Consider the following 51,966-nt stretch of genomic DNA (forward strand, 5'->3'; position numbering starts at 1 on the left):
TATAAGGCTATAGCAAGTTGGACGTACAATGGGTCAAAATCGGGAAACATATTTTTTTGTAATACATTTTTTTTCACCAATAAATTAAAAAAAAATAATTGGGAAACAAATAAAAAAAATTCGGGAAAAAAAGCAATTTTGAAAAATTTCAGGAAAAAAAATAAAATAAATTTTTTTTTTTCAAATTTGAAATAAAAAAAAAAATAAAATTTTGTTTACATTAAAAATATTTAAAATTTGTATTTTAAAGTATAATTTGGTTAAGGATATATAAGATTCTGCTAGTTTAAGTGATTTTCGGAAGTGGGCCATACATGGGAGCTATGACTAATTTATTTCGTGACATGACATTACCATACATATATAAAACTTATAACAAAATAATTACACCAGTGATCGGTGATGCAAAAACCCTTTAAAAAGGTATGATATCAAAAATTTTAAATACCATATATTCATTTGTTAGAAAGAAAAAAACGTTTCCGGTAAAATTTGTGTTTTGTCACGTACGATATACGCGCTAAGGGCTCGATATTTATCATACATATATATATGTATAAATGGTGTTGCATTTATATTCAGGCCTGTCACAGAATTCCATTCCGATCGAAAGTGGAATTAATTCAGTATTTTGCTTCTTCAGAAAAAGTAAAACGAAAATTTCTTTCGGTATGAAACCAATTTCAGTTTGCAAAGTGGAATTGATTTTTGATTGAAATTATTTGGTTTTCTAAAATTGTTTGTCAATTTCTGTAACAAAACCTTCACATTTGTTTTAATGTGAAAACGCTTTCAAATTAAAATCAGAAATACAGAATTATTTAATATTTTTGGAATTAATAAATTACACGAAATCTGAAGAACCTAAAACGAAATCTATCGGAATAAAAACTACGGAATTGAAACCATTCTGAACAAAATATGTGACAACATGCCCGATTAAATCTCAACAGATATTAAAAACAAAGTTTTTTTTTCTTTTTTATTAGAAAATATGGATTTCTTTATTTAAGCTGTCCTTGTATTTAAATTATTTTTTTATAATTATTATTGTGTTTAAAAGAAAAAAAAAAAAAAAGTTGAAAACATGTTTTACAATTTGATTGATTGAATCGGATAATTTTTTGCTTGCAAAAAATAAACATAATTAAATCTATGATAAATGGAAATACTTTTACTTTTTAGCTTTTTTAATAAACATAAAAAAATGTTGAAATAATAGTTATATGCGCGCTTTGCTTATTTTAATTATATATATCTTCGATGATATAATAAAAAATAAATTAATTTAATTTATACCATTCCAAATTATCTGGCTTATTCGAAGGCGAATTGAGCACATCGTTTAACATGCAAATGTTATCATTTAGCTGTAAAGTTGTGTCCAAATTATCTATAATGCTGCCGTTTTCTGAAATTGTAAACGAGAATATAGGTAAATACAAATTTTACAAATACATATATTTTTGTTATTTGAATTACCACTTATACAGTCCATGCTGGTATCCATGTGGGTTATAAAATCTGGATTGACTGCAAATGAATTTGATGATAAACTTAAGCCACTATCACTCGATTCTTGTCGAGCGTGGTTATCACCAGAAAGAAACGGATCCATATGTAAGCTAACATTGTGTTTGTTTAAAGACTTCTGTGGAACAGTAGTAAATTACAATATTTATTTATAATTTGTCAGAATGTTATTTAGTTGCACTTTACAGAAAAATACTCACTTGTCCTGCTTTTTGCTTAAATATGTCTGTATCTTTGTCGATTTCAGTTGCATTTACCCAACTCATTTCAGATTTAGCTTTTATTTCTTTTTGAAATAAAAGTGCTAGAATAAATAGAAATCGAGCAGAATTTAGTATTATTATATTATTTGAATGTGGTTTCAGTCAAATATCCTGTTGTATGTTATATATGCTTACGAATTCGTGGATCATTCCATGACGTTGTACGATCAATATGGTTTATGAAGTAAACTTCACCAGTTTCTGTTAAGGCTTGTTCCCATCCCTCTGGCAATGGACCCAAATCGCCATTTAATACACCTGCAGCAGCTGTTTTGTTGTTTAATCTTGCATTTGCTAAATGTGTTAAGAAAACGTGTTAACAAAAAAAATTTAAAAAAATTTCATACATCCGCATGGAAAAGATCTCATGTGTAATACTTACCAGCAGCATTTAATGCTTGCTGTTGTTTAAATTGTATTCTAGGGTCTTCCCATTGTGTGGTTTTTGTAGTGTGACTAAAAAAAGTGAAATATTTTAGTATTCAACATATTAAACAAATCAAAAATCTATAACTAATAAATGAAATTATTATTTTTTTAATGAAAAATTAAATATAGAAAAGAATAAAGAAAAGTGCAAATATTTAATACTAAAAAAAATCAAAACATTTTTAAATCATAAGGTAAAAAGTTTACTTTTTTTTGGATTATAATTAAAGTTGAAAGGAAAAGTACAAAACCAAAATGTCGACTTATATCTTCATATAGGAAGGTTAATAATAATATAGGTACTCCACAAGTTCCATTAGAATTAATATTGATGTACCAGAGATTACCCAAATTAAAAGACTCGCGCTTGATGCAAACCAAGTAGAACAAGAGGCGTTATACGAAGCTTTTCATCATACACGTGCATGAACGAACGAGACGCAAAATTGTCGAATGCAAGAAAATGCAAAACGGTCCGATTGCCTTTAGTTAATCAACCCAGAACTACTTTGCGATTGGTATAAAAACGAAATATGCTCAAACAACAAAATTAAATCTATATACATAATTTTTAAAGCCAAAAGTATAAATTATAAAAAAATTTTGCATATTTTCAAGGGAATAAATAATCAATTGTAAGCGAGAATTAAAAAACTTTTTAAACATATTAAAATCATTAATTTTGTAAGGTCAAAGGATACGTTTGCTTTCCAGTATTAAAAAATAGTTTTAGGGTTCATTATCTCCCTTACAGACATTTTTTTTGTGTGTAAAATAACCATTTGGCGTTTTAGTTTTTTACAAGCCTTATTTCAGACTGATATTGAACTTAATTTCTGGAGTACAAAAACATATTGGGCCTTACCCAAAACTAGCATTATTATTTATACATGACGGACTTATGTTCATTTGCAAATTCATCTTGAACCGAAGGATCATGTTATCCCCTTCACAATGAGTGACAAGAATATATATACATTTTTCAATCCGCTTGAAATTCCTAAAATTCATTTGCGATCTTATATATTTGCGGGTTTTATATAATTATTGTTTATTATTACCAAATATTTCGTCTTTTTAGTTCCTCTTGTTTCGGCAATATTATGTTATTATCATACGCTGAGTCAGATCTGAGTTCACATATTTTTAACTATATCGGTTGAACAGATTTTTCCAAACATGTTTGGAATATTTATGTTAAATTTATAACAATAATATTTTTCCCTAAATAGCAGGCCCTCCACCGTGTATATTTATATTCTGGAGCCTAGGCAGGGTAGTCGATCATCTAAGTCCGTCTGAATTCAACTTTGCGAAGACGTTAAATAATACAATGTAAAACTTATATGGGTATGCTATAGAACTTCGGGGAAATTTAAAAAAAAAATCCAGTACCTCAAACATTAGAGATATTTATTAAAAAAATACGAAAACTAGCATTAAAATTAAAATGAACAGTGTTAATTCTGTTATTATAAATATTTTAATTATTCATTTTATTTTCACGATATTACAAAATATTTTCTCCTAGCATATTCTGATCCCAAAAACCATAATAATTTCCTTCAAATGCGGCATAGTGGTGTCGAATAAAAGTGGTAATCTTCTCTTCTAAACTACGATTGCAAAGCAATTACTCTATTAGAATACAAGGTGATAATAAAGAAAATCCCTTGCCTCTAAGTTATCTCTTATACTTTAAAATATATTTAAGTTTTAATTTTAAGGCCTTAATTTTGTATATCACGTTACCAAAGTAATATTTATGTGGAAAACAAAAACAAAATTTCACGTCACCAAAGTGATATTTATGTGGAAAACAATCTACATAAATAACACTTTGGTGACGTGATTTAAAAAAATAGGGCCTAAAATTTTCGGTTTTTTACGTATCGGTTTTTCGCAAATATCATTAGTTTTTATCTAATAAACTCTAAACTAATATGTAAAAACTTTTTTCCAAATCTCAATCTGTCTATTCGCGAAATATAATAGTTTTGTATTATTCATTGAAAACATAACTTTTTAAATTTAAAAAAAATACTACGATAACTTAAAAGGACATTTGTTTATGAGCATCCAAATCAAATTCATTTAGTGGATATTACAATAGGATTAGGATTAAAATCTAAATGAGGTACCTGATGAAAATCGATAGATATATCAAACCGATTGATTTTGAAAATTGTGATGGATGAATATTACGATATATTTAATAAATCAATTTTAAACCAATGGCTTAAACTTTTATATTAATATAAAGCCAATGTATAATTTTAAAGTAAATTTTTAATTAGGCTTTTGAGTTCATTTATTATAATTAAACAGTAATAATTCAAAGAATATCACTGAATACTTATTTTTAGACAATTGGCAAATTGTGATATAAATTAATTCCAATGTATTAAAATACATTTTTTTAAAAAAGGCAAACGGAAATAATAATAAACTCATCATATACTTCTTCATTTTCTCCAACTCCATCGCATATCTTAATATGTAAATTCATTCCGCATTATGGAATGTATAGAAAAGTTACAGAACAATAGCTCAAAAACAATAACAAAGTTCTATTTGTAGGATTAGCGAAACACCCATAATTATTTCTTTAAATTGAAGATTTAACGTATATAGCTTAGTCGAGTACTGATTATATTATAAAATATTGTTAAACACTTGAAAATAACTAAAAGGATTTAATGATTTATTTCAAGAATGGAAAATTTGATACGATCGTACTATTTCATATTGAAAAGTACCGTAGTACTCTTGCGACGCATTTGTCACTTTCTACCAATTTTCAGAATTGTATGTTAACACGACAAATTAACAAGTTCCTTTCAATATAAAAGTATTTTCCATAAACAAAAGTGTGTATAGCAGTATTATCTGTAGAAAATCTATAAAAAAAAATCTCCAGAATAACAGTATTATCTATCATGTAAATATTATTTTGATACCTAACCTATCTTGATTTGTATAGAAAAGTTCCGACAAATACACATTATTAAGTCTATAGTCTTAATGAAGATGGTCATGTGGTATCATGTCATTGAACGGGAAAAACATCCATATATCCTAAGATATTTATACAATTAAACTAATGTGAGTCAAGTATTTAATTAAAATTTTTCGTACCGATCGATTTTTATGAAGGTTTATGTTATTTAACAGGGTAATTCACGTCACCGTTTTAAACCCTTAAAAAATTAGATGTATAAGTTTTTACAAGGGTAAAAAAGGTTACGTGAATTACCTTAATATAATAATGATCAATAGCACAAATTGTCTAAGTGGTACAGCAAGTTTTGAAAAAAAGACATATTGCAAAAGGTAAACAAAACATTTTAAATCTACTTCCGCTTAATGAAATACATACATAAATAAAATATATGGCAACGCAATTTGTGGTACATACATATGTATATCCAGATAATCCAATATGAAAATTCAAAAATAGTTGTAAATGGTGTAACTACTTAAAAACCAATAAAATAAAAATACGACAACAAAACTAAAAAATCAAAATCTAAAGGATATTACCAACATTTATTTACCTCTTAACTAGATCGGAAAAAAATGAATTCTTGAATGTTGCAAGAACGAATTTCAGCAGCATGGATAAAAATGGATTAAACATTTAAATTGTTAGCAATAAAACTATTTATATATGTAGATATGTATAGTATACTCTGTATGTTATAATGATAATAAAATAAACAGAATAATAATAAAAATAATGAACATTGTATATCACTTACTTTAAATAGTATATCTGGCCATCGTTGGTCTTGGCTTGCTCCCAACCAGGAGGAAGAGGACCTAGTTCATTTTGCAACTGAATGGGACTGATAACATCGTATGAACGTTGTTTCATATGGTACGGAGCACCGCCTGCACCACCACCCAAAGCCAATATGTTATTGCCATTTATCCCAGCAGCGGCGGCAGCAGCAGCTGCTGCTGCGGCAGCATTGTAACTTAACAGAGTACCGGGAAATCCTGGACCAGAATTGCCACCGCCACCTCCACCGTTCGAAACTTCACCAGAGCTTTGTTGCTGCATGAAGGAGTTCGAGTCGTCGCCAATATTGCCGCCATGTATATTATATGTTTGCTGCAGTGAAGCAGGACTACTATGGGCACGAGAGTGACAGATTTGTAAACGTGGTTGATCTGCCTGAGAGGCGGCTGGTGGTGGTGGCGGTTGTTGAGCATTAATCGTCGTTGCGGGCTGTTGTACTGACGCCTGTGCTGCTGCTGCAGCGGCAGCAGTCTGTAAGTCTGATAGCGATGTTGCTACTGATGTTTGATTTATATTTGGCTGTGAACCACAATCGTACGCTGAATCCACACTATTGGCCCGAGAATGTGATACTGTCGGTGATTTGGGACTGGCAGCAGGTGGCGTAAAAAATGAATTTGGCAACTTCCGCATACGCAAAGGCACTTGCAATGGACGCTTCGATTCACTCGGATTTAAAACACTGTCGAATAAAATTTGTAAATTTTCATCCGAATTTTGATAATTACGAACAACCAAATTATTCGACGATTTCGACGCAGCCGACGTCGAGTCATCCGTTTTAACGCTGCATTTGCTCGCGTCGTCACTCGCGCTGGACTTACTCAACGACATTCTTGTGTGTATTTATACAAGAAGAAAAAACAGGTCGAAGTATCGTAAATGAAAAAAAAAAAAATTGTGTATACTCTTCGTGTTAATTACGTCAAAATGATGGCTGGAACATCATTTCCAATTGTAAAAATCGTTCAACGATATTTTAAAACACTTTATTCACAACAAAACAAAAATGCAGCGATATTTTTCTTTTCTTCTTATACACAATATTAAAATAGGAAATGAAAAACAAAAAGAAAATCCATCAACCAACAAACGAACGAACAAATAAATTCTCACAACAAGTTTATATTTGGATTTCTTCTTTTGACTACACTACACTTCAGAAGTTCAGTGTATTGGTATTTTTTTTTTATTGGTTTTAGAGTTGCCAATTTCAGCAATCCATTGATTATGATGGGGCTCTGAACCACCTCAGATGGATGCAATAAACATTTCTGCTCAACTTTTCACCAATATTAACGATTAACACTAAGTAATTTTATTACAATTCAATAAACTTTGAACACACTTGTCACTTTACGTTATACACAGCTATTTGTACTATAATATTTCCATGTTTTATCGACGTTTTAATAAATTCTGCGTCGTGGATATTGTGGGTGTTGTTACGTTGTTCGAAACACTTGTTAGTTACTGGCAACTCTGAGAACCTGTTGAACTAGTTGGCTGGGTTCTTTTATTGAATTGTTGTTGTCTGTTAGTGCTGCCATATCATATAGAAAACCATACATTTTTGATGGTGGCAACACCGCGGCTGACATGAGCGGCTGACATCAGCCAAACCATTTTTTTATATGAAGTTTTTACGAGTTAGCCAAATATTCCCATAAGAAATACACAGGCACAAAGTACTCTGTGGCACAGGCGTGAGCATGTGAGCTGCTGATGTCAGCTGGAGCAGAAGTATAAAGTTGCCAGATTTATTAATAGTGTTAACAATTTTAGTAAAAATATGTATTTTTCTTGAAAATAATTAAAATTTATGCTTCATACTAATTTTACTAAACGCTAATAATAAAGTATGTAGTATTTCTATTTAGTTTTTTGGATATTTCGGACAATTTTATTATTTTACTTTTGACACATAGATGGCTCTGTACGAAATTATCATAAATGTTAGACAAAGATGTTGAATTTCGTTAAAAAATTATTTAATTGACAACTAGAGTATAAAATTTATAATCAAGATGCATTAAATATACCTTGATTCAACATTTATTATGCATTTATTTTCTTATTGCCATTTTTTCGTTTCTGATTGTATTGCAGTGTGGCATCTCCATTTGCCCTATTGCGATATAAGAGTATACGCCATTTTCTTTTCTGCTGCCACAAAACGAGCGACTACTTTTCTCGTGTGACAGCAGCTGTCACCAAATGCAACTGGATTTTTTTTTCATTCGACAGTTTTGAAGTTTGCCTAGAAAGTCAAAATAAAAATTTTGAAGTTTATTAATCAACTAACAAAAAAAATTGACAATACGTCTGTCAAAATATTGGCGCAAACTACTTAGCCAAATTATTAACACAAAAAATATAAACAAAAAATTGTTACTGGTAAAAAATAAATTAATAAAGTAGGCCAGAAGACAAAGTGAAAATAAAAAAGTTCTTTGAAAAAAAATACTGACAATCGATACAGCGCAAAGCAAATCACAGCAAGCGCGGTGAAGTAGGCGTCGTTAAAAGACAGACAGACGGAAAAATATATAAAATAATTTTGAAGAGGAACAAAAACGAAAACATTTCACATCTCCCGTCGTCACTAAAAAGATGTATATTGTACATCGTCAACGTTTGCAAAAACTATAAATTATTTTATCAGAAACCAATTAACGATAAATGGAGACATTCTATAAGAAAGGAACTTGTATAAAAGGAAACACAAATAGATTGTTCTAAAAAAAATATTTTTGTGCGTGATTTCCATTTCCACTCACTGCCACCGTTGGTGAATTTTGAAGAATTTAGCTAAATGTTAACTGTATTATTTGACCATTGAACATATTAAAATACGTGTACGCCAGGGTAAAATCAATATTACTATATAAAATGTTATCGCCCGACACTTTACATCACCAGGAAGAGGTTAACTCTGCTCTGGACCGACAGATACGCCAGGATATTCAAGATATGGCCCAAGAAGCTCAAATTCAAGCACAAATTATAGCACACGAAGGTAAGTGGTGTTTTGTTATTATATTTTGTGTTTATTTTGCAAAAATGACTTTTCTCCAAGCTGTCGCAGTGACGGACGGCAACGTCCGTCATTTGCCTGCCATATTTTTTTTTCGTTTTTCCAACCAACTATACGTCAAATTATGTAATTTGACGTATACATACCAATTTATACAGAGGGGTGATTGTGTGTGCGTGCGTATGTGTGGAATATTTTGTTGTGGTTGCCGATTGTCTTATTGAAAATGTCATGCAAATAAAAAAATAAGCAGCATATTTATCTATTTAGTAAAAAAATAAAAGTGTAAAAATATTAAACAATTTTCCATCTCAGCACGGGACCGATTTCAGTCCACCTCCAGTGTCGACGATGATGCACATGAAGATATTGAACATGACGGCGTTACTGTACTGGGCGTTGTGGAGGAAGACGATCACCATGAAACTATAGTAGAAGAAGATATATCTGAACATGATATGTCCGATATGCATGATGTCAAGGATTACAAAGATATGGTTATGGATTCGCAGGATGGAGGTCTGCCAAGAAAAAGAAGAGGCAACCTTCCGAAACATTCTGTGAAAATACTCAAGCGTTGGTTGTATGAACATCGTTATAATGCCTATCCTAGTGATGCCGAAAAATTTACCTTATCGCAGGAAGCGAATTTGACAGTGCTCCAGGTTACTTTAATATTAAATTAAATAAAACATAAAGCTAAAGCAAGACTATTGTCTTTTTTTCTAGGTATGCAATTGGTTCATTAATGCTCGCCGCCGAATACTGCCAGAAATGATTAGACGTGAAGGTCAAGATCCATTGCACTTTACAATATCGCGTAGAGGTAAGAAACTAAACTCGTCAATGAATTCTACGGGTAGTTTGAATAACTCGGGAAATGCACCAAATCCTATTACTGGTAGTCCGGCTTCAGAAGTAGTAAGTATTTGTGTAATGTAAAAACTGTAGGGTTGGTTATTAGCAGTATTCTGTAATTATACTATAACCAATCTTACAAACAAATTATCTTAAAAGTTAAATTCTAATAAACAAAATGTGTAACAGATTGTAGGAGCCACCGAAGAGGTAGAAGGTGAAGAGGTACATGATGGAGTTGCCAACGTACTGACAGCTCTGGGACACTTTGTGCAAACGCCGGGTGGCCAAATGGTTAAGGTAGAACCCGATATGGAATATGATGACAGTGTTATTTACAGGTTTGTTTACTCATTAATTTCAATTGGAATGTCAATAGGCCATTTCAATAGAAATTACTTAATTTAAATCCATTTAATGTTTATATTATAAACCCACCTAAGATGGCAACAAGCAATTGTATCAAATCCTCAAGGCTTTCAAAACTTGCATCCTCAAATTCAAGCCAAAATTTTAGAAAAAATTCAAGATGCTAAACAACGTCAAGTCGCCACAGAAACTGTCGTTAAATACGAATTTCCCAAAAGTTATTCAAAGCCTGATTTAACCTGTTCAAATAATACTAGTAATCTCACAAACTCCCAATATACAGCAAAGTCCAATTATTTTTACTCTCATACTCTAAATCAACTATTTCATATACAAAATAATAATAATAAGTCTAGCAAAAACCTTTTTCAAGACGCTGTGAGGTGCGCCATTCAAATTTGTATTTTTTTGTATTTTTTTTACAATTCATTTCGATGTCATTGTTTTTTGCTTATGTCACTTTTAGATCTGAAGATGATAGTGTGAATGAGTACGACACTTGTGAGGCCCAAAGCGAGGAAGAAAGTGGTGGTAAATTTGAAAGTTCTGATGCATGGCAATCGGTAATGAAGTAAGTATTTTAAATTCCATCGTCTTGTTAAAATCTGTATTCTATTGACTGCAATTTCGAAACACTATTTACTTCTTTTAAAAATCCTTTTTTCTTTTTGGTTTCTTTTTCGTTTTTTTTTTTCTAAAAAATGTATTACATACATCGTTTTAAAATTGGTATATGTATATGCTTTTGTTTTGTATTTAAAATTCTACTACCTATATTTGAATAATCCCAAAAACACAATCACAACCAACACCACAACAAACAAACAAATACATATATGTATATTCTTGTATATACACTTTACTGCAAAAATTAAAAACAAAACATCAAAATTTTGCGTTTATACATTTATTTTTACGGGACTGTTTTCAGTACCGAGGAAGTGACGACCACCAGTCCTACTGCTACAAATAATACATATTGGACATCGGCGCCGCATCCCCATTTGTCACATCTGCCCCAACAAACCTCAAACGAAAGCACTCTAACTACACAAGCGGCAGGTAAGCACAATTGATGAATTGAGCGTGAAATATCAGAGTAATATCTTGTTTCTTAGGTAACACAGGAATTGCTGCTGTCTCCCATCAATCTGCCAATATTGTTTTATCCACTGGCGAAGTGGTTACCGAGACGGCATGTGTTGGAGCTGAAGCCACTGTTGTCACTTCACATACTCCTGGTTCGGGAGGACAATTAATGGCTGCCAAGCATAATAACAACAGCTTGCTTAGCAATATTAATACACTTCCCAATAACAACAATAATACAATTACCTCTAGTGTACAAATCATACCACCTAGCACAACATTAGTAAAAGGTATAAAACATTTCATTATCGGTTTTTATTTTTTGAACAGTTGGTTCTCATTTCAGCTATCGCAAAAGATAAATTCAAATGCTTGTATCTGTTGGTCGAGACGGCGGTGGCAGTGCGCCAACGTGAAAAAGAACAGGATGAAGACATTCATGTCTTGGGCAATTGAGTCATAACGAATTCCCCTATTAACCTCATCACCACATTCATTCATATCCAAACAACAGCATCAAATCTCTAAGATTTTACGGAATTTTTAATTCTTTTACAATATTTTTTGTTATTTTTTGTATCCATTAAAATGATTTCTACTATAGTTTTAAATGTATGAAAGGAATATATTTCCATTTCGTTTCAATATTTTAATTTATAATCGTAGTAATGTTTTAAACAAGTTGTTTTTAAAGAAGATTTCAAGATCTCTTTCGTCTTCGTTTTACTTCCATTTATTATCATCATACTAAACAGTTTAAAAACGATTTTTAACTTTTTTTATATTCTTAGATGTTTTAAATATTTTCATTTCCACATTTTATAAATAAATAAAAAACGAAACTTTAATCGAGTTTATAAATTAAATAGAAATATTTATCAAGGTGTTTTCAAAATCCGCGAGTATTTGAAAATTTTAATAAAAAAAATGTGTACAATATTATAATTAAATCTTAGTAATCACTTAAAATTAGAATTAACTTACAAATAACAATGAAATTAGGCAAGTATTTTTGTATATAATAATTAAATGCAGCCAAATAAAGAAACGACTTTTTATGGTTTAAAAAAAATTAGTTTATTTAGTTTTTCTGCGGTTTTGGAGAAAGTTTGAGGGCAAAATGTCGTTTTTGTGGGTGAAATGTCTTTGCTGCAGTAATAGTTTGTGAAATTGTCGCTTTTCGACCAACAATAAAACCGAGAATTTAAAACTCTAATTTAAAGTTATGCGGTTAGCTGTAAATCTTGGCTACAATTTAGTGTACCATTATTACGTTAATTTTGGAAATAAAATACATTAAAAAAAAAATCCGGTATTGTAACAGATAAAACTATACAATTTTCTAATCTGGGAATTCAGCATCGTGGTCAAGGCAACAAAATTATGCTACTTCAATGTTGGTCCAATAATCCATTGGACTAAGTGAAGTAGGATTAGCTGTGCAGTTGTTGTTGTTGTTGTTGCTGGGTTGACAGCCCTTGGCCGAGTGAGCTCGGGTCATTCCGGTGCGTAGAACCGGCTGTCGTGGGAATGAGCTGTGCAGTTGAATATGTGGGGTTATTATGTAACTCGTTTCGAAAAGAAATTCGTTCGAATTTGTATGCTTTATACATTGTATTTCGAAAGTGTTTTGATTCCAATCGAATTACATAATAACCCCACTGTATCTCATTTTAAAGCTATTTCGATAAGCATCCAAACGATATAAAAAATAGTTTTTTTTTCAAAATCACAATCCTACTAGAGTATTAAAAAAAACAAAGAAACCCGGTTTTCTGGTTGTCGGAAAAATTTAATTTTTTAAAAACCCAGATTCCAAAACGGTTTTAGTAGAGAAACCTGGTTAACCGTGTTTTTTTTTATTTTAAACAAGTTCTGTTACATTACTTTTTTGTTTTTATAACATATTTTAATCAGAGTGAGATTTTCGATAAGAAAATAGGTCTGTTCATTTACTTTCCCAGTAAATACTTGCAACGAGAAAATAAAATCAAAATTTAGTAAAAAGTAAACGCTTTTCCAGTAACAATTGTTTTATACACACAATTTTCTTATTTTATTCCTTTTAAAATGTATAAATACTCACATTTTCTTCAATTTTATTGAAAATTCTTTTGTTTTGAAATTTTTTCACCACAAATGTAAATAAATAAACTATAACACAAAACATATAAAATATAAGCTGCTAACTATTACGAGTTCAAAATAGAACTTGTAATAGTTTGCAACGAGAGAAAACTCTCTAAAATTTATACGCTCTTGATTTTTTCTCTACTTGCAAGTTTTTGAGTTAATGAACGCTTTTCCAGTAACAATTGTTACTAACTAGTAACAACTTTTAGTTATTGAACATAGCTAATATTTTCAAAATATATAAGAGCAGCAAAAAAATCGTTCCCACGACAATTGGATCTTCTCTCCGGATCCGAATCTCATTCGGCCAAAGATTGTCTCAGCAACATCTGTTTCAATCGGAAGTATTTTCCCAGAGAAGAACTTTCGACGACAGCAGATCTTTTATTACAACCCTGGGAATTTAATTATTTTGTTAATGATTTGCAGCTACAAAATGAGAAAATATTTTTTGAAGAAGATGAAATGCTTTAATGTTAATGGATGTTTAAGGATATTTTTTACGTTACTGATTTTGTTATACTCTAATGTTCTTAATTATAAAAAACGGTTAACTGATACAAAAAACCGGCCTGTCGAATAATTCGAAAATATTTATGATATTTTATATTTTTGAATTATTCGTCGGTTTTTCAAAGAGAAAAAAACGGGTAACCGGATTTGGTTTTTGAATACTCTTCTTCAAGTTTTTTTTTTTTTTGGTTTTCCCTGGATATGTTTCATTTTTTTTAAATTGGAAAAGAAAAAAACATATACAAACATTTTTACATTTGTTGACAAAATTATTTCTTATCCGGCCTGTATTTTGGAAAAAAAATAATAGCCTACTAATCACACACTTTTAAAACATTCGTTTTAAAACAGATCTATCCCATAAACATTAAGTTTATCAAAAGTTGGCAACTCTGTATTTTTGTTTAGTATAAAAAAAAACTCAGTTGCACGTGTAATTTGTGACAGCAGCTTTATTATTTTTTATTTCATTAAATTTTAACAAAAAATTAAGAAAATATGGATAATGAAGATTTAGATATGGAAGTCGTTGCTCCAGAGGATGCCGAAAGCGATATGGAGGGTAATGATAGTGATGGTGAACAACAGGACGACGGCCAAAAAGAAGTGTATTTGCCGGGCAAACCCTTGGAAGCCGATGAAGAGTTGGTATGCGATGAATCAGCATACGTTATGTTGCATCAGGCCTCCACCGGGGCACCCTGTCTTAGCTTTGATGTTATTGCCGATGAATTGGGAGAAAATAGAGAAAACTATCCGTTGACAGCCTATATGGTGGCTGGTACACAGGCATCACAAACCCATGTCAACAATTTAATTGTTATGAAAATGAGTAACTTGCATAAAACTCAAGAGGGTGGAGACAATAAAGATGATGAGGACGACGAAGAACTGGATGACGATCAAGATGAGGTTGTCGATAAAGATGAACTAAAGAAACCCGATATGACTTGTGCTTTAATAAAGCATCAAGGCTGTGTTAATCGTGTACGCTCGAAGCGTATTGGTAATACTGTCTTTGCGGCCTCTTGGAGTGAATTGGGTCATGTTAACATATGGAATTTATCTCGCCAACTACAAGCCATTGAAGATACTCAGCTTTTGAAGCAGTATGAAAGAGAAGTAGCCAGCGAAGTAGTTAAGCCAGTTTTCAAATTTAGTGGCCATCAACAGGAGGGTTTTGCTCTTGATTGGAGTCCCTGTGCAGATGGTGTGTTGGCTACTGGCGACTGCAAGTAAGTTACAGTATATTCTATATATTGAATCTTCTAATACATGTGTGTATTGTTTTTTTTTATTTTTGCAGGCGCGATATTCACATTTGGTCTCCGTTGGAAGATGGAACATGGAAAGTTGATCAACGACCATTGATCGGTCATACAGCATCAGTGGAAGATTTGCAATGGAGCCCCAATGAACGCAGTGTCATTGCCTCATGCTCGGTTGACAAGTCCATACGTATTTGGGATGTGAGGGCACCGCCCCAGAAGGCCTGCATGCTGACGTGCGAAAATACTCATGAAAGTGATGTTAATGTTATATCATGGAATCGCACTGAGCCATTTATAGCAAGTGGTGGTGACGATGGTTTCTTGCACATCTGGGACTTGAGACAATTCCAAACTAAAAAGCCCATTGCCACTTTCAAACATCATACAAATCACATAACCACCGTCGAATGGAATCCAAGAGATGCAACAGTTTTGGCATCCGGCGGCGATGATGATCAAATCGCTCTATGGGATTTGGCAGTAGAAAAAGATATTGACCAGGAAGCTCAGGAAATGGATACACAAAATAATGATGACCTTCAAAAATTACCACCTCAACTATTGTTCATACATCAGGGCCAAAAGGAAATCAAGGAATTACATTGGCATCCCCAATTGCCCGGAGTTATTTTATCAACCGCCCATAGTGGTTTTAATATATTCCGTACAATAAGCGTTTAAAATCATCTATTTTAAGATTAAAGTCATTTTAGTAATTATTTTTTTTTGTTTTTTTTTTACATTTTTGTAAATATGTTTCTTTTTAATAGTAATCCATTAATATAAATTGGAAACCGTTATTGTGCGCTGGCATTTTGATCTTGATCCTCCTCCTCATCATCATTTATCAGCATGGCTGTGTTAATGAGGTGACGCATGGTTGGACGGCCATGAGGACAATTCTGTAAAGTATATAGTTGAGATTTTTTATTACGATCAAATAAATATTCATGCTAAATACTAAAACTATTTTGCTCGTCTTATCAATTAGTTGCATATAATAATTTAAACAAACAAACCCCCTCGTAGGTTAAGATATTGCTCTTGGCCTACACATTTGTTTACGTATTTGCATATTCATCTCTACTCCCTGCTCCACCATAACATGCCATTATTTGTTATCAGTTAAATTACACATTTTTATATCCCTTTAAATAAGCTTTGAATGGTTGTTGTAACAGTTCGACTGTATCCGATTGTTCTTTCCTGTAATTATAAGAGTGAATATTTTAATTATTTGTGTTGATGTCAGTAGGTGGAAGTGGGAGTTGGAGAAACTGCGCCACCTCAGTTGGTCTTAACCACAGGTCTATGGGGCGCAAATTTGTAGACCTGGTGGGACAATTAAATAAATGTATTGTATCGTGAGGACTTTGATGACAGGCGGGGCAACGGTTTAAAGTGCCAGGAACGATACGTTCTCGGTAGCAGTTGAGGAAACTGCACCAACCGGCTCTTAATTGTGCTAATATAGTTCTTGTATGCCTTGGTAATTGTCTCTCACAATCCGATATCGCAGGGGGGTGTTCATTTAGGACTCTGTTGCATGTGTAGCCATTAATGGCTTCAGTAACCGCCGTTTGATGCAACAATTTCCGAGCACTTGCAATAGACAGTCTGTCGACGTCCGATGGTATGACGTCTTGGATGTCGCTGCGAAAGTGTCGAAAGTCCATCCGGATGTGTCGGGGAAGAGGATCCTGCATCAGAATCTGATGGTTGGGGTGACTCGGCAGATGGCATGCCAACAGGAACTGTCTAGTCAACAACACATTATGTTGTCTGACCGACAGTAACCTGGTCTCCTCATGTAGATGATCCACATTCGTCATCTTGACACAACCGGTTGCGATCCGGAGAGCATTATTTTGGGCCGTTTGTAAACCTCGCCATTGGGTGTCACTGAGGAAAGAGGTCCATACTGGGGCAGCATAGTTGAGAAGAGAGCGACCAATTGCCTTGTATGTCGCTACAATCGTCTCTTTGTTCATGCCCCAAGAGGTGCCAGCTAGAGCTTTAAGGACCTTGTTCCTATTTTTAACCTTTTGGTTGATGTAGGTTGCGTGCCTTGAAAAGTGAAGGAGGCTGTCGAAGACTACCCCTAAAATTTTCGGGTTTTGAACCGTGGGGATAGTTCGACCTTCGACTGAGATGTTGAGCGCCGTCCTTACTTCTTTAGTCCAAGAGGTGAAAAGGGACACCGAGGATTTCGGAGCAGATAACCTGAGTTTGCGTTCCTGAAAAAAGTCTGTTATGGTGGCCAGGTATCGGGTAATTTTGGCACTTATGTCGTCGATGTTGACACCTGATGAAATAATAGTGCAATCATCTGCATACGACACCATAGAGACATTTGGGGGGGGTTCAGGTAGCTTGGCAAGATATATGTTGAAGAGCATCGGTGATAGTACTCCTCCTTGTGGCACGCCCATCTTTATCTTGCGGTATTTTGATTTCTGGCCTCTGAACTCGACAAACGCATGTCTTCCACATAGATAGTTGGCTATCCAGCGTTTGACATCATTTGGGAGTGTGGAGTTCACGATGTCATTAATCAGTATCGAGTGATCGACCGTATCGAATGCCTTGGATAAATCCAGTGCGGCGACGATGGTACGTTGACACGGTCGTTGCTGATTGAGGCCATTGGCGATCTGGGAGGTTATCTGAGTTAGAGCCGTTGTTGTGCTATGCGCTTCCCTGAATCCATGTTGATGTGTGGCGAGCGGGAAATGCTCTTTCAGGGTGGGTAATAGTAGGGATTCTAAAATCTTTGCTATTGGTGACAATAAGGAGATGGGGCGGTATGATTCTCCTAGGGTAGCTGATTTTTCCGGTTTTAGAATTGGGATAACTCGAGCCACTTTCCAGATATCTGGAATCACCAAATGGTGAATCGAGAGATTCAGAAGGTGGGTGAGATATTCCAGACCTACTTTACCGAGCTTCTTTAGCATTATCATTGAGATACCATCCGGACCTAGAGCTTTAGAAGGTTTCGATTTGGAGATAATGAACTCGACTTCACGGGAGGTGAAGGAGCGTGGCTGAGGATCTCGAGTAAGATTCTTAGTTCTCCGAACTATAGTCCTTTTGGTCCGGCTCTGCGTGGCGGGGTGTTCTATAAATTGCCTGCAGAATTGTGTTGCGCATTTCTTGGCATCTGTATGTTGCAAGTTATTAAACGCAATAGCAGCGAGGTTTTGATTTCTATTATTGTTTCCAGTTAGACTTTTGATAGTAGACCATAGCGATTTAGAGTCTGTTGAGCAATGATTCAGGTGGTCCAACCATTTGTTGCGGCGATGTTCGTCGACGATAAAGTCAATTTCAGCCGTCAACTGCTCAATTTGCTCATTAGCTGGATTGCTAGCACGCAGGAGATCGCGTTCCTGAGCCAATCGTGCTGCCTGTGATGGAAAATTTGGTCTAATATTTGGTATTCTTCCTGCGGGGATAAAGCGCCTTACCGCCTGAAGGACTATCTTTCTAAAGATTGCTTCACCCCTTCTGGCACATGTGGGGGGCGGCAAGTGACGTAGTGTATCGTCTATGTAGTTCGTAAAGCTGTGCCAGTCAGCTTTGTTGTAGTTAACGAACGTGCGCTTATCTGGCTCCACAAAGTCGCTAGACTTCTCTACTGTGATCAAGATAGGGATGTGATCGGAGTTTAATGCCGTTTGGGCTTGCCAGGTGGTATGGGCAAGAAGTGACATGCAGACGATGGAAATGTCTGGGGAGCTTGAACATCTAGCAGTTATTCTCGTAGAGAGGTCTTCGTTAATTGCAGCGAAGTCCGAGTCGTCTATCTGGTCTGATAATGAAATACCGCGTGGATCGTTTGGTAGCTGGGAGTACCAACTCTCGTGGTGAGCATTGAAATCACCAAGTATTATTCTGTTATCTCCTTGCAAAAGGTGTGCTACGCTGGGATGATAACTAGTCCCAATGCTGTTTACGGGTGGAATATATACATTCCACCCGTAAACAGCATTGGGACTAGTTATCATCCCAGCGTAGCACACCTTTTGCATGGTAGTTTACTTTGGTTGCCTACTAGGTAACTATAATCATTTAGATTATTTTAGAATTCAGTTGCAGTTTTTACAATTGTCTATAACGTCGGCGGGTATCAAATTACAATGGCTGAACAAAACGAATTACAAATTTTAAATAAAACGGATGTTTCGCATACTGAAGGCCATACTAATAAGAATCAACAGGATATCGGAGCAGCAACGGTAATTTTTTCTAATATAGTGTTAGCAGTTAATAATACATATTGAACAATATAGATTATTTTAAAGTAACCAACTAATAAGATACATTAAGACATTATATTTATTTTGTTAGTTGCTCATAATGGTCTAAGAAATACACAGAGCATACATAAATTCATTTGAGATGTTTGTGAAGGTTTGTGTTTCAGTAATTTGTAAACTATTTTTCTCGAGTAAAATAATTACATACATACGATATTGTGAAACAAATTGTTGGTTAAAAAACGTTTTTTACGATGTATATGTGAAAGGTAAAGATTAAAAAAATTTTAGAGAAAAAGTGTTCGGTGATAGAAAATAGAAAGTTAATTTCTGTAAAAAACTATTATTTTTGTTAAGAAAAACGTTGGTTGTTTCTTTAAGATGTATATAAAGTACGTATGTTCGAGTTACAGAAAATCAAAATGTATCCATAACAAGATAGAATACTTCAGTCGACTCTGCCTTTTCCGCATTTTTCGTTTGCGATCCCATTAAGTATACATATTCTGAATAGTTATATATAGTGGATTCGATATAGGCATGTCCGTCTATATGTTGAAATCAATTTATAAACATGCATAGCTATTTAAAATCGAGAAAATCTGCCCACAAATGACTGAGATATAAAATAAGTTATTGAAATTTTAAAAGAAAAATGTTTTTGCTCAATTACTCAGTTACCATACTTTCTTACTTATTTTTGGTTAAAAACAGTTTTTTGTAAAAAATCGTTTTTTGATGATAATTTGTTTATACATACATACATATCTTTTATAGCAACTGCAATTGCCGTTACCGCTAAAATAATCCAATAAACGAATTTTCTTAGTAGATTTCAATTCATTTATTGAAATCTACGAAAATATACACAATCTAATTTAGTTAATACAAATTTATCGTTATCCATGTCCGCTAAAATACCGTGGCAATCGCTTTAAATTGGTACCTTTATTGAAAATTTAATTTTTATCTGTTTTAGTGAAATTAGAATGATTTAGAAAAATACCAAAATCGAATGGTTGATAGATAATGAATAAGTTAAGAAATAATAAAAAAAGTGCAAGATTATAATTTGGAAATGAGTTTGTCATTCTGTTTAATGATCAAATGGTAGAAATTAAGTTTTTTTTAATTCCTCAGTGTTTTTTTGCCCATCGCTTTTAACATTTTTGAAATGATGTTACTTTATTTGCATTTTAGATGACGATATACAGCCCAATTATGAAAAAAAAATTCCCTGGTAGTTTGTTCCCCGGGAGTTTTTTTCCATTGAATTTGAATAGAAAAAATTGGAAAAAACTCCCGGGAATTTTTATTCATAATTGGGCTGATAGTCACCTAAAATGCAAAACAACGTATCATCCAACAATTCGAAATTGATTTTATTATTGATTACGATTTAAACTTTTAAGATACAAAATAACCAATTTATAACCAAAATAACATACACTATGAGTGTTTAATTAAATAAATCCGTTTTACCTTATTTTAGGCAAAATAACGAAAGACACATAGCATAAAATGTAATTTTTTTAAAAAAAATATAATTCTAGTTTCAATTTAATTAAGGGGCCAAATTACCGCATTCGTGATCGAATGAGCTATCGTATTGAAAAATGATTTCGATATCGAAATTATGATCAAATGTATTAAATTTCTTGTTTGATATCGAATGCCATAATCTCAAATAAGAAAATTACGATCAATTTTACTCTATATCGAATGCGGTAATTCGGCCCCAGATTTGAAAATTTTGTTTCAATATCTCAAGTAGTTTTCATTTCATAACGTTTTTTGCTTCTCCTATAAACTTATGAAAAGTGATGTTATGTTATTTTGCATTTTAGGTGAAGATATGCAATTTTGTATTTTGTAAAATTAGCTTTATTAAATAAAATAATTTCAATAATTTAAAAAAAAACGACGATATATGATGTTTTTTTCACTCATATCTACACCGTGAACTGTTTTTGATCATTTTTGTAACGAAAACGTCTCCAAATAATATGGGGTATTTAGAAAATTGACACAAGGACAGATGTGTTGATAGACCACATTATAATTGCCAACACAATTCTGATGTTTATATGTCAGTGTTGATGCTTTTTTCGACAAAAAAAAAAAAACAGAAATGATTCTTGTGAAAATGAAATGCATGCAAACGAAATTGCATAACTATCGATAATCACTGTAAACATTTCTACATAAACTAATTCAAGTGAAAAGTTTGTAATTTAATTAATTATCAAAATCCTAATGGTAATTTCATAATTGCTTAACACTTTGTCAACGTTAATGTGTTTTCTTTTTTAAATTGTCCGAACAAATATTTGAGTGTTGCCTTGAAGGCTGAAATATAATTTACTAATTTGAATTTAAAATGTTTAATGGTAATGAAAACTTATCGTGTTTGTTAATAACAAATATAATAAAACACTGCTATTGTTAAAATGGTTTAATTAATATATTCTTCCAGTGGACAAAGTTATTGGTGTTTGCTGGATATGCATCCACTTTAGGATCAGCTGTACCAGCTGGATATTGCATAGGAGTAATGAATAGTCCAGCCGTGGTATGTGTAATTGTGCAAAGTATAGTTAAAATATTTATGGTATTATCTTTATCTTTCAATGGTTTTCAGTTCATGCGTCATTGGTGTAATGAGACATTAATATACAGATATGATGTATATTTATCGGCAGCATCAATTGAACTGCTGTGGTCTGCTATAGTTTCTATATTTTTAATAGGTGGAGCTATAGGATCACTGACTGGAGCTGGTTTGGCTAATAAGTTTGGAAGGTATGTATGTATGTATACACACAAATAATATTTTTTCATATTCATATGTTCTTTTTGCAGAAAAGGATGCAATTTTATATGTGGAGCCTTGTTTTTTGTCGGGGCAATATGTTTTTTCTTTTGTCGCATGATAAGTTCGGTGGAGCTTTTACTTTTGGGCCGTTTCTTTGTAGGCATTGCGTCCGGTTTAACTACCGCCTGTCTGCCTATGTATTTAAGTGAAATAGCGCCGTTGGCATTACGCGGCACTTTAGGTGTATTTTGTGCTGTAGGCTTCACGACTGGTGTTGTCGTTGGCCAGATATTTAGCTTACGTTCGGTATTTGGGACCGAATCTCATTGGCATGTTGCATTAAGTTTCTATGTCATACTTGTTGTTTTGTGTTATACACCCTTCTTCTTGTACCCGGAAAGTCCAAAATGGTTGTATATTGTTAAAAAAGACCGTGAAGAGGCCCAAGCGCTGTTAATGCGTCTAAGGGGAAATGTTAAAGCGGAGATTTTGGCCCAAGAGCTGGAAACCATGGAAGCAGAATCAAATTTAGTGGGGCAAGCAAGCAGCTATGTAGATGTGCTTAAGGATCCAAAGCTGTTAATGCCGCTTATCATTGTCTGTGCATATCAAGGAGGTCAACAATTGTCTGGAATTAATGCGGTAATCTGTTTACTTTATATGTAGTAGGGTAGATTATCTTAAAATGTCTTTATATATTTTCAGATATTTTATTATTCTGTCTCAATATTCCGTAGAGCTGGTATGACACCACAAGCTGCAGAATGGGCCAATTTGGGGGCAGGTTCAATAAATTTGGCCACATCCCTATTGGGACCAATTCTTATGGCCAAAATTAATCGTAGACCACTTATGTTAATGTCTACGTTGGTGTGTTCCTTCTTTCTGCTAAGCTTTGCCTTAATGCTTAATTATATTGTGAGTTGTAAAGATTTGTTCCTTTCTCTGATTCTTATACTTTATGTACAATATAATTACAGGACAGTGTCAGTTGGTTTGCTCAAGGCTGCATATCTTGCATATTTCTATACATATTCTTTTTCCAATTTGGCGTGGGACCTATACCATATTTCATTGGCTCAGGTTGGTTCTTTGAAGTATTGTTTTTGCCTTATACATATTTTAAAAAGCTTAAATCTTTTCAGAACTTTTTGAAGTATCTCCCAGGCCAGTGGCCATGTCAATGGGCAGCTTGTCCTCATGGAGTTGTAATTTTATAATTGGCATGACTTTTCCCAGTTTGCAAAATGCCTGGGGTTCATTTGTGTTTCTACCATTTTCGATAACATGTTTCTTAATGTTTTTATTAACGAAATTTTATTTACCCGAAACAAGAGGACGCGATCCATCTCAGGTTGGACCTTTAATTTCTAAAGGTTTCAAATCCAAAATTATGTAAATATATTGTCAATAAAGAATAAGAACATATTTCACCACTACAAAAATAATTGACATCAATATACATATATATCCGGGAAAATGGCTGAGATATAAGAAAACAAGTAAGTGAGAGAGGCATATACCGTTCACTAAATTATACTTTAAAATAAATTTGTTTAAATATTTTTAGCTAAACAAAATTATTTTATTTTTTTAAAAAACTTTTTTTTCCAAATTTTTTTTTAAATTTTTTTTTTTGAAAAAGAATTTATGACAAAACAATTTTCTGAGGAAAAAAAATTCTGTTTAAAAAATATTTTTCCCGATTTTGACCAATACTAGGTCCAACTTACTATATATAGTCTTATAAACATCGTTGCAATATCTGGAGTAATCCATACATTGATCAAAAATAGAGGTTGTCCCGGTTTTTGCTTTATATCTATCTCAGTTATTTGTGGGGTCGGACACTCCGATTTCTAAACAAAACTTTGTTAGGCTTTTGACAATGAGGTTTCATCTCTAAGTTACCCTATTTATATTTATTAAGATTCCAACAATACAACTTACCCAAGGTTGCTCGATTTCACCCATGTGTTTGACCAACAATTTCATGGTGGACTTTTTTAAAGATTTACCAATCATAACCGATTTGCGGCAAGCTCTAGAAGCAAACATAGCTCTAATGCGCGATGGCCGACACATTGTACCTTCAGGTGCGTCCTGTAGCATAAAAATTAATTCATCTATGTCCTCCTTACCAAACTCCCAATTTTTACTGAAAGGTTTGCCCAGCAAACGTATTTTTTTGGTGGGAGGAGCTATTTTTAGAACAAAACGTCTTGTTTATAAAGATATTAAGCAACAAATAATATAATTCTGTGCATTACCATTATTATCAATCTCGAATTTAAAGCCATTCTTCTCAAATATTGACAAATGATCGATTAACACCATTTCATTGACAGCGGTTAAGTCCAGTGGCTGAGGCACTGCCAGTGGTTGATGTTGTAATTGTACCGTATTCTGCAGAGTTTCAAAATTGTACTTCTCATCGGTAGCATGTTGATCGACTATAAAGAGGTCAGTGTCTAGTTTAGCTATAATAAAACCCAAATTAAATTGTCCCAGTATTTCCATTTTGTCAAAACAGTTCTTCGTGATTTCCTTTTGTAATTCGGCCTCAGCTTTCTTGTTTTGATTTGGATTTATTTCGCTCTTAAAACGTAAACGTTCTAATTTGGCTTTACGCTGCCGGTCATTTATTAAATTTTCCTCCGCCTCTAGATTCAGTGTTATTTCCGCCAAGGATAATTTCAATTCACTACATGGTTGATTTCTATACTCAGCTTCTGAATCGCTTTCATCTAGTTCTATGTTGTCATTGAGATCATCGGGTGATAATGTTGTTTCTTCTGGAATCTCCAATTTGACTGGTCTAGTTTTCAAGGGTGTTAAATTTTTGCAGTCAATACGCTCTACAACATATTGAGGTGATGTTTTTGTCATTAGTTCATCATATTCAAGGGATTCTTTTGATAAGACTTCAATATTTGGCTTACTAATGTCGTGACTTTTGTCTTCTTTATTCTTCACTTCACTTTCTTCCTCGCTATCCGGTTCTGATTTATAACTGTGCTCTTGATAACTATTGGTACTGGAACACACAGCATTAGTGGTAAGAAAATCTTGTATTTTTTGCAATTTTAACGTTCTGGTTGTTATTTCATCAGCATATTTTCTTTTTTTCGGTTTAGATTGAGTCACTGGACCTACAGTATCCCCCGTTTGCTTCCACTGCGTTAAAACGTCCATAAATTTTTGTGTAGATGTCAGGGGAACATCCTCTTCAATTTCATTCTGTACATTCTCTGTTTGTTTGGAACTTTTGTTAGCTTTATCCACTCCCATTATGCTGAATAAGGTAGTGTTTTGCATTTTAAATGTCGAAGGTATATTGCCAAATGTTGTGATTAATGCTTTCTTGATAAGGGCTAAAAGTATCTTCTCGTTGTTGAGCAAAAGTTGACGTTTGTCTGGTGTTAAATTGACATCTACCGACTGGCGATCTGTTATAATATTGAGATAAATAAAGGGATACTGATTGACATTATAGCGATGATAGCAGTCATTGACGACTTTTGATATCTGCAACAAGACAATAGTTTATAAACGAAGCTAAACATTTAAGTTTGTATAATAACTTACATTTTTGGGATCACAAGGTCTGGAATTGACATAAAAATACTGTCTATCTTTGGAAGAGCGTCCACTGCCATGTTCACAACTAGAGATATAACCCTCAAGTTTGAACTGCGAATCATACAGCTGTATAATATCATCTTTGGTCAAACGAATACTACCACCTATGTCATTTTGCAATTGTTCCATTAATAAATTAGCTGGTATGGCTACACCTTCGCTGTCTTTTAGGGGACATTTAAGTTGTAAAATGTCATTCACCTGACGACTACCAAATATGGCAGAAATATTGGCCAAAATATCTTGAGATCCATGAGTTTGCACTACCACAGTCTTGGATCCTTTTAAAGTTTGGTTACTACATATAATACGTACACCACGGGACACAAGACAATACGCTTGCAGTATTTGACACATTTTTGTAAATTCCTTTTTTATATTACGCACAAAATCCCTTCTACGCACAGGTAATGTTTCAAACAGACTTGTAAGTGTTACGGTTGTTCCAATGCTACGGGCACAAGGCTGTCTTTTTCGAATTTTACCCTCATGATCTAAATCTATTTTAATGGCCACATCCGTAGACTTGTGGCGTGTTGTTATCGACATGTTTGCCAATGCACATAAGGAACTTAAAGCTTCACCTCGAAAACCAAATGTTTCCACTGATTGTAGGTCTACAAATTCTCTTAGCTTCGAGGTGTGATATTTGGCGGCTGAAAATTTTTATTCGTAACAATTAAAATAATTCTTTTTAAATACGATTAACATTTGCATACTCATTCCTTCAAGATTATTTTCCTCCACACCGCAACCATTGTCACTAACTTCAACGGATTCCAAACCTTGATCACGTAATTTAACTTCCACTAAGGTGGCTCCTGCATCTATAGCATTTTCTACTAATTCCTTAACCGCTACGGCCAAACTTAAAACCACCTTTTGGAATATAGTTTATGTTAAATTTGTTTGTACAATTTACTGATGTTATTACATACTTGGCCCGAACATATTTTATGCACCGTATCCTTGTTGATGGCTTTTATAGATTTTGATTCTTCCTTTGTCCCTTCTGGTACTGAAATTTCTTTAGTTTCCATAATTTATAATTTTATGTGTTTGGTGAACAAAAACAAAAGTGTTTGGCGCTTTGTTTATGTTTACTTTTTGTGACAGCCAACTATTAGAGATGACATTTCTATAGTACACAGACAAAATTTGAGTTGTTGTTTGTAATTTTATTATTAAACAACTTAGTTTTCAATAATATTATAAATTTGAGATTCAAAAAATTATAATATATTAAATATAATAATTATTATACTTAATTATTATTTTATATTAACATTTTAAAGCTTTCTTTGAATATTTTCATTTTATTACATCCATATCGTTAGTGTATCATCTCTAAGAAATGTGTCTTCACTACAAAAGGATTTGCAGCGAGAGAGAGAGGGAAAAATTTATATTTAAATTTAGTGAGTGTGTCAAAAAGGAAATAAAAAGTAAATTATTGTTGGACAGTTATTCTTTGGTCGGAAACTAATAAATTAGTTGTTATTTAATTAAATGTAAATTAATAACAGTTAATATAGTGTGTAAAGTGATGTAGTCCTATTATTGCATTAATTGATTCAAAATAATGCAAATTCCTAATAAGGATGCTGTTTGCTAAATTTATAAAATTGAAGTCAAATGTATTAAAATGTGTGTTGTAAACTGGTCATAAAATGTTGTTAATATGTTGCGTACTGCGGTGTTGTATTATTTAATTATTTGGTTCAAATAGAATATGGAGCTTTATAAAGCGGATAGTTGATAAGTGGACAGTTTCATATATTTGTTGTTTTTGAGCTTTTACAATTCTATTCGTACAACAAAAGCCCGCCAATTTTAATAAATGAACTACATATTTAGATATTTATATTAGGGAGGCCCTAACAAAATTGTTGATGTTACCAAATAAAATGAAAGCTTATCTGTTTAAGGTTTTATGTAAACAAATCTTTCTAAGATTTTTAGAATTATGTTTTAATATTATGGCCATAATCGGTCATAAATTTCTACTTAATAATATTTTTTTTTATTTGCTGTATCAAAATATTAGAATTTTGTATCTGATTTTATACGTAAAAATTTCGATTTTATAGGTACTGAAAAAACATTTTCTATACCCTTTACCATGAGTGGCAAGGGTATAACAAGTGACACAACTTTTGAAGGGATGAAATAGTAGTTCATAAAAAAATTTTAAACAAGATCGGTCAGCCTTATTTTACGAAATACAATTTCTAATAGATTTTCTATGGGATTGAGATCTGGCGATTGGGCAGGCCACTTCAAAACACGTACCTCGTTGGATTGTAACCACTCGGTTACAACCCTAGAGGTGTGTTTCGGGTCGTTGTCGTGTTGGAAACTCCAAATTAGGGCCATATTTTTATCAGCGTATGGATACATAACATCCTTTAATATGGTTCTGTATCCTATACCTGTCATGGTATCTTTACAGTCTTATTTGTGTACTTTGGATCTAATCTTTTTCGCTTTGGTCGTCTTACAAATGTTCTCCCATCACTGCCTCTTAAATTGTATTTGGATTCGTCGGAAAAGATAGTCACCAAGACCAGCCTCATTTGCCCTGCGACTAACTGTTCGGGTACTTATTTCTCTTTTTAGGCTATTAACAACCTCTCGAGGAGTTATTTTTGGTAATTTCTTGAACTCTCTCGCTATTAAATTATCTTGTCTAGGAGTAGTAGTCTTACGAGGTCTTCCACCTAAATGTTGAGTTTTAACAGAACCGGTCTCACGAAATTTCTTTATAATTTTTGAAACTGCTGATTTATTTATTGAATATTTGTCACAGATACTTTTTTGTTTTAAACCAACTTTAAAATCGTTAATTATTATATTTTTTAAGTCTTCACAAATCTTAACTTCAGCCATTTTCGTTAATTTTGAAAAAAGCAATTATGCAAAAAACTTAGAAAAAGAAATTGTGAAAAATTACCAGAATTGAAAAATAAAATAACTGTAAACAGGATGCCTATTTCATCGTTCTTTTAAATATTATTTTCGTTTTACACTTCTTTCTTGCAGAAGTTTAAAAGTTTCCATTGTTTTGTCAGTAGCGAAATAGTGAATATTTTTAATTTTGTTCCCTTTTTTCAGAATATAATTAATTATGTTGTTTGTTTTTCAGTTAATTTATATAAATAAAACTATACAAGGAAAATACTAAAAAAAAAAATTATTTTAAAAAAATATTTTAAATTTTGGGCTACATATGGAATATTTGGAAATGTTTCCATTGTTTTGTCAACCACTGTATGTACAATATAAATTTATGCAAAGTATTGGCCATTGTTAGCTATGAACTTTTCCCATCATTCTGGCAACGTATGGATTCCGATCCAAAGAACGAATCAAGCCAATACGAATCTGTTCTAAAGTGAAGCGTATTCCAGAGAGAGCGTTCTGCTTCGATTGAAACAAATAGTCGCCGGACAGATTTATATCGAACTATCCGCTTATAAATTACAAATTTATTTATATTGTTACGAAATTGTACTTGAATTCAAATATAACGATTTTAACGGCTGATTTAAAAGTAGCATAATGCTTTCAAATAACAGTGCTGTAAAACTGTAACATATCTGTGGGCATTATTAAATAAAAGCTTTCAGTTGATTTGATCGTAAGTTGGAAACGCTGTATTCGATTTCGAATATTCAGTTAAAGAACATTGTAGAAAGTACACCACAGATGGCGTATGTATTAGAAACCTCTAGACAGTTAAAGAGCTTTCTAGATGGTAATGCAGTGTTATAAATAGTGGCAGAGGTTGCAGTCGTGAGTGAGTTTATCAGAGACGCTTTTCGAATAAACATCATCTAAGTGCCTTAAAGTGTGTTGTGTTTTTCAAGTAAACTTGTGTACATTATAAATTGTGTCTGTAATTCTGCGAATTTATAAACGTGTATAAAAAACATTGAGTGGCTATTTAATTCTGTTGTTGTTGTACATTTTAAATAAATAAAGAGTTGTTACAATTTTCAAACTACTAAACGGCTTTTATTTGCAATCAAAAGTATCCGGTTTATTTAAAGGAAATAAACCAGCGTTTTGAAAAGGTTAAAACGTAACAATATACATATGAGACAAAATCATGTTCAAGTGATAAATAAAATATTTTGATATTTTGTGATAAAATCTGTTGTTTAAAATTTGTAGTAAAACTTTTTGTGGTTTAAAACACTTCTTAAATATCTGAAAATGATAGTGACAACAAAATATGTATAAATGTGTAGGTGTATTAGTGTAATAGTCTACACTCAAGTAAAGTTTTCATTTATATGACACCTTTAAATTCAGTTTCACAAGAATTTGGGGTTTTCATAACCAACCACTATAACGAAAATATTTGTTATGCAGGTGTATTATAGTTAGTATGTAAATATGTTTACCCAGCAAACACAAAGTGTAATGTTTGAGGAGGAATCTGTAATTTTTAAATCTTTGTCAATTTAAAAACAAACTTAAATGTTTGCTGGGTATTTAGGATGGATATGTATGAATATTTCTGCTCACTTTTACACTGCGTTAAACAAATACAGTGAGTGTCACTGAAAATCGTACAACATATTTTTTTTTAAATATTATGAAATTATACAGGCAATAATAGGTGATTATATAAAAAATTAAAAGTCATTTTATTAATTGGAACAAAAAATATGTATTTCAACACAAAAGTTAACAAAACCTCAATTCGTTAAAAAAATATTGATGAAAATTAAAGAACATCACAAAATTCATATTTCACTTAAATTCGTACAATTATATTAAATTATAATTAAAACTTTTAAAATTAAAAAAAATGTTAATGTTAAATAATCCTAATACTTTGTAGGGTATCATTTGCTATTTTTTAGTGCCTTTACGATTTTAAATGATTCGTTGATATTCTGGGCACTGACAGTCTTACCCAATTTTTTTTATTTGTGGATAAGGGCAATTAAAATTATACCCAATTTTCTGATAGGTAATAGCACATACAATATAATAATAACATTTTAAAATATTTCCAAAACATCAACTTTCTAAAACTAATGAATAAAATTTGACTACGATGGTGTACGATTTTAAGTGACATTCACTGTAAGTACATATTGTCATGGCAAACTTGTTGTGCTTATTAACCTGGCAAAAGTTTATTTTTTCAGATTGTTATTGTCCAAACAAAATAAAATATTCACCATGTTGAAGAAGGCAAATGAAGGTTGGAAATTTTCCATTTTTATGCTAAATTATTTATTATTTATAATTGTCGTATCAGGAAATTGTCGTTCCAGGAAAGTAAGTTGTGTGATTATGAATGATATGTTTTGTAATACAATACTAAATTTGGAAATGTTAAATTAGCTAATTTGTTAAATTGAAATTTTTTTAAAAAGTTTCAAAACATATAAAGCCTTATTTTATTCACCAACAATTTTTAAATTTAAACAACAAACGTTTTAAAATCAAATTTTGTATGGAACGTTTAAACAAACGTTTAAATTTAAACTTTTTAATGAATATGGTTATTAATTTATTTATATCATCAGGATGCAAAATTTTCTTTTCAATTCTTTTGAAACTTCGTTTGATATTTTTTTTGTTCCCAGATCCTATGAAATTGAGCTTTCAATGCCATTGTCTGTTTTTTACTGTACTAATTTATATTTCCATTACTGTTTAATTTAATTTCAATAATAAAGTGCCGAATGTTATATTGAAAATTAACTTGGGTGTCAAAACCTATATGTACAACAAAACTGCCAGGCAAATGGACAAATAAGTAGGTTAAAGAAAACCTTTATTTAATAAATTAATTCCCCCCGTGCAAGAGCAGCATAATTGACTTTTAATTGTGGCGGTGTTATTAATAATGTTCAACACAAATTTACACTTAAGAATAGCCAGCCAATCACTCTCCAATCAGCCAGACATTACAATAGCAAACCAATAGATTGGCAGGCAAGGACTGTCAAATCATCATTGTAATCAATGTTGGAGATGGTAAATAAATAAAAGATAGTTCTATAAGAACATACGTTAAAACATATGTGTGTATGTGTTGGGTGTATAACTTAAAAATGTGGGATTTTTCAAATATTCAGCTCAATATAAATTTATTCAAAGTATTGGCCATTGTTAGCTATAAACTTTTCCCATCATTCTGGCAACATATGGATTCCGCGCCAAAAGAACTGCTTATCTTTTGAAGCCAAGAACGAATAATGCCAATATTGGGTACTCTGTTCTGAAGAGAAGCGTATCGGAGAGAGAGCGTTCTGCATCGATTCAAACAAAAAGTAGTCTCTTTCAAGGACTCTCGCCCTCAATTCGTATGGTACCCGATTTCTCTGCTTTTGGATGAATCCTGCTGTTCGCAAAACGTTTTGAAATTGCTGCTTGAGTTACCAATGATTTTGCAAGCTCTTGTTGAGTTTGACAACAATCTTCATGGAGTAATGCCTCCAATTCTTGCTCTTTAAACTTTTTTAGCTGGCCTGAGCTGTCTTTGTCTTCCGTGTCAAAATCACCACTTCTGAACCGCACAAACCATCGGTAGCACCTTGAAACCGATTAAGCACATTCACCATAAGCTTCATTGAGCAATCGGTGTGCTTCAGCGGAACTTTTTTTTTCAAATTAAAAAAGTAAATCAAAACTTCCCGCATATGACGCTTTGTTGGCACAAAATTCAACCTTTTTAAAGCAAAAAAAAAACTTTGTTGTTTAGACTCTAATGTTCAATAACTAAGTGGGAATAAATGACAGATATGTACCCTTCAAAATCACATATAAATTATTAAAAACAAAGATACGTCATCTATTGTAAATCTCGCATGTTTAAGTCATTCAAACATAACGGTTTCTAACTGCTGGTTTCAAGTTGCATCATGTTTCTCAGAATTTCTATTTCTGGAGACTTCTAATTGTGAACAATGTTGTTTACCGGCCGATTAACAGCATTTAACATAACTGTGGATATTGTTAACATTGCAATGGAACAATTACAACATTGATGAAAAGCTTTGAGTTGATCATTGTAGAAATAGAACATTCAAGAAGCATCGGTAGATGGAGCTGGAAGCAACTAGAAGGAAATGCAGTGTATATAAGGTGTAAGCGAGAACATCAACAAGTCAGTCTAATTTGAAGCATCGTTTGCATAAATTATGAATTAGAAACGTGTGTGAGTTAAAGAGTTGTTAAAAATGTTAAACTATTAAACTGATTTTATTTGCAATCAAAAGTATGTATCCGGTTTATTCAAAGGAAATAAAATGCCGTTTTTAAAAGGTAAAAACATAACAATATTTATTCTCGGACGTTTATTATTCTCGAAGGTATGGAATCAATAGTAATATCGATCGAAATTTGTTTTTTCATAAATATTCGTCATTTTAAAAATTCTTCCCGAAGTTTGCTTTCGAAAAATGTTTGAGAATTATTCGATATTTTGAAAATTAATGTTTTTTCTCCATAGTTTTGTTCGAGAATCATTCGCTTTTGTGATTGTTTTGTCGGATGGTTCCAAAAAAGTACTTGATGTTCCCAAACCAATTTTTCATACCCACAGTTGTATTAAAAAAAAATATTAATTTCTAAATAATAAAAGAAAAAGTCATACAATTTAATTTTTGACAATGAAAAAATATATTGTTACGAAATTGTACTTGAATTCAAATATAACGATTTTAACGGCTGATTTAAAGTTGCATAATGTTATTTGAAAGCAGGTTAAAACGTAACAATATTGTTACATTTTAACCTTTTCAAAACGTTGGTTTATTTCCTTTAAATAAACCGGATACATTTGATTGCAAATAAAAGCCGTTTAGTAGTTTGAAAATTGTAACAACTCTTTATTTATTTAAAATGTACAACAACAGAATTAAATAGTCACTCAATGTTTTTTATACACGTTTATAAATTCGCAGAAATACAGACACACTTTATAATTTACACGAATTCACTTGAAAAACACAGCACACTTTAATGTTTATTCGAATAGCGTCTCTGATAAACTCACTAACGACTGCAACCTCTGCCACTATTTATATCACTGCCATCTGCACTCTAGATTGCTCTTTAACTGTCTAGAGCTTTCTAATACATACGCCATCTGTGGTGTAGTTTCTACAATATTCTTTAACTGAATATTCGAATTCGAATATACTGAAAGCTTTTATTCAATGTTAATAATGCCCACAGATATGTTACAGTTTGCTATTACAGCACTGCTATTTGAAAGCATTATGCTACTTTTAAATCAGCCGTTAAAATCGTTATTTTAATTCAGAGAAGAACATTGCAAATGAAGATTTTGGATATTACAGGTGGCAGAGATTTACAATAAAATGACAGTTCATGTTTAATAGTTCATTTAATTGAGTAAAACAAATTGAAATAATTACGAAAATTTTGTGTTTTATTCGAAGAATATGAAGTACATATTTAAATTTATTATTCTAGCTCAAGTTTAACAAGATTTCTGTGAAAATGCTTTCCAGTCTGCCAAGTGTCTAAATTTCTTGTTTAATGTATTTTTTTTTTAAATTATTACAAATAAACTTCAATAGCTATGTTTAATATTATTAATGTTTTGTTGGTATAAATTATTATATTTTCCATGTTTCTGGTTGTTCAAAGGTTTACTAGCTAGAAGTTTTGGTGTTTGAATATTAAACTTAATTTCCCTAAACAGATTTGTTTGAAAATTGTGCACCCGTTTTCAAGTCAACTCTCCAGTTAATGAGATTGCTATTAATTGCAAACAAACCTATAGATGAGATTCTGAGCTCTCATGAATATTTATAAATTTGAAAATTAAAATTTACTTTTCATCATTTTTGAACATATAATATTAAATTCCCTTACCAATATTCGTAGAAAGTTTTTTAGTTTTTTATGTTGTTGTTGTTCATTATTTACATATTTTAAATTAAGGCAGAGTGATGTAATTAAAAGTTTAAAGAACATTTATCAGACACACACACCCGCACATCTGAACACGAAAGTATTCGCACAAACGTGCATCATTATGTCATTTTAAAAATGTTTTAACTGGAAATAAAAAAGAAAGTACTGCATATTATAAGGAGTACAAGAATGTATGCGTGAGGGAGAATGTGTTTTACACACACACACACACGAGGACAGACAGAAATGATACATACTGATAAAATCAGCAAAAACATTCTTGTCTCTATATAATGACTTTGTTACTGCAACAGCAAGTTTGTGTGAGTTATGAGTAAGTGAGAGAGCGGTAAGGGGAGACATAGACAGAAAAATAACGAAAGTGAAAGTAAACAGGAAACGGATGTTTTAAAACAAAAATTTTACAGGCATACATACTCGAATATAGCTGGTTGCCCAACAGTTTTACAAGTAGCCAATTTATCCCACTCATGCACGGACCTCGTGAACAGCTTTCGTATTATTGTTGAATGGTGATCCCCTCTATTTACCAGCACGCTATTTGGTAAGCGCTACAGTGCAAAGGAGTTCCACAATACCACCAACTCCCAAAAGCTCCAAATAGACAATGTAGAGCTTGAAGATGTACAATAGTATACATATATGTAATTACTAAAGGCACTAGTACAGAACAGTCATCCAGAACTACTGTGTATTTTCTCTTATGCAGGAGTTTGTAAATGTGCGTTTCGTATAATATTTTCTTAAAGCCAGATAAATTTCAACAACACAATTTATAAAATATCAAGGATGTCATGTGTTCAGGAAAATTACTGCACACTTCCATAGAAGGTTGGCCCTTATTTTTGGACTTTTTCGACATGATCTAAAATTGTTCTCCGTTATCTAAAAAACAAATGCTGAAAAGTTGAGCAAACCGGATAACGTTTAAAGCAGGGGTTTAATATTGAGAAAATTCAGATTGAATTCAGAATTGAAAATTAATATTGAGATAAAATAATTGATATTTAGAAATATAAATGAATATTAAGAAACTATTAATAAGTGTAGATGTCGTATCTTTTGAACGAGGTTTTTGTTTTTAATAACTTATATGTCATTTTGAAGGGTTTATATCTGTCATTTATTCTCACGTAGATATTGAATATTATAGTCATAGACAACAACTAGATAGGTAACTGAGAGCCAAAAACCTAAGTCTGTTGTCAAAAACCTAATTCATGAGAATGTATTGCATGTATTTTGTTATTGTATCACCCGTATGTGTGAAAAGAGAGTAATTTTTCCATATATATTACTCTCTCCTTCCGTTCTATGTGTTTATTCTATGACTATAGTGTAGACAACAACGTTTTTTTTGATTCGAAAATGTCGAAGTTTGTACCAACAAAGCGTCATATACGGGAAGTTTTGCTTTACTTTTTTAATTAAAAAAAAGTTCCTCTGAAGCACACCGATTGCAAAATTTGAAGACCAAGAATTGGAGGCACTAAGTACTCCATGAATATTGTTGTATTTGGTTTGAGCAAAAGGGTCAGTTCTCTTATGAGCCGCTGAAATCTGACCAGACCATCATAGGGAACCTGTACCGAATGAAACTGATTCGTTTGAAGCAAGCATTGACCGAAAAACGCCCAGAATATGCGGCCAGATATGCAACGCTCATCCATATGTTGCACAATGAAGTGGTTGGGAAGTTTTGCCTCACCCGCTTTTTATAGTCCAGATCGTGTCCCGTCCGCTTACTATTTGTTTCCATCGCTGCAGAACGCTTTCGATACGCTTTACTTTGGAACATAGTATCCGCTACTGGCTTTACCCGTTCGTGGCCTCAAAAGAAGAGCAGTTCTTTTGGCTCGGAATCCATATGTTGCCACAAAGATTGGAAAAGGTCATAGCTAACAATGGCCAATACTTTGAATAAATTAATATTGTACTAATGTTTCAAAATAAGCGTTAAAAAATTGGAAAAACCCCACATTTTTAAGTCATTCACCCAATATTATATAACATCTATGGGTAAATATTTTCTAAATTTTTTTTTTTTAATTTGACCCATAACACGAAACTTCAAATAAAATGATCAACCTCTAAACTTCAAATTGATTTTGCTCAAATTTTCAGCATTTGATTTTTTAGATCTCAGAGAACCATTAGCCCTTAGGAGCTCTGAAAAACGAAAAGGATTCATAGGGCTACCCTATTACATATATGCTAAAGTATTTTGTTTAAGTATATTGATTTAAGTACATACATATGTACTGTGAGCCTCAAAAGTTAGTAAACACCAGTGCACTGTTTGATTTGTTAAAATAATGAAAATAATAAAATGCATCCATAAATTAAAATTTAAAAGTTCCGGTTTGTTGCCGATTCTGTTCTGAAAGAAATGGACTCTAAGTTTTTCATTGTCTTACACAAATAATATAGTTCACTAGTGTTTACTCACTTTTGACGCCCATAGTAGATATATATGTATTTATGTCTGAATTTTGTATTTATTACAAGATGAACAACCTATAATTTGTAAATATTTATTTTGTTGCAAACTGTCAGTACATCATTAATCAAATCTTAGGTTTTCGATCCAATCATTTGGGGTGTTAGACAAGGAAACATATTTTTTTGTTTTCATTTATTATTCAAATACAAAATGAGTATTGATGTTTGATTAATTTAAATCGGCATGAGAATGAGTTATAAATATTATTGTATTGTTACGAAATTGTACTTGAATTCAAATATAACGATTTTAACAGCTGATTTAAAGTTACATAATGCTATTTGAAAGCAGTGCCTCTCAAACTGTAACATATTTGTGGACATTATTAACATTAAATAAAAGCTTTGAGTTGACCAATGATCGTAAGTATGGCAACGCTGAATGTTTGCTGCGACTTGTATATTCGAATTCGAATATTCGAGTTTTGACAGTTAAAGAACATTGTAGAAAGTTCACTAGTGATGGCGTGTGTATTCGAAAGCTCTAGGCTTCGAATATACGAGCTTTGACAGTTAAAGAACAATCTAGAGTGCAGATGGCAGTGTTGTAAATAGTGGCAGAGGTTGCAGTCGTGAGAGAGTTTATCAGAGACGCTATTCGAATAAACATCAACTGAGTGCCTTAAAGTGTGTTGTATTTTCCAGTGAATTCTTGTACATTATAAAGTGTGTCTGTATTTCCACGAATTTATAAACGTGTATAAAAAACACTAAGCGACTATTTAATTCTGTTGTTGTACATTTTAAATAAATAAAGAGTTGTTACAATGTTTAAACTATTAAACGGCTTTTATTTGCAATCAAAAGTATCCGGTTTATTTAAAGGAAATAAACTAACGTTTTGAAAAAGTTAAAATGTAACAGTATTATTATTGTAGCTTTAAAAGTAATCCAACATACTGAAGTAGAGTTTTTAGAAAATTTAAAGAAGTGTGAAATTGACATTTTCTTGTTAAATTGTGCTTATTTTATAATATTAGCGTTATTGTGAAAGCTTTTTACATATTTTTCAAGAATTTTTATTTTCCCCTTCAATTTGTTTAAACACTCTTTTGCAATTACCTTCTTAAACAATTATTTGACATTCAATTTTTATTAAGGACTTCATTGTAAAACAAAAAAAAAAAATATTGTTGACATTTAAATATGGGACTTCTTAACATTTTGAGAAGGTTTGTTTTTTTCACATTTACTTACAGGAATTTCACGCTTCAAAGAGAAATGACAAACATTTCTCAAAACAAACGAAACGAGACAAATATACTCCTTTTTAAGTTTTTTGTTTGTTTGCTTTCTCTTCCCACAATCAAAATAAATCTCACAGATTTAGCTTAACTTTTGTAAATGTTTTGAAATTTGGGTTATTTTTTTAATAAAGTTAAACCTTTTTTACTAGACTTTATTTGAACTTTTATATCCCTTTTTTCTTTCAAAATAAAGGAATAAAATTATGGTTGATTAAATCAAATACAAGAAAATAGTTAAAGACTTTAAAGGTTTTTGTCTTAAAGAGATAAAGTTTTCTGTTATTGATTTTTAGTTTGACTTAAAAATGCAGGATTTACACATTTTGTTTAGTAACTTATATGTTATTTTAAAGAGTTCGTATCTGTTATTTATTCTCACTTAGTTATTGAACATTAGAGTCTAAACAACAAAGTTTTTTTTTTGCTTCGAAAATGTCGAATTTTGTGCCGACAAAGCGTCAAATGCGGGAAGTTTTGCTTTACTTCTTTAATTTGAAAAAAAAGAGACGATGAAGCACAGCGATAGCTCACCAAAGGTTATGGTGAATGAGATCCATCGGTTTCAATGTGCGAGAGATGTTTTGTGCGGTTCAGACCAAAAAGTTTGTAGACCAAGACTTCGAAGCATTACTCCATGAATATTGTTTTCAAACTCAACAAGATCTTGCCAAATCATTGGGAGCTACTCAAGCTGCAATTTCAAAATGTTTGCGAGCAGTAGGATTGGATACCATACGAATTGAAGCTGAGAGATCTTGAAAAACGATTTTGTATGTCCGAAATGCTGTTCAACGCTATAAAAGAAAATTATTTTTGCAGCGAATCATTACTTGCCATGAAAAATGGATCCATTACGATAACCCGAAGCGTAAGATATTGTACGTGAAGCCTAACCAGCCGAATCGACACCAAAGCCAAATATCCATTGCGCTAAGGTAATTCTCTGTATTTGGTGGGAGCAAAAGGGCTCCATCTATTATGAGCTGATGAAATCTGACCAGACAATCACAGGGAATCTGTACCAAATGCAACTGATTCGTTTGAAGCAAGAATCAGACATTTTTCAATCATGACAACGCTCGACCACATATTGCAATATCTGTTAAAAACTATTTAGAATGAAGTGGTTGGGAAGTTTTGCCTCACCCGCTTTATATACCAGACCCTGCTCCGTTAGACTACTATTTGTTTCAATCGATGCAGAACGCTCTGTCTGGGATATACTTCACTTTGGAATACACTATCCGATAATGGCTTAATTCGTTGTTGGCGTCAAAAGATGAGCAATTCTTTTGGTTCGAAATCCATATATTTTCAGAAAGATGGGAAAACTTCATAGCTAACAATGGTCAATACTTTGAATAAATTTATATTGTACAAATGTTTCTAAATAAAAGCTAAATATTTGAAAAATTCTGCATTTTTAATTTTTTGGATAAAAGTTAACTTAGCTCCTTTACACTCTAAGCAAGTGATGTAAAAATGCTTGATTTGTCTATGTATACCATATTCCAGCAAACATTTAAGCAGTTATTAAGTTAAGCTCCTCAAAGTTACTAATCAAATTTTCATTAGCACTTTGTTGTTAACTATACAAATGAGGTGTAAATGAACAATAGATGACGGTAACTGAGACAGAGAGACAGGCATCTAGTTGGCAAATGGAAATTTTTAGTAGAATATCAGATAAATGCAAATGTAAAGGAGGTGTTGCATTTGGGTAACTAAATACTTGTAGTAGGTAACTATTATTTATCTAATGCATGCAGATTACATCAAACATATATCAAAATGTAATAAAAATTTCAAAATTCTCATGAACATTTATTCAATTTCAACTTAGCTGTATATCTGATATCTAAGTATGCAAGTGAGAAATATTCAAACACTTTAAATAGTCCAAGGAGTAAAGAAGACAGTAAGAATGAAGGAATGTAAGGAAAACTATTATAGTATTATATATTTAACTGCTACAGTTACCATACAATACTAAAGAATACATATGTATATGAAGTACATACATATTTAACATGTATTCAAATCGTATCTATATTTTATACATAAATGAACTTCATTTATTGTATATCTTATTTAACGTTTTCCTTTTACTGCTTTTACAAATGTATAAGTACTAACTATACCCTGCATATCCGTGCAGAGTTTCAAAGTTAGCAATGTTTAACATAAATTTTGTTTAACATGCATTTAGTTTCTGCAATACCTTTCACCAACGAAATCATTAGTTTAATATCTACATTAAGATAATACAACAAATATCATATTGTTACGAAATTGCATTATCAATTTAATATGCCTGCAACATTCATCATGTTTATAAACATTTCCAGTGCACGAAACTCCTACTTTTCAACAATGCTGATAAGACGCTGTTATTAACATTTTTTATGAGTATAACAACATTAACTGCTAAAAGCTTTAGAAATAGAACATTCTAGCATTGTCCGTTAGTTAATTCACGAAACTACTAAAAGATGGCACTGTGTATATAAATAGTAAGAGCAAGTTGCAGACAGTCAGTGTATTGTAGGCATTGTTAGAGACTTAACACCAACTGTATTGCCAGTGTGTTTTTAAACTGTGTAATATAAGTGTGTGTATTAAAAGAGAGTGACTATTTGAGGAGCCGCAGAAGAAAAGGTACTTTTTCGAATTTTTTTACAAATTGATTTTTTGGTATTTTTATAATATTTGGGTTGAAATCTTCTAGAAGAAATCAATTTCGCAAAATTTTCAAAAAAGTACCTTTGGTTCTGCGGCTCCCCTGTCTTCCAAATTTAAATAAAGAGTTGTTACAATTTTTAAACTACTGCTCGCTTTTATTTGCAATTAAAACAATACGGTTTATTTAAATGAAATAAACCACTGTTTTTAAAAGGTAAAAACGTAACCATATCTTCGTCTTGAAGAGCCAAAAACCGTTTATTTTTTATATGAATGTTATAGTAATTTGCTCAAGATTGTTTGAGATCTCCAGTAAAAATATTTTAAAGTATATTTCAATTTAATAGACAAGAAATAAATTTCTCAAATCAGTCACTAGAAATGTTACTATCAGTTGGCTGAACTAGTTTCAATGACAGCAGGGTACAACTTACATTTGTATGTACAGTATGTTTAGAAAGGGTGTTTTTTTAAGCCCGATATAACTTACGAAAAGGTTAATGTCAAAGGAACTGTCATATTACGCCAACTTCTTGACATTTATGATCAATATACTCTGGCAAATCATCATGAATAGATTGACGCTTGAACAAATTTACTTTCGAAGCTAGCTTTACCGACAATGGAGATCGTTACCGAACCAACATCATTGAATTTTTTTTGGAAAATATGGATGACATTGATCTGTGCGACATGTGCTTTCAAAAGGAAGACGCTACATGCAATATGGCGATCGCAACCATCGATTTATTGAAATCAAAATTTAGCTACATGTTGATCAAAGGCCTTCAAGTCGTGCGATTTGACACCTCTCGATTATTTCTTGTAGAGCTACGTGATGTCACGTGATTATTTCTTGTAGAGCTACGTGATGTCACTGGTTTATGCTAATAAACCAGCCACAATTGACGCCTTGGAGGCCAAAATTGTTGGTGTTATTCGTGACATTCGGCCAGAAATGCTGGAAAAAGTGGTTTAACATTTAATGTCCAGAATGGTCCATATGCCTGAAATGGCATGTATTGAGCTTTCGAATAAAAACATTTGTTTGATTAAAATTTACTTTTTTGTGTAGTTTTTTACACTTTCAAGTTCTATTGGTCTTAAAAACACACACTTTTTAGATGTGTATTAAATATTATCAAGTGATTGACCAGACTTCTACCATGAATGTTTTATTCATGAGGAAAATGTTTATGTATTTTTTTCTCTTCGATATTTTTATTATTTAATGCATGCAGGTCTGTAAGTGTTTGTCTATTGATGTGTACAGAAGGGTGGTCCTAATTTGGATTTTTTCGATTTATGAATGTATCAAGGTCTAAAATTGTTCTCTGTCATTTAAAAACCAAGTTCAGAGAATTAGTATAAATCGGTTGTCAACAAGCATCTGTCAGTTGACTCATGTCAAAGTTTGTGTTTGACAGTCATTGATATCAGACTACAGCGTGCCTTGAGGAGAAAGCATCACTCAAAACAAGGCTAAGCTTCATAAATACTACTCGGCACCATTAATTTCAGTGGTAAAAAAGTGGTTTACTGAATTTCGTAGTGACCGTACATGCACGGAAGGTACAGTTGAGGTCTCTATACCCGATTCAATTGAAAAATTCCACGGTATTGGCCGATATGCATCTCACATGGCTCAGTGGTTTCAATTTTGAATGATCACTTGGATATGAGAATGCTTTCTTCAAGATGGGTGCCTCGTTTGCTCACAATCGAGAAATGTCATTGAAAAAAGTTAATAAAAATTACTCTCTTTTCACGCACATAGGTTATATAATAACAAAATACATTCTCATGAATTAGGTTTTTGGGAAGAGACTTAGGTTTCTGGCTCTCCGTTACCTATCCGGTTGCAACTTATGATCTAAACGCTATCCGATTTTGCTAAAATTGTCAGCATTCGTTTTTAAGATGACGGAAAATAATTTTAGACCTTAGATAAAGACGACCGACCCTAATGTTAAAAGATATTTCCAGAGTTGATTATAAACTCTTTTTTGTTGAAATAATTCGGTATCTCGGAAACTATTTGAGATATCGTAAGGAGGCTGTACCTTAGAAATTCGAAATTTCCAATTTCAGCAACAATTTTCACCAATTTTTTTTTTAAAACAAAAATTTTTTCACTTCAAAATTTTTATTTAAAAAATTTGTTTTTAATCTTTATCTTAAAGTATATATTGGTGAAGGCTATATAGAATATCGGCCACTTTTTTTGGCCTAATGTAAATGAGGTCGCCTTAATATAGCTATCAAGTATTTAGTTGAATACTTTCACACAAAAGCACAACATTATTTGAATTTCTACGTTTTATTTCAGGGAGGGTATTAGTGTCTGTAACTGTATTTTGGAATTTTTTATTATTTCAAACAAACATACAATACAAACTTTATTTGAATTTTAAGTATTTTTTTTTTGGTATATTTTTGGTTGGTTTGTTGCATCAATTTCATTTGTTGTATTCTAAATAGAGTATGTTACACAATATGTCATAGATTTTGTAAAATAATATTTACATATGACTTACATATGCAAACATTTAAATAAGTATGGGAGGGTGGTGGAAAATGTCAAAAAGAGTGAACGAGAGAGAGAGAGAAATTGAACATTTTACAAAATACTGGTGTAATCAAATACATATTATTTACATATTTCAAATAACAACAATTTATGCAATTATTACAATAAATAACAAAAAAATACACGAAATAAATTAAATAACAAGAAGAATTTTTACAATTATTAAATACAAAAATAGCATAAAAAGCTATGAAACATAGAAGTTGTGTAAATGTTTTTTATACAAAATCTATATGATTGACTTATGTGCAAATGTGCTAAGTTGACATTTTATGAAAATTTAGATTATAATTTTTAATATTAGAATAAGTAAAAATTACAACAACTGTAACAGATACTTTGTATTTTCTTGTAGGTATGCAAAAGTCCCTTTTTTAAAATTTATTATTTATTATCTAATTCAAATCGATTTGTGGAAAAAATATTATAAACGAATATTGAAATTAAAGGACTTTATAACATTTTTTAATCTAACAGCTAACCCTAGTTGTCATCATGAGTGAATTGGAATGAAAACTGAACTTATATTTTTTTGCTCTTAGCTTTCTTTAATTATATTGTTACGTTTTAACCTTTTCAAAACGTTGGTTTATTTCCTTTAAATAAACCGGATACTTTTGATTGCAAATGAAAGCCGTTTAGTAGTTTGAAAATTGTAACAACTCTTCATTTATTTAAAACTAGTTGATCGCCCCGGCTTCGCCCGGTAGCATTTACTAATGTTATTTCTTCAAGTTTCTCCAACCCACGCGCATCAGTCTATTCTTATTTATTTGCAAATAAAATATCTAAATTTGTACTACATACTTTAGGGAGTAATAAAAAATTACAGTTGACTGGACTCACAAAAAAAAGAATTTCCGAGTTTTACCCTTTACAAACCATCTCCTGAAAATTTCGAATCGAATAAAACAAAAATCAGCCAAATCGCTCCAGCCGTTCTCACGTGATGGCATTACATACATGGACCATTTAATTTTTATATATATAGATGTACAACAGAATTAAATAGTCACTCAGTGTTTTTTTTATACACGTTTATAAATTCGCAGAAATACAGACACACTTTATAATGTACACGAATTCACTTGAAAAATACAGCACACTTTAAGGCAATCAGTTGATGTTTATTCGAATAGCGTCTCCGATAAAGTCACTCACGACTGCAACCTCTGCCATTATTTATAACACTGCCATCTGCACTCTAGATTGTTCTTTAACTGTCAAAGCTCGTATATTCGAAGTCTAGAGCTATCGAATACACACACCATCTCTGGTGAACTCTCTACAATGTTCTTTAACTGTCAAAACTCGAATTCGAATATTCGAGTCGCCGCAAACATTTAGCGTTGCCATACTTACGAACAATGATCAACTCAAAGCTTTTATTTGATGTTAATATTGCCCACAGATATGTTACAGTTTTACAGCACTGTTATTTGAAAGCATTATGCAACTTTAAATCAGCAGTTAAAATCGTTATATTTGAATTCAAGTACAATTTCGTAACAATATTTTCTCTTTAATATTCCTTCTCCTATTTATATTAAGTTTATATAATGTTTGCTCATATCTTATGAAATATTTCTATCAATAACAAATACAAAGAAGCCAAAAAATACGATTAATTTTAGATTTTTAAATTATTTTGTTCTAATGTCGCGTTCTTTTACCTATCAGTACTACGCGATTGTTTTAATTTAAATCAATATTTAATGGCATTAACTTCAAAAAAGTTACTGCCTATAATAAGCACAGCAAACTATTAATTTTGATTTTCAAAATGTCGATTGATTTTCAAATTCACTTCAAATTCATACGAATGTCGCGTTGTGAACCTTGGAAATGTCTATATTTTGAAATATTTAAAATAATTTGTGTTAGATTTTTATATTCAAAATGATCAAAGACCAATCATTTTCTAAAACCAAACTTTTTATTTAAATCATTTACCATAGCATAAATTTAATAAAAAAAATAACAAATTAATTGAATCTGTCAACGTCACAACTTTAATTAATATTGTCTTGTTCACAACATAACTTATAGTTTTTGATTTCAAACGATTTTTATTTGGGAATAGACTTATCATGAAATTATAAGAAATGTACTGCCAAAATTAAGCTTTACACATATAACACGTATCCCAGTAGTTTTAATATAGACAATTAATAACTTTTTATTACCTTTTCATAACCACGTCCATTGAAATCAACATTCCGAACCATATATCGCATATAGTACTAGCTCGGCTGCAATTTAAAATCGGACCCACCTATTTTTTACCAACATTTTTATTTCACCTAATTTTCAACCAAAAAATTTTAAAGTATGCCTTGTTTTTCTTCATTTCATGTCACCAACACCATTTGCTAGTGATATTACTAGTGACTACTAATTTCACTAGTAAACGAACTAGTTCCAATGTCTACAGGGATGTTGACAATATTTTTTATTTTATTTTTTTTGTATTTGTATTTAATTCCATCAAGGTACACAGAAGGAAAATGTAACATGTGAAATATTTACTTTATGTTAAACAATATTTATGCTCAAAGCGCAAAAAGGCAAAATAAAAATAACAACAAATATGTATATAATACAATATATAGGAAAAAAATAAATAATAAATTCAAGGCATTATTTACCATCTAAATGATTTCACTTTATGCCATGTTACTAAACAACAAACGCACGTGTTGTTTTTACCTGTTCTTTGCGAATATACCCTACATTAAATTTACACGTATTTACATTATGATGAATCTTATTTGTATGGCAGCAAGTGCTCGATGTTGCCTCAGTCAAGAACGCGACATACGTATGCCTCTAAAGTAAAGTAAAATAAAGAAATCTTAACAGTTTTTTTTCTTGTTTCCATTTCTCGATAGCATTTATTTGTCGTTTCCAATATATTAGCAATAAAAATGGGATTAAGAACGCGACTTTGATTGCATCTGCAAAAATCTGGTAATTGCAACATATTTTTTAAAGATATTATAATAATTTTACTTTCAGCTGATAGTTTGCATTTGCTTATTTACAATCTTTAGTAAGATTTATGTCACGTTTGTCATAAGGATTTCAACAATAGCTTCGTATTTATTGTTTATTGGTTCGACATAATTTTTATATAACGCTTCAATAACTTTAAATTTTTAATTAAGCCCACTGGTAATTTATTTTCTTTTTGATTATGCCAATTTCTTTTTAATGCATCTTCTCAGTTGTTTTATAGCAATATTCTTTATATTTTAGTGGTTACCTTTTATTGTTCCCAAGTATCGCATTGTTGCTTCCTTTCTTCTTTCGGCTATCTAAATATGTATTTAAAAATAATAAAATCATTTGTTTTTCATAAAAGATATCCTTACAATAGCGAACGCGACACTCTGAAATCAATATACTATGTTTAGCGTGATTATTATAGACAGTAATTTTTTTTAATTTAAACCACTAAATATTGATTTGATTTAAAATAGGTACCAGAACGCGACATTGAAACAAAATTAAATTAAAAATTTATCGCTAATCGAGTTTTCAGGAAAATTTTCTCATGATTGCAACTCAGATTAGCTGCAAATACATTAAAATAAAAACATATTGAAATTTTTTTAATATAAAGAGTGAGCAAAAAAATGCGCTTCCTTACAATAGCGAACGCGACACTTTGAAATCAATATATGTACTATGTTTAGTGTGAATATTATATACAGTAAATTTCTTTAGTTTAAACCACTAAATATTGATTTGATTTAAAATAGGTACCAGAACGCGACATTGAAACAAAATTAAATAAAAAATTAATCGCTAATCCAGTTTTCTGGAAAATTTACTCATGATCGCAACTAAGATTAGCTGCAAATACATTAAAATACAAATTTTTTTTTAATATAAAGAGTGAACAAAAAAGACTTGTATTAAGTTAAATAAAACTTAAAACGTTCAAATAAAAATTCTCAAAAATACGTAAATTTATTCAAATACTAGTTGACCGGGGCGGCTTCGCCCGGTAGCTATTTACTAAATTTGTACTGCATACTTTAGGGAGCTTTTTTATTACAGTTGACTGGACTCAAAAAAAATAATTTCCGAGTTTTACCCGGAATTTTTGAATTTTTTTTCTAAAAATATCGACTCGAATAAAAAAAATCAGCAAAATCGCTCCAGCCGTTCTCACGTGATGCCATTACATACATGGACCATTTCATTTTTATATAGATATATAGATTGTACAAATTTCGCTTAAATTCGGACATGTTCTGTTCTTTAATTATTTTTTTTTGCAAGATCCCAATACTTTTCCACAGGCCGAAGTTCGAAAAAAGGGTCAAATTGACCCATAAAGAGAGTATCTAGAGGGTTAAGATCTTCTGCAAAAATTATCCCCATAAAATTCCACAATGTAACTCTGAAAATAGGAATTCTCTAGGAAATAAACCACGATTTGTGTAATCCTGATATACTCGTAAATATACTAAAGACAAATTTATGAACATTTATGAATGTTGAAGTCATTTGAGGGGGAATCCCGTTTGGGGAATGGGGACAAATGTTGACCGATTTTTGCCATACTTTACAGTATAATTTCAGAGTACTTGATACTAATTTGTGCAAAACTTTATCACTTTTGCTGTATAATCAACATATTTATGACTGTTCAAATAGTAAATCAGGGGTACATTTTTATGGGGGCTAGGTTAAAATCAATACCATAGAAACCTTATTAACAGAGAGTATTTGTGGAAAATGTCAGCCTGCTCCTTTTGGTTGGGCCCTATCGTGTATTCAACAGACAGACGGACGGACGGATTTAGCTAGATCCTCTTAGAATCTTATGAGGACCCAGAGTCCACGGCATATTGCAAACGGCATGACAAAATCAATATATCCTTCTTCTTTTTTGAAGGTGGGTATAAAAATAAAATAGTAAATTTTAAATGCATTGTTTTTAAGAGAATGAATTGTCTCGTCTTGCATTGAGTATTTCTTCTACTGTCCAAGTTTTAGGATAATTTAGTAACAAATAGTTTAAGGACTTTCGTCTTGGATATTTTTAAAAGAAATGTTCTTTCAAATATTCCCCAAAAAAAATATTTTATTTATGCATTATAAGTAGCAGAGAACCAAAGTTGTTTATACCCTATTCTATACAAAATACCTCCAACAAAAATCAAAATTTACCCTTCAACAAACAGGCAAATAGACAGGTAGACAGGCTCTGAAATAAGTTAAATCCTTTACAGAAAATAACCACCCACATTCCATTAAATTTCTTAAATTTTCCTTGAATACAGCAAAATATTTAATGAATCTGTTACTAAAATAATGTTTTATTACTGAAAACATTTAAAAAAAAACAGAATCAAACAATAAACAACATGTTGTTGAGTTTACACAATTATGATTAAATATTTCCATTTTCTTTTTTTTTTTAAAAAAATATGATTAAAAATTCCATTTTATAATAAACAAAAAAAAAACACAAATATTAAATGTACAACAACTTATTTTCTTAGTGCCCGGTTTGTTGTTGTAGATGTGGTCTGGTCGGTTCTAGTAGAACTTATGAAAAGTATTCCAGTAAAAAACAACAACAGCCAAGTTCTTTAAACAACTTTTGTGTTGGTTAAGTCTTGTCTGCTGTTGGGTTTTCACAACCCCAGCCACGTCGTCATTTGTGTTAAAATGTTTTAAAGTCATAAAAATGCCAAAAGTCAATTATTCGTACTGCAAAAGCGACAAGAGAAAAACAACTTAAACTTACAAAAAAAAAAAAAAATAACTAGATTTTTGCTCTATTATACAAAAGCTTTTATACTTTAGTGGCATCAACAAACCGAAACAAAGTTGTTGCAAACATTAAAATGAACAGGGACTTTAAATAGGAAGTGGTTGACGATTTATAAAAAACCGTTCGCGAAATTAAAAAAAAATATTTACAAATATTCGCTTTATATCTCTAGAGGTCTGTGTAAAACTCTCTCACGTCCTAAATACCTAAACAAAACCACACGCAAAGAAAAAATATAATTGGGCATGGTTACTGTAACCATTTACATAGTGTTACAAGTTTTTTAACTATATTATAGTCACAGTAACCATTTACATGATTGTGGTAACCATAATATGGTTAACTTACGATTCACATGATTGTCTCAACCATATATATGGTTACAGTAAACATATATATGTTTGTGGCAACCATATTTATGATGAATAATTTTATTATAATATGTTGTTCTCAGATTATGATAAGCCTTAAGCCGAGAGCACCATAATATGATAAGTCCTTCATCATATAAATGGTTGTCACAAACATATATATGTTTACTGTAACCATATATATGGTTGAGACAATCATGTGAATCGTAAGTTAACCATATTATGGTTACCACAATCATGTAAATGGTTACTGTGACTATAATATAGTTAAAAAACTTGTAACAATATTGAAATGGTTACAGTAACCATGCCCAACTATATTTTTTCTCTGCGTGCATAGATATTATCTAGACTTGGGTAGTTCATGATGGAACTAGTTCAATTGAACGATTCAATTATTTGAACTAATTGAACTTGTTTAAATCGTTGGCTCACTTAGTTCAATTTTGAACTATATATGGATCCATATTTACCTTTTGAACTAAATGCAAGTTCTCGTCGTTTTTCCAGCTTCTTTGTCCAAGAATTCTGACTGAGTGTCAAAGAAATAAGGGTCTTAATCTCTTTAATATTTGTTTTTTTTTAGTTCAGAATAAATTTGAAATTTGGGTGTGTGACTTAAAAATGTGAGATTTTTTTTCAAAGTTTTAGCTTTTATTTTGAAACATTTGTACAAGATAAATTTATTCAAAGCATCTACCGTTGTTAGCTATGACCTTTTCCCATCTTTCCGGCAACATATTAATTCCCAGCCAAAAGAACTACTCACCTTTTGAGGCAAAGAACGAAACAAGCCAATTTCAGAGACTCTGTTCCAAAGTGACGTGTATCCCAGAGAGAGCGTTCTGTATCGATCGAAACAAATAGTAGTCGGACTGGGCATGGTCTGGACTATTAAGCGGGTGAGACAAAACTTCACAACCACTTTTTTCTAAATACTTTTTAACAGGTATTGCAACATGTGGGCGAGCATTGTCATGATGGAATATTACGGTTTCATGTCTGGCCGCATATTCTGCGTTTTTCGGCCAATGCTCTCTTGAAACGCATCAGTTGCGTTCGGTACAGGTTCCCTGTAATGGTCTGGCAAGATTTCAGCAGCTCATAATTGATAGGACCCTTTTTCTCCCACCAAAACTAAGGATTTTTGGATTTGGTGTCGATTCAGCTGGTTGACCGGGCTTCACATATGATCTCTTACGCTTCGGGTTAGCGCAATGGATCAATCATTCATCGCAAGTAATATAATTTTCTTTGATAGCGTTCAAAATTCATTTCGGTCATGCAAAATCGTCTTTCAGGATCTGACAGCTTCAATTCGTATGGTACCCAATTTCCCTGCTTTTGGATGAATCCTGCTGCTTGCAAATGTATTGAAATTGCTGATTAAGTAGCTCCCAATAATTTAGCAAGTTTTTGTTGAGTTTGACAAAAATCTTCATGGAGTAATGCCTCCAATTCTTGGTCTTCAAACTTTTTGGATGACCAAACAAAACCCGAATAACTGTATATTTTTCATTTGATTTTGTTTAAATGTCGCGTTCCTGTACCTAAATCATAGTTTGTTATCAGTACTATGTGATCGTTTTAATCAAATAGCTGAACATTTTAATTCAATTCTAAATTTAGTGATTTCAACTAACAAAAGTTACAAAGTGTGTCGCGTTCGCTATCCTTACGATATCTTTTTTAAACACAAATCTTTTTATTATTTTATAATTTATGTAGATGTCTAAAACGTGTGCCACAAGGGAATCTTTGGAAAAATTTAAAGAGTTTCACTAAATTATTAAGAATACTGATATAAAGCAAGCTGAGAAGACG

The 51,966-nt window shown here is 31.8% G+C and overlaps 5 protein-coding genes across 7 annotated transcripts; 3 read left to right on the forward strand and 2 right to left on the reverse strand.

Annotated features, from left to right (window-relative positions):
- Window positions 1–1,055: 1,055 nt before the first annotated feature.
- Window positions 1,056–7,201, reverse strand: yki (Transcriptional coactivator yki). Its single transcript, XM_065511935.1, has 6 exons — window positions 5,987–7,201; window positions 2,179–2,252; window positions 1,932–2,090; window positions 1,734–1,837; window positions 1,483–1,651; window positions 1,056–1,411 (listed from the first exon to the last, which is right to left on the reverse strand). Exons 1-6 carry the CDS (start codon window positions 6,862–6,864, stop codon window positions 1,284–1,286), a joined length of 1,512 nt encoding a protein of 503 aa, XP_065368007.1. The 5' UTR covers window positions 6,865–7,201; the 3' UTR covers window positions 1,056–1,283.
- A 1,103-nt stretch (window positions 7,202–8,304) lies between these two features.
- Window positions 8,305–12,455, forward strand: LOC135961043 (uncharacterized). 2 transcript variants are annotated; one of them, XM_065512510.1, is made up of 8 exons: window positions 8,305–9,049; window positions 9,383–9,732; window positions 9,797–9,988; window positions 10,115–10,266; window positions 10,761–10,865; window positions 11,226–11,356; window positions 11,413–11,673; window positions 11,730–12,455. In XM_065512510.1, the coding sequence occupies exons 1-8, from the start codon at window positions 8,923–8,925 to the stop codon at window positions 11,837–11,839; spliced, it is 1,428 nt and encodes a 475-aa protein (XP_065368582.1). In that variant the 5' UTR covers window positions 8,305–8,922; the 3' UTR covers window positions 11,840–12,455. The 2 variants fall into 2 exon arrangements, with proteins under 2 accessions (XP_065368582.1, XP_065368583.1); XM_065512511.1 differs by having other exon boundaries at window positions 8,307–9,049; window positions 11,742–12,455.
- Window positions 12,456–14,492: 2,037 nt separating this feature from the next.
- On the forward strand, window positions 14,493–16,269 carry l(2)09851 (WD repeat-containing protein 1 l(2)09851). Of its 2 annotated transcripts, XM_065511102.1 has the most exons (3): window positions 14,493–15,264; window positions 15,336–16,012; window positions 16,071–16,269. In XM_065511102.1, exons 1-2 carry the CDS (start codon window positions 14,528–14,530, stop codon window positions 15,979–15,981), a joined length of 1,383 nt encoding a protein of 460 aa, XP_065367174.1. In that variant the 5' UTR covers window positions 14,493–14,527; the 3' UTR covers window positions 15,982–16,012; window positions 16,071–16,269. The 2 variants fall into 2 exon arrangements, with proteins under 2 accessions (XP_065367174.1, XP_065367173.1); XM_065511101.1 differs by having other exon boundaries at window positions 14,494–15,264; window positions 15,336–16,269.
- Pms2 (mismatch repair endonuclease PMS2) lies at window positions 15,993–27,111 on the reverse strand. The gene is made up of 6 exons (XM_065511100.1): window positions 26,958–27,111; window positions 26,739–26,898; window positions 25,966–26,675; window positions 24,648–25,905; window positions 24,328–24,578; window positions 15,993–16,202 (listed from the first exon to the last, which is right to left on the reverse strand). Exons 1-6 carry the CDS (start codon window positions 27,057–27,059, stop codon window positions 16,098–16,100), a joined length of 2,586 nt encoding a protein of 861 aa, XP_065367172.1. The 5' UTR covers window positions 27,060–27,111; the 3' UTR covers window positions 15,993–16,097.
- LOC135960693 (solute carrier family 2, facilitated glucose transporter member 1-like) lies at window positions 19,356–23,810 on the forward strand. Its single transcript, XM_065512053.1, has 7 exons — window positions 19,356–19,541; window positions 22,039–22,134; window positions 22,204–22,364; window positions 22,425–23,019; window positions 23,083–23,295; window positions 23,358–23,460; window positions 23,523–23,810. Exons 1-7 carry the CDS (start codon window positions 19,443–19,445, stop codon window positions 23,774–23,776), a joined length of 1,521 nt encoding a protein of 506 aa, XP_065368125.1. The 5' UTR covers window positions 19,356–19,442; the 3' UTR covers window positions 23,777–23,810.
- Window positions 27,112–51,966: the final 24,855 nt, after the last annotated feature.

The sequence above is a fragment of the Calliphora vicina genome, chromosome 5 (assembly GCF_958450345.1).
Source record: "Calliphora vicina chromosome 5, idCalVici1.1, whole genome shotgun sequence".
Classification (NCBI taxonomy): Eukaryota; Metazoa; Arthropoda; class Insecta; order Diptera; family Calliphoridae; genus Calliphora; species Calliphora vicina.

Excerpts from the sequence above, each read along its gene's own strand:
- LOC135960693 (XM_065512053.1), top strand. The coding sequence starts at position 19,443 with ATGGCTGAACAAAACGAATTACAAATTTTAAATAAAACGGATGTTTCG. Across the intron at positions 22,135-22,203 it reads TAATGAATAGTCCAGCCGTG|TTCATGCGTCATTGGTGTAA; the intron begins GTATGTGTAATT and ends AATGGTTTTCAG. Across the intron at positions 22,365-22,424 it reads TTGGCTAATAAGTTTGGAAG|AAAAGGATGCAATTTTATAT; the intron begins GTATGTATGTAT and ends TTCTTTTTGCAG.
- LOC135961043 (XM_065512510.1), top strand. The coding sequence starts at position 8,923 with ATGTTATCGCCCGACACTTTACATCACCAGGAAGAGGTTAACTCTGCT. Across the intron at positions 10,866-11,225 it reads GCATGGCAATCGGTAATGAA|TACCGAGGAAGTGACGACCA; the intron begins GTAAGTATTTTA and ends GACTGTTTTCAG. Across the intron at positions 11,357-11,412 it reads TCTAACTACACAAGCGGCAG|GTAACACAGGAATTGCTGCT; the intron begins GTAAGCACAATT and ends CTTGTTTCTTAG.
- yki (XM_065511935.1), bottom strand. The coding sequence starts at position 6,864 with ATGTCGTTGAGTAAGTCCAGCGCGAGTGACGACGCGAGCAAATGCAGC. Across the intron at positions 1,838-1,931 it reads ATGGAATGATCCACGAATTC|CACTTTTATTTCAAAAAGAA; the intron begins GTAAGCATATAT and ends TATTTATTCTAG. Across the intron at positions 1,412-1,482 it reads CAGCATGGACTGTATAAGTG|AAAACGGCAGCATTATAGAT; the intron begins GTAATTCAAATA and ends TTACAATTTCAG.
- Pms2 (XM_065511100.1), bottom strand. The coding sequence starts at position 27,059 with ATGGAAACTAAAGAAATTTCAGTACCAGAAGGGACAAAGGAAGAATCA. Across the intron at positions 25,906-25,965 it reads GACCTTGTGATCCCAAAAAT|ATATCAAAAGTCGTCAATGA; the intron begins GTAAGTTATTAT and ends GTCTTGTTGCAG. Across the intron at positions 16,203-24,327 it reads GTGAAATCGAGCAACCTTGG|AATTGTCCTCATGGCCGTCC; the intron begins GTAAGTTGTATT and ends TATACTTTACAG.